Source organism: Apodemus sylvaticus, chromosome 14 (assembly GCF_947179515.1).
Source record: "Apodemus sylvaticus chromosome 14, mApoSyl1.1, whole genome shotgun sequence".
NCBI classification, from domain to species: Eukaryota; Metazoa; Chordata; class Mammalia; order Rodentia; family Muridae; genus Apodemus; species Apodemus sylvaticus.
In genome coordinates this window covers 82,211,096-82,283,184 of record NC_067485.1, presented here as the reverse complement: position 1 = coordinate 82,283,184, position 72,089 = coordinate 82,211,096, and the positions used below count along the sequence as shown (strand labels likewise).

Here is a 72,089-nt window from a genome sequence, read left to right as displayed (position 1 = left end):
ACCAATTTTAAAGGTGTAATTAACAATTCCATATGAGGTCGGACTGAAGAGATGGCTCGACAATTAAGAACACTGATTGCTCTTCCAGAGGTCCTGAGTTCAATTCCCAGAAACCACATGTAGCTCACAACCATCTGTAATGGGATCTGATGCCATCTTCTGGTGTGTCTGAAGACAGTGACAGTATACCCACATACATGAAATAAATAAATAAATCTTTAAAAAAAACAATTCCATATGAAAGAGATAAGGAGGGTCTAACTGGGACAATAACATTGAAAACAATGCCTTGGGTTGGGTTAAAAGAAAAACTGTGAAATGGGGGGAAGCAGGTATCATCAGCTTACTTTCAGAAACATTTAATTTTTCTATATGGCAAAGTATATGTCCCATGACATAGCTGCAGAAGACAGGAACCTACACAGAGGCTTGGTTTCAGTGAAGATATGGTATTATCCAGAAGGTCAGTGGCATGAGATGGTGCAGAGGGGCACAGGTGAGAAAAGCTGGCCCTAGTTCCACCACTGAACAGAGCTCTGGAGATAATCCGTAAGAACTCCCAGAGACGCTCGTTCCCAACTCACACGAGCCTTCACATTATGAATATTGAGGTAACTTTTAACACATTACAGTACTACTCAAAAAGCAACTAAAAGCAGTGTAATGACCAAAGTTACTTACTACGTTGCAGGATTGTATCTTAAATTTCTGTTCAAGCCATCCAGGATTTTCATGTCCTCTGAAGCCAACTGGAATTCAAAAACCTATCACAGAAGTAGAAATTTTATTACTTTCTTATTCATAATGCTAGTCTGGAAAATCCAAGTGAGTTCATCAAAGTGTTGTAGTAGCAATATTGAAAACACAGGAGACATGTCCCAAATATTTTTAAGATATCAAACAAAATATCGAAATTATTAAAGAATAACAGGAGGAAAAGAAATAAACTCATATTCTTATATAAGAGATTGAAACCACACAACTACAAGCCAAAGAAAAACTAGAGAACAAACAGAATGAACTTAGAATACTGAAAATAATTATTAAAAACTGAATTTTAACAATAGAGTTTAGTAAGACATATGGACAGAGACTCCTATATCCCATTAGTAATACAATGATACAATTAGTTTTCTATAGTTTAATTTATCAATTGTCAAATTCTAATGAAGTCATCAGCAAGGAGCATCAGAATTGGCTTTAAAACATCTTATCTCAGTTAGGGAGATTAAACACGAAAATTATCATCACTAGCTCCCAACATATTCAGACTAATGATCATGTGAATCTATAGTGCTGATCTGAACCGCTGATAAAACTATTAAGGATAAGATGCACTGTGTTTTTGAAGTGTGAGCCAAATAAACCCTTTCCGCTCCCAAGTTGCTTTTGGTCATGGTATTATGCCAGCAACAGAAACCAAATTATGACATCCAATTAACCCTACGTCAGGCATGCACAAGAGGGACTCTGTATCAAACAAGGTGAAAAGTGAAAACGGACACCCCAGGTTGTCTGACATCCATGGCACATGCCATACCATGGGGACACACACACACACACACAGAGACAGAGGGGGGGGAGGCAGAGGGAAAGGGAGAGGGACAGAAGGAGAGGGACAGAGGGAGAGAGAGAGAGAGGAAGAAGGACAGAGGGAGAGAGAGGGGCAAGGTTTGTTAAATAACCCTGTAAATGAAGGAACTGGCAGCCATCTTTAGAATACCCCACTCCACAACAATTGTCCTGTGTAACAAGATGAATCCGAAGCTAGTTAGCTAAAGAATAAAATGAAAACTATCTGAAGGATAGCTTAGGCAGTACTGATAACAGCCTGATCAGTAGAGAAGCCTCACTCTCTTACAAATGTAAAAGTGGACAGAACAGACATGGCAAAATTCAGTCCAGGCCAGCAAAATGGTTCAGCAAGTAAAAGCTGTAAGACCTGAATGCAATGCCTGGAACCCGTGGTGGAAAGAAACACTGACTCCTGAAAAGGCACAGAAAGATTCTGAGAGATCATGGAGGCCCCATGTTAAGGATATGTACTGGCTTCTCTTACGTCACACATGACACAAGCTAGAGTTATCTGAAAGGAGGGAACTTCACCTGAGAAAATGCCTCATGTGATCCAGATGTAATGTATCTTCTTAATTAGTGATCAGGCCCAGCCCATTGTGAGTGGTGCCATCCCTGGGCTGGTGGCCCTGGGTTCTTTAAGAAAGCAGGCTGAGCAAGCCATGAGAAACAGTCCAGTAAGCAGTGCACCCCGAGGGCCCTTCATCGATTGCTGCCTCCAGCTTCCTACCCTGTCTGAGTTCCTGTTCTGACTTTCTTTGGTGGTTAACTGTGATGTAGAAGTGTAAGACAAACCCTTTCCTCCATAAGTTGTGTTTGGTCATGATGCTTCGTGACACCAATAGCAACTGTAACTAAGACAATACTCCACAAGTTCTTCCATAGTCCTGTCATCACCTGCAAGAACTGTTTGATCCGATTCTCATTGAAGCTCCTGGCCAGGACCACAATCCCACGCTGCAACTGGTAACGAATGGCAATCAGTGCTGGTGTCTGCTTATACTTATTTGCCATGACACGAAGAATTGGATCCTCTAAGAGAACTGGACTTTTCTGGTCCACCCTGAAAGGGAAAGTTATAAAAAAAAAAAGCTGAACTCCTGAAATTCAAATTTCCTTTGTGTTAGGAGGGTAACAAAACAGGTATCTAGACCATAGATGTTCTCCCCTGGGTTGATAAAGTTAATATCATCTCAGATCTTCTCCGAAATTTAAATACCAATCCCTTTAAGTCCAATTAAAGTTAGATCTAGACATTGTTATAGAATTAAACATATTTCAACAATGATGCTTGAGATACGCTGTCGAATTTGGTACTGACCAGGTTTTGTCTCGTGAACTTCCCAATGTGCAGTAGGAAACCAGAATGATGTCTTTTGACTTACAATAGTCCAGCATTTTGCTCTGGTTGAGATAAAGATGACATTCTACCTAATAAAAGACAGATTATATGAAGCTTTGTATGAATACAAAATGGAAACACCAAAATGAGAGAACTTGAATTCTTAAAAAGTATAATATGAAATTTGAAGTGAAAAAAACATTAAGTAGCAATTATTTTAACAAAATGAATTTAATATGTCTTTCTTATAGAAATTTTTTTTAAAAGTATATAAACAAAGAATTTAGAAAAGAAAAAAATATAAATATACCTGAGAAGAAACAGTTCTATGGGCCATTTCTTAGATGCTAAATAATCTTTTACTAGTCAATATCATCTCAGATCTTCTCAGAAATTTAAATACCTACTCCTCTAAGTCAGTTGAGAGTTAGATCTAGAAAATTGTTACCAAACTAAACATATTTGTTTAGGCTTGGCAGATTCCAGAGCAGGTACAACAAAAGGATTCTTGCAAGCTTGTATAGTAAACCACAGTAGAGGCAAGAATTTGGCCAAAGTCTCATAATGGCATGTGAGAAGACAAAGTACCAATCGGATAGCATCTGCATTAATGTAAGAAGTCTGTAAGCCCATCACAATACAGAGGAGAAAAGAGAGTACCCAAATCTGTTTGCTCGTGCTGATCTTTAGTTTAATACTTTAGTCAGAACATCGGTATTCAAAGGCAAACTATTAATATTTACGTTATCTTATATAGATAATGGTGCAATGGTTTAGCAGATTAAATCTCTTGCCATCAAGTGCTGATTTCAACTCCTGTGACCCACATGGTGAAAAGAGAGAACCAACCAATTCCTACAATTTCCTGACTTCCATATATGTGCTGGTGTGTGTGTGTGTGTGTGTGTGTGTGTGTGTGTGAGTGTATGTGTGTAAACAGTTGATTTGCTGTTGGAAAGCTGGAAGGAATCGACTATGTAATACATGGTCAGTCGTAAGATCAGCTCAAAGTACTCTGCCCAAAATTCCCCAATATGGCTTCATCATAACCAGATAAGATTTCTCACAAATGTGTATGACTCTGATAGCTGCCAGTTAACTTCTCTGTAGCTATGACTTTGGTGATACACCTGAAATTGGATGCATCAGGACCAAGGGTACTGCCATCTAGCATCAATGGTTGCATCATTGGTGTTTACTCGGACTTTATCACTGTTTCATGCCCAAGCTGTGTTTACAGGAACTTTCCTCCTGTGCACAGTTCCCTCCACAGCATCACTCTTACTCCAACCAATTCTCATAGATGAAGAGGAAAAGCAACTTGTTCTCAGAAGTCACAACTTTGACAGTGTTTCTCTCTTCTACTTCCTTATATCCAATTAACCAGGTGGCAGCCTCAAGTGGTCCACTGTCTTTCTCGAGCAGAGTGACAATGAAGAGACTTCTTTGTCCTCTAAGAGAGACTCCATTCTTAGAAATTCCATCCCATGAAAGCTAAATGAACAGGACTAGACAACAAATCACTGGTACAGGAAGAACAAATTTAGGCATAAAAGGCCAAGAGGTGGAAAGGGCTCACCTGGTTACACACAGGCTTGTACTTGAGCCCTGGCTTGTTCAGGATCATCTCCAGCTGCCTGCGGTTAAAGTTGGACACACCGATGGACTTAGCCAACCCTGCATCCTTACACTTCTCCATGGCCTACAGAGAAAGAAAGGGTGGAGGGTAAATTGTGCAGTTGTTCCAAGAAGTGGTGTTAAAGGGGATGCTTTCAAGCAATGCTGAGGGAGCTGCTGGCTCCGTCTAGAGGCAAAGAATTGGTGGAGAAAACAAAAGACAGAGGAAAAGAAAGCAAAAAAGAATCCCTGTGGCCTTAAGAAATAGCTGACATGATATGATAGTATACTTAAGTGACCCCAAAAATTCCACCAGAAAACTCCTAAACCTGGTAAACAACTTCGACAAAGTGGCTAGATATAAAATTAACTCAAACAAATCAGTAGCCTTCCTATACTCAAAGAATAAAGAGACTGAGAAAAATATTAGGGAAATGATACCCTTCACAATAGTCACAAACAATATGAAATATCTTGGTGTGACTCTAACCAAACAAGTGAAAGATCTGTATGATAAGAACTTAAAGTCTCTAAAGAAAGAAACTGAAGATCTCAGAAGATGGAACGATCTGCCATGCTCATGTATTGGCAGGGTTAATATAGTAAAAATGGCCATCTTGCCTAAAGCAATCTATAGATTCAATGCAATCCCCATCAAAATCCCAACTCAATTCTTCATACAGTTAGAAAGAGCAATTTCCAAAATTATCTGGAATAACAAAAAACCCAGGATAGTGAAAACTATTCTCAACAATAAAAGAACTTCTGGCAGAATCACCATCCCTGACCTCAAGCAATACTACAGAGCAATAGTGATAAAAACTGCATGGTACTGGTACAATGAGAGGCAGGTAGATCAATGGAATAGAATTGAAGACCCAGAAACAAACCCTCACACCTATGGTCATTTGTTCTTTGACAACGGAGCTAAAACCATCCAGGGGAAAAAATAGCCTTTTCAACAAATGGTGAACTGGCAGTCAACATGTAAAAGGATGCAAATTGATCCATTTTTATCTCCCTATACAAAGCTCAAGTCCAAATGGATCAAGGACTTCCACATAAAACCTGATACACTGAATCTAATAGAAGAGAAAGTGGAGAAGAGCTTGGAGCACATGGGCACAGGGGAAAATTTCCTGAATAGAACACCAATAGCCTGTGCTCTAAGATCAAGAATTGACAAATGGGACCTCATAAAATTGCAAAGCTTCTATAAGGCAAAGGACACTGTCAATAGGATAAAACAGCAACAAACAGATAGGAAAAAGATCTTTACCAATCCTACATATGAAAGAGGGCTAATATCCAATATATACAAAGAACTCAAGAATTTAGACTCCAGAGAACCAAATAACCCTATTTTTAAAAAAAAAAATGGGATATAGAGTTAAACAAAGAATTCTCAACTGAGGAATACTGGATGACTGAGAAACACCTAAAGAAATGTTCAACATCCTTAATCATCAGGGAAATGCAAATCAAACAACCCTGAGATTCCACCTCACACCAGTCAGAATGGCCAAGATCAAAAACTCAGGAGACAGCAAATGCTGAAGAGGATGTGGAGAAAGAGGAACATTCCTCCACTGCTGGTGGGATTGCAAGCAGATACAACCACTCTGGAAGTCAGTTTGGCAGATCTTCAGAAAATTGGACATAGCACTACCCGAGGACCCAGCTATACCACTCCTGGGCATATACTCAGAAGATGCTCCAACATGTAATTAGGACACATACTCCACTATGAGGAGGGATGGGATCGGTGGTTTTCCGAGGAGGGATAAGGAGGAAAGGAGATATTATTTGAAATGTAAATAAAGTAAATATTTAATAAGAAAAAAGGAAGGAAGGAAAAGAAAGAAAGAGAGAGAGAGAGAGAGAGAGAGAGAGAGAGAGAGAGAGAGAGGAAGGAAGGAAGGAAGGAAGGAAGGAAGGAAGGAAGGAAGGAAGGAAGGAAGGAAAGAAAGAAAGAACTGACATTACAACATGTGGTTGGAAAGAGACTCCTAAGCTCAGTTTTTCTCTCCTAGTACATTCCAACAAGAAATCCCTCTGGAATCTCCCATAGCACCATTTGTGAAAGTTAAGCAATTCTAGATCAAGCAAGGTACTTTCTGCTCTCACAGGTGGACATCATACCTGGCACTCTCTCCCACTGCCCCCTTTGTGCTCTTTCATCCAACAACTCACCTCCCATGTGGCACAGAGATCCACTACTTCAGCCAACGGTTTCCCATGTTCATCTCGTGGAAATATTTTATCTCCAGGCTGGAATAGAATCATTCATTCTAGAGACCTTTCTGAAGTCAGGTTACCATACTTCGCCACACTGTCAAGTCCTTCAAAGTCTAGCCTAGGAAGCCTTGCTGAGTAAGTAGGATATTATTTTAGATACTTGGCATTTGGAGTGACAAGGGACTACTCTTTAAAGACTGGCATCCTCTAACCTTTTCTATTTTCCATATGATTAGAAATGCTTTTCCCCCATGGGGAAAATGGGAGAAAATGGTGTCTTGAATGATTTTTGTTATTATTTCAGCCCTTATATTTCCCTATAGGAAAATGTCTCTATCTTTTTTGGTAAATCAGATAGACCTTATATCTTGTAATAATGGATTACATTCATCACTTGAGCAAAACAGGTCCTTATCCCAGTGGACAGAAATATGATTGTGTAAAGGCGTGCACAATTAAACTGGGACATCAGTCAGACTTTCTTTTCAGGATTAAGGTGGAATTAGAAAACCAGAATAGCTCTCAAGTTTTACTAAGCATGACTCTTGAATTGCCACAAGTCCTTATTTTCTACCAATAGCAAATGATAGCCCCAAACTAAATAAACATGATGTAGAGCTACGAGATAGAGAAAATATCTCTGAAGCTGAGGCTACTTTGTGCCTTTAAACATAGTTGTCATGGCTTAGACTTCCTAGTTATGTAACATAATCACCTCCATTGCACAAACTAACTTAAGGTTTTGATAATTTTAATAGCGAGAGTTCTGCATAATACAGTTATTATGGGCTAAGAGCCATCTATAAAACCCCACCGTGAAGCTATGAGAAGAAATAATATTCGCCAAATCTCCAAGGGCTGGTTATATGGGAACCAGACATTCTAGTTTGTGTTCTGTTTCTGAGATAAACACCATGACTGAAAAAAAACTGGAGAGGAAAGGGTTTACTTAATCTCTTACATTTCTACATCTTGACCCATCATTGAGAGAAGGTAGGACTGGGATTCAAAAAGCAAACAAACAAACAAACAAAAAACCTGCAGCCTAAAGGATGGAGAAATGCCTTTTACACATCTGCCCCCTTCCTTGGTCATCAGCTAATTTCCTTATACAGGCCAAGACCGCCCGCCTGCCCGCAGAGGGGTGGCACTTCTCACACTGCGGTGGACCCTCTCACAGAAACCTATAATCAAGATCATCTCTCCAAGCCTCCCGCAAATGTGATCTGAGCAATTCCCCAACTGAGACTCCCTCAGATGACTTTGGGCACTGTCAAATGGACAGCTAAAATGAAGGAGGACAGCTGCCCAGGGTGTGTACCACCAGATCTCCTCTCAGAACGCAGTTACGAGAGATGATGTGATCTCAGCGTGAAGCATATGTGTGGCAGTTGAATTAATCTCCACAACTACAAGTAAACACCTTCCAAAGACTAAGGCAAGCTGAGGGGGATGGTCCAGAGGATAAAGCATTAGGCTGGAAAGCCTGAATGACCTGAGTTTAAACTCAGAAACTTACATAAAGCAACAAAAAGAGAAAAGTTAAACCCAGGTGTGGTGGTGCACGTCGGCAATCCTATCTGTGGGAAGGTGGAGACAGGTGGATTCCTGGGAAACCGGGCTAGTCAGTCTAGCCTGTACAGAATTCTAGGGCAATGACAGACCTCGTCTCAAATTGTGGATGGCATCTGAAGAACATTAGTGACTATGTTCGGTCTTTCATATGCATAAGCACACACATGCAATGTGCAACAACACATATGTGCACCTGCATAAACATAAACACATACACACACACACACACACAAATAGGGAGCAAACCAGAACTATGCCTTGAATGTAGCTATTGGTTTCTTTTCCAAGTTTCTAATGCAAATGACAGCTAAATTATTTTCTTTCACAAGCAGGAAGCATGGTTTTAAGGCTTCAAATATAACATTAGGAAATGGGACTTAGGGTTACTGTTTAGGATTTTTATTAAAATGATAATCCATACATTCACTCAAGAATATAAATCTTAAATTGCCATTGGTTATAGTGGCATAACTAGTGAGATAATTTTAAACATAGCAATTACTCACCTGCAAAGCCATTGGGAAATGAATAAGGTAAAGATCAACATAGTCCAATTGAGTGTTCTTCAGTGTCTTTTCCAAGCACGATCGGACCAATTCTGGTCGATGGAAAGTGCTCCAAAGCTGCCAATGTTAAAGAATGAGACTTTAACCTCAGAGTTCATCCACTTTGGATGGGTTGCTTTATCTAATGTGGAGACATTTTTCTACACTTGGAAACACACTCCCTGCTTTCCTTCCTTTTCCTTGGTTTTTCACATGTAAACTTCCCTGAGAATGTAGTCCAGTGCCCTGCCACACAGCTGTATCACTTGAACATCATTACATATTAGGCTCTCATCAGTTAGCTATCGAACATGGAATGGACTGTTTAAAAGAAAGAGTTGTTTTCTCTAATAATAATATTCAGCTTTCAAAGTAACACACAGGCTTGTTCTAAGTCACTCACCCATTCACACAGAGAAGAGCTAGCGTTCACTCATGAGACACAGCTGAGGGTTGTAGGAAAACCACTTTGGATCCATGTGAGTGTGTGCTGAACTTAACTGAATATACTTTAGCTATCCTTTTTGTGAACAAAAACTCTTGCAGACTGCTTGACTGTTTAGAACTTCAGCACTGTGGGAAGGTTGGAGTGTTACATGTCCAAATGTTAATTATCTTATCTAGTCTAGCTCTCTGAAACAGCCATTCCTTGCCATTTTTATGTGAGAACAAACATTCTGTGACTAATAGATAAAAAATCCTTTGAGAATATATTAATTTAGGGGACTACTCACTTTGACCAATCCAAAAATCTAAGAATGTTATCAATAGCATATTGGGTCTACAGAAAATACACCATCTCACTGTGCCTGTCTCTCTGGCATATCCATCAATGTGTTTAAAGTTGATTGATGATTTTCTTGATCTTGTAAAAATATAATAACCTTCACAAAACTGTTTCTATGTTAGAACATAGAGTTTGAGGTAACCTGAATCTAAGTTTCTAAGTCATGGTTATTCTGAACAGCTCTAGAATAAATGGTCTCTTATTCGAGCTATGGCTCTGGTAGTCTGAGTCTAGTAGCCTTTGATATACTAGCCTGCTGTGTGAACTCTGTCCCTACAGAACTTTACTTTCCTGGGGGGCACTGCCTCCATCTACCTAAGAAATGCCTCAGGGAAGATGTTTCCTTCTTTTCCCCTCCTCATCAATGGAGTTCAGCATGCTCAAGGGCATTTGCAAATACCTGCATTTGTCCACGAGACTGTCTTCTGACCAAGTCTGGTGAGAAAGACTCTGGTGTTTGTTGTTTCTCTCCCTTAATTAACTTGAAAGAAGTTCGACAGAATGCCCAGTATAGGCACCCAGGAGCATTATAACCTAAAGTCCCCTGTGACAGTTGCTTCTCAAATTCTCCTTCAGTTCCTCAGCAGTGGTCACAATTAGGTCATGGTTGAGTTCTGTAGTGGCTATTCCTGGTTGTCAACTTGACTATATCTGGAATGAACTACAATCTAGAATTGGAAGGCTCATCTATGATCCTAATCTAGAGGCTCAGAGATATAAGTTTCTGACCTGGATCTTGGCATGGAGATCTTGAAGCATAGTGGCTATGAATTTCAGAAGATTAAGACAAGGAGATCTCCAAGTTCAAGATTATCTGGGATTAAAGACATAGAGGCACACACCTTTAATCTGGGCCACATCCTCTGTTGGAGACACACATGCCAGTAATCTGGGCCATACCCTCTGTTGGAGACCTACAGCCTTTAATCTGGGCTACACCCTCTGCTGGAGATATATAAGGACATTGGAAGAAGGAAGATTTACTCACTCTTCCTTGCTTGCTTGCCTTGTGGGACTGAGCAACTGCTAGATCCTTGGACTTCCATCTATGGCTGCTACTGCTGCCCATTTTGGGGAAATTGGACTATAGACTGTAAGTCATCAACAAACTCCCTAACTATATAGGGACTGCCCATACATTCTGTGACTCTAGAGACCCCAAACTAATACAGGTTCCCTCTGATTGTACATTTCATGTTGAACCACTCTGCTTTAACGTGAGACTCAGAACAGTATATTTATGTGGAAGTTATACATTCTGACTCCACAGTGGTAACAAAGACATAGTTACCTATTTTTGATCCTACCTTAAACACATGAGTGTGTGTGTGAATAAACCTTGTAGCATTTAATAATGATGTATGAAACAGGTATTGATCCAAATACATATTGCCTCTTTTTTTTTTTTTTTTTTTTTTTACATATTGCCTCTTCAGTTAGTTCTACCACATTAAATATACCTCCAAGCATCCCATGGACAAAATACCTTTGAAGTATAGAATATATCTTCTCTCTTCACAGTGCCATCTTCAATCTTGCTTCTAATGGCCTGTCCCACTTCCTCTTCTATTTGGTACAAATAAGCGGAGTCAAAATGGCGCAACCCAGCATCTATAGCTATTTTAGTAGACTTGGTAAGTTCATCTTTAGGAACCTAAAAGAGCAACCAAAAATAGTATCTGTGCAATGCAAGATATTTCAGACACAGTGTAAGACCCCCCAAAAACCCAGGGCACCCCAGCACCCCATGCCTCAGAAGGCGACACCCAAATCACTTGCGAGAAATGGTCTCGATGCAATAACATGAGGATTTCTTTTATTCCAGAATTCTGGGTTCCACAGGCGCAGGGGTAGAGGACTGTGGACCCCAGTGCCGACTTGCGACAACTTTTATAAGTTTACAACAAGGCCTGCGAATCACAAAACAATCATTTCTTAGCATGGAGAGCCTGAGAAGTTCGAGCCAATCAATTTGTACCACTCCATAGTTTTTAGGCCAATCAGCTTAAATTATTGGAGCCCGCGCTCAGTGGACCAATTAGTTTCCTATTTTCTTGGAGTCTATAGCTGCGTGAACTCCTGGATAGGGGTAACGGCGTAAGCAGTTTACAGAAGCAAGATAAGCTTAGCTCATTTCCAGTTACCTTGTGAGGCCAGGATCACCTATTCAAGGCCTTTTTGCCCCGCTCTGAACAAAGAGCGGGCTCTGGAATGTGACCTTTTACCTAGTTTCTAACAAAGAGCACAAAGAGCGGACTCTGGAATATGAAGTATTTGGAAGTGTTCTTCCAAAGTGTTTTTAAAGGGCTGGAGTTAGGCTGTATTTTCTATTCTTTCAACAGTTAATGGTTCTCCAATGAATAAACTTCTCCTGTTCTGAGGTTAGTATGTATGTGTAGGGACAAGTTCATTAGTTTCCCTGGGTCTTTTTCAGTCAGCCCTAGAGGTGAGCATCCCTCACAGACATGTTCAGTCCACAGCACTCACTATTACTGACATTGTCAATTCTGAGTAGTATCTTCCAATACAGTCATTTGATCAAAGGACTCAACAAGCTGAATTGGGTCGGTATAGAAATATAGGACAACATATGGGGATGAAATACAGGAAGAAAATGGAGCCTCTCACCCTGGAGTCAGCCTCTTATCAACTGAAAATCAAGAATGCCATAACAGTTAGCAACATGTACTATGGTGGCATATTCATATTTAGCTATATTGTATTAAAATAGCAATAAAATTAGATTAAGTCCAGACATATATATGACCTTGAATAGACATTGTTTCTTTTCCCAAATACTTTCTAGACATCTCAAACAAGACTGTATCTTCGTATATGGTAAGATGTCCTGTTTCATGGATCTATGTGAAATAGATTCACCTTATCTATGACCCTGCATTTCAGAACCCACTCCATGAACTCATTTCTTATTAACCCTCTGAAGATAGTAACTTCTCTTAAATAGTATATTAACCCTCTGAAGATAATAACTTCACTTAAATAGTTTATATGGCTATTATAAAGATGACAATGGGTGATTTTTCCTTGGAAAGTCCATTTTTGTATTTGGGTGTGTCTTATTATTGCTTTTAGTATCACATGTTTCAATACATGTTTTAAAATGTGCTTTAGGACTGGGCAAATGGTTCAGTTGGTAAAATGCTTGCTGTTCAAGATAAGCTCCTGAAGTGGACCCCCAGAATTCATGTAAAAAAAATTTGGTATAGCTGTGCATACTTGTAATCCGGGCACTGAAGAAGCAGAGAAAGAAGGATCTATCAGGCAACTTAGTCAGCCTGATGAGTTCCAGGCCAGTGAAAGATTCTGCCCCAAATAAACAACAATGTGGATTATACCTTGAGAACAACACTCAAGGTTGATCTCTGGCCTCCTCGTGTATATACCAACATGCATGTGTGTACGCACGTGCGCGCGCGCGCGCGCGCGCGCACACACACACACACACACACACACACACACACACACACAGGTATTATAAAGAAAAAAACAGGAAACTATTCTATATAAGAATTTCAGATGATTTTCAATGAAATTACAAAGGTTATATAACATCTTATAGCTCCCCCCACTCCCATCTATTTTTCCAGCAGTAATTATTTTCAGTCCCATAAGGAATACAAAGGTCATTCTCCAATTACATCTACATCAACAAGTACAAGTGACCATTGACATTTGTTGTCAGTGTATTGCATTCTAACCCAAGACTCTTTCATGTCGAATAAGCTATAAGAAGATAATAAAATACCCATAGCTGCTCATAAAGATCATCATGCATTGAAGTCAACTTGACAACAATGCTTAACGAAATGTCCGTTTACTCAGAAAACTCAAACCTTTGAGTCATGATCAGAGTCCTCTGTTTATTGATTCAGGATCAGAAAAAAAGGGTGGGGGACACTAGCAACATTCTTCAATGTTTTGCATTCAGTCTGTTGAAAACCTAGCTCATGCATGACTAGCATAAATAGAAATTAATAAAAAAAAACATGTTGTTTTGTTGAGTAATTCACCAAAGTGCATTTTTATCATTGGTTTTATGATGAGGTGTGGCTAGAAGTCCTTTCCAATGTATCTTTGTATTAGATCACTGTGAGTGGAGCCTAAAACATGAGTTATGTTCAAACATGACCACTATTGTTTTATTTATTGACTCTGAGCAGTTTAGCAATGCAAAAATAGCTGGATACAGACAGATGCCATGTCACATGTTAATTTGACGTGCATTTTTATACAATTCAGAAAACATGAGACTGTATCTCATTAACCCCTTAGCCTGGTTTCCCTTCACCCATGTCAGACGGCTCACAACTGGCTCACCCCAGTTCCACGAGATACCGTGCCTTCTTCTGGCCTCAGGAGCCATATACCCAGATGCACACACAGACATTTACACATTGAAATTAAAATAAATCTTTCAAAATATAGGCAATTATTATGCTATCTTAAAACTATATGGAACTCAAAATGATGAATTTAATACAAGTAAATGGAAATAATAATGCTGTGAATTTCTAGAAGGTTTATATGAACTGGCAAATGTCACATGGAAATAACCTATTTACATAAATATTTGTTCTGGTTCTATTGTGAGAGGAAACATTCCTAGGAATGCACACATTATCTCTACTGGATAAAATTATCTCTAATATCCTTGTGTTTTATGTGGCAGTTTTAACTTCCCCATCACTTTTTGTTGTTGTTATTGTTGTTTTCAGTTAAAAGTAAAAATTCAGTATGTTAGATAGTGTTCTATATGCCTAATTTAGATGTATGTTCCATAATTTTAAAAAATTCAACTTGTGGAAAATATAGCCAAAATGAGTCTGTTTTCAATATAGCATGGGTCTGATTCATCTTACCAACAAAGAAGATAACAAGAATGAAAGTGAGTTATAAAATGTTTCTAATATTTTTTATTATTTGTGCACATGCATATGAGTGTGTGTGTGTGTGTGTGTATGTGTGTGTGTTGTACATCTGGATGTCTGAGGAAGACCTGTGAGTGGCCATTCTCTCTTTCTGCCATGTGATCCTGGGGGCCAATCAAACTCATCAAGGACCCTGCAAATTTTTTCAGGAATTGTTTTCTCTAATATATTCAATCTACCTAAAATAGTATATTTCATGGTTTTCCATTTAAAAAATATTTTGTCTTCTGTGTTTTGCCTGCATGCATGTCTTTGTATCCCTTGTCATCTGCTACCAGCAGAGACAAGAAGAGAATGTTGGATCTTCTGGACCTGGAGTTTCAGACAGCTGTGAGCAACCATGAGGGTGCCAGGACTTGAACCCAGTTCCTCTGCAAGAGGAGCCAGTGCTCTTAACCACTGAACTCACTGAGTTCCAATTGAAACCATCCCACCCTGCCCTTCTCTAAATTGTACTGACTCCTACAGATTTACTGAGACTACAGCTGCTGCGATATCTTTGTTCCTTACCTCTCTTTTAGGTATGTTTGCTATGAAGTAAAAATTCCTAGTGGAAGAGGTCACAGTGTCTCTATGATCATGTCTTCTGCATGAGAAAAGTGCTAGTCTTTGCCATTCGCTGAGTAACCAGAGGACTAGATCAGAATGGAAAAGTTTTCCCAGGAGAACCTCCTGTTGCATTTTGGTTCAAATGTAATGAATAGGAACATGGAACAGGGATTTAGAGTTGCTTCGTTAAAGTATAATTCACCCCCAAAATAGTGTTCTATTTTCTTTTTAGATAAATGCTTCTAAAGTGAAAGTAGGGAAAAAATCTATTTCAGCACAGGTCTGGAATTTGTACTGTGGATTCAACCCCTGCTCCTCAACCAATCATTTGGCATAAACAGTAACTCCAGTAAATTCTACCACAAATATTTTTTTTTCTGGCTTGTGTCTACCTGAGAGGAGTAGTTATTTGAATTGCAGAAATAATCCATGTCACTAATCTTTTTGTAATCAAACGCAAAGCACAGCAGTAGCACTGATTGCTTTTCATTTATTGCCAAACAGGCTGAAACTAAAGGAGAAACAGGGCCCAGAATGAATAATATTGTCCACATGATAAGTCTCCAAGGAACAGTAACAAGTCTGACTCCTCTGTTACACATGAATAGCTCCAATCTGCAGTCCCTGTGAGCCTGAGTCAAACAGGAGCAAATCTAAATGCATATCGATGATCTCTTCTCCTATAAACCCGTCAGCCCAAAACAATTGTTACCTTATCAGGCACAGTGGTTCCAAACCCCAGGACAGGGATGAGGTGACCATCATTTAGTACTACACGCAGAGGTACAGAATTCATAGCTTGTTACTCATGCAGCAAAACAGGCCTTGAGTCTTCTGTTTGCACAGGATAAAAGCCAGCAAAATTGCTACAGCCCCTTAAATATCTCCTGGAAAGTTAAACAATGGCATGTGGGAGGAGCCAGCTTAAAGCAATAGTCCAGGGAGATGAAAACTACAGGCTGCTTGCCTGTGCATGAGAGCCAACTCCAATAAATCATTAGAGCATGTAAATGAAACCATGGATTTCATGTAAAAGAAAAGGTTCTGTTCACAATCCATATTTACTTCTGTATGTTGTTAAGGGGAAACGCTGGTGGATCGTAATCAGTCACATGATGCCTAGAACGTAACTTCAGCTACTGGGCTCTGGTTTTCACTTGAAAAGGGTATCTCTTCTTCTCTACTTTCTAAACAGTAAGAGTCTCATTGTGACATTTCCACAAAGAAACAATGTTTCTTGATCACGCTTATCTCTCCCACTGCCCCTTCTGTTCCCTTTCTGGCCCCCTAAATAGTCTCCCTTCTCCTTTTATGTTTTTTTCCCCCAAATCAGATACCATCTGTGGGGAACAATCAGGCTATTTGCCTTTCTGAGTTGGAGTTTTGTGGGTTTAAAAAGCTGATTTTCACCTAGCTCCATCCATTTTGGTGCAAATGATATGACTTTGTCTTAAATAAAACCCTATCTTAAATAGATACAATACTTAACTTTATCCATTTATCCATTGATTGGCACCTAGGCTGATCCATATCTTGGACATGGTGAAAAGCACTTTTAAAAAGCATGGATGTATAGTGTAATGGTATGTATATGCTCAACCCAGGGAGTAGCACTATTAGAAGGAGTTGGAGTAAGTGTGGCCTTGTTGGAGTAGTGTGTCACTGTGGGCATGGGCTTTAAGACCCTCATCCTAGCTGCCTGGAAACCAGTATTCTGCTAGCAGTCTTCAGATGAAGGTGTAGAACTCTCAGCTCCTCCTGTACAATGCCTTCCTGGATGCTGCCATGTTCCCACCTTGATGATAATGGACTGAACCTCTGAACCTGTAAACCTGCCCCAGTTAAATGTTAGCCTTTATAAGAGTTTCCTTGGTCATGATGTCTGTTCACAGCAGTAAAACTCTAAGACATATAGATGCTTTCATTATACTGACTTTGATTCTTTTGCATCTATATGGAGGAAAAGAATAGCTGGATCAAAAGGAAAGACTATCTTTTAGTTTTCTGAAGCTAAGTTCATGCTGATTTCTGTAACGGCTGAAGTCATTTACATTCTTCCCAGCCACATAGAAGGGCCCATCAGCTCCCTTCCTCAATGGATTTTCTTGGTTCTCGTTTTTTTGATGTCATCCATCTGATAAGGTGTAGGACAGAATCTCTAAGATTTGATTAGCATTTTCTTTATTGCTCTAACTGGTAAATATTTGTATATTCTTTTTGAACATTCTAGAGCATGTTCAACATCATGGTTGGATGGATTATTACTTTATTGATTTTTCAGTTATTTAAATATTCTAGATATTCATGCTTTGGAAAATGAACAGCCGGCAAAGATTTCCATATATTCCATGGGCCTTTCCTTCACCGTGTTAATAGTTTCCTTTTCCCTATGTTATTTTTTTCCATTTTCTATATTTGATACTGAGATTTGCATAGAAGTTAGGAAGAATATCTCTTCTACTTTTATGTAAGGATCTTATTAGTAACCAGCCTTCTCTTCAAGACTTCTCTCTCTATTCCACTCAGAGAGGAGAAAACAATCTAAAATAACAATACAGCATTTTTTCACAAGTTTAGCTTCCTGTGCATTGGTTTTTTGCCTACATGCTTGCCTGGGTGAGGTGTCAGATCACTTGGAACTGGAATTACAGACAGCTGTGAGTTGTCATGTGGGTGCTTGGAATGGAACCTGGGTCCCCTGGAAGACCAGCCAATCTGTTTAACCACTGAGCCACCTCTCCAGCCCACAATGCAGCATTTTTAAAAAAAGTAATATACTGAGTTTTCATTGTTGCTTCTGTGGGTAATGATACATAAACTGTGTGGTGCACCCTCGCATGTACTGGCACAGCAATCCGTACCCTTGGTGATGTGGAATGGTAGGCCTTCTTGCTACAATAACAGCTGCTTTGTCCCTAAAATGAAGAAAAAGACACACGACTAAGTTGACTCATCTAAAGGTAGCATGCCTATGAGGCATAAAGTATCTTTTATTCACTTGATATAATTGTCATCTGGTAGGCTTTCTGCTAAATAAGCTCACCCTTTAAGCTCTTTCTGAACTCTGGCTGGCTGGTTCAACTCAGCTGTTCTGGCCCAAACTCCTCTCCAATATGACTAATTCAAACTGCCTTCTCTCAGCTTCTTACTGAATTGCTCTGCTTGACCTCAAACTAACTCTGGCTATCTGTTCTAATTGTTCCTTCTCATTCTCTGGCTTGTTCTGTTTTTACCTGCAACCTGTTTCTGTAGAAGTATTCCAATAATCGTCCTCTCCCCTCTCTCTCTCTCTCTCTCTCTCTCTCTCTCTCTCTCTCTCTCTCCTGTTCTCTTATCTCTTTATCCTGTTCTCTTAAAGTGTCTCTCTTTCCTATATGTTCTTATGAGAGTTGGGCATATCCTATCTCTGATTCATTTTGTTAAAGCTTTCTCTGATCTGCCACCTGTCTGACCTTCAATTAGATGTTACTTTCAAACATAGCTATTTCCTTTTATAAACTAACCTTACTCTCATTGTTAGGGATTAGAGGTGTGTACTAAGGGCATGTCTGTATTCCAGCCACCTCATACTGCCATCCAGAATGTGTTAGCACTCCAAGTCAGATCATATCTTTGGATGTAATCCCTTGCCAGAGCAGCCAAGTTGCAGAATTAAAATTTCCTCTACAATGAGGAAAAATTCCAGTGTAGCCATCTTTTTCTATATAGTATTGACTGGCATACTTCCTTAATGAATGGGCTATGCCTCATGACTATGCAGGGGTCCCTCCAAAGCAACTGAGGGACTAGATAATACACTACAACCTCTTAAAATAGCATATACATCATGCAATTATAAGCAAGCTATTATGTAGCCCTTGCTCTGAGCAGTAAGACACACAACTGAGCTGTTTGTCCAGGAAAAATAAATAAATAAATAAATAAATAAATAAGAAGTGCCTGATTAAGAGAGGAATTCCAAAGAGAAAAAGACAAGTGGATGCAAGTATTATTTACAGTAACAATGAAAGGTGATGACGCAGTATTCTGAATAGATATCTAAACTGTGATGATAAAAGAAGTGAGCCAAGCAGTGGGTAGCATAAAATAGGATGACAGCAGCCTTAAAAACATAATCTCATAGAGGCCTTTTGCACTTGATACATGAGACAAAAGCTTACATAGGCACTAGGGTTTGGTGAATATAGTTACTTCTCCTAGTTAGGTTTCAATGGAATCATCACTGCTCAACCTATTGAAAATAGTGCCCACCTTAGTTGACGAGCTACTGACAGGTGATGGCTGGTTCGGGGAGGAACGAGGGGTTTTCATTAAGCGTGTGACCCCCTGGCAAGTGAATTACGCTGAGTGTGTAGGCAGCACAGACTCTACTCAGAGGGTTCCAACATTTTTTAATAGAAAATATAAAAATAAATACATGAAGTTAGGCAAGATTAGTGTGGCTCTAGGAGGAATTAGGGGAAGTGGAAGGAACAAGCATGATCACAGGGTATAGTATGCATTGTGACATTCCCAAGGAATTAATAAAAATATCGTATGAAAAGAAAGAAAACACAACAGGGCATTATTGCTCACACCTTAAACCTTGCTTAGTACTCAGGAAACAGAGGCAGGCAGATCTCTGTGAGTTTAAGGCCAACCCAGTCTACATTGTAAGTTCTAGAACATCCAGAGCTTTGTAGAGTCCTTGTTTCAGAAAAGGAAGGAAGGAAATAGCACCTAATATTCCAATTCCTCCAAACTATTCATTCATCCCACTCCTGAATTTTCTCCAATTAACTGTAAAGAATATTAAAGATCTGAGATTTTAATCTGACTTGCTGTTGCAACTAACTCAACCAGCGAGGAAAGACGCAACACACGAACTCTTCTTTAAGCGGTTTATTCAGGAACCTTGAACAATCTTCTAACATCTGACTTCTGACCTCTTCTGACTTCTGACTTCTGACTTCTGACCCCGGGAAACACCCCTGCAAAGCTTAAGAACTCCCTAGGCAGCCAACCCATGTGAGCCACGTGGGCGCAAGCAGATAGGTCCACATATGCAGAAACAACCATAGATCAACAGCCACAACCAAATAAGAAGGTGCAGTACTGCACAGCTCTCCACAGTTCACCCTTTTTGTTTATAAAGTGCAACAGGCAAGAGTAGAGGTCTGATCTCTGAAAATCATGTCTAGGACACTGTGCAGATGCCTACTCAGATATCATCCATCCAGCAGTCATCAGACCCACCCAACACCTTTTCTCAGAGGCAGGAGTTTAGGTGTTGACCTACATGCAATCAGACATGCTCTTCTCCAACCATAAGCCACTGGCCAAGAGTGCAGTGCTTAGCCTCGCATCCTGAGCGCGTAGATCAAGCTTTCATGGTGGCTAACCATGTCTGTGGGGACTGTCCTGCCTCAATGGCTGTAAAGGCTTGAATGACCATAGCTGTGTCGCATTTTCATGTGACTCTAATCTTACAAAGACACCACAGGCAGACAAGGGAGACTAGCACTAGGAGTCCTGCCAAAGCCCCCATGCCCGCCCATTCCTTCAGATGATTCATAGCAGAGGCCATCCATGCCGATATTCCCGATGCAAAGGAGATGTCCACTCTGGTTGAATTCACATGAGTCACTGCCAATCTCTACTCCTTCAAGGTATCTTCAAATTCAAGTGACCAATTCTGCAGAAGAAAGCTGGACAGAGACATAGACAAGTTTGCTGCTCTTGTTAGAGTGGATGCTGTCTGAATCGAGCTTGACAATGCCATAGCTGAGACAGTAGCTCCAACCGCTGCCATTGTAATGGCAGCAGCTATGGCAGTGGTGATACTTTTGGTGTCAGCAAGGCCATACTGCTAGGTGCCTCCACCAGAACAGGTTCGTACGGAGGCATCCGTGTGACTATAGCCAAGGGATACAAGCTAGCATTCCAGCAAAGTGTATAAAAGCACATACTATTGGTACAGTTCAACCATTCTCTGTGCAACTACCATTTATACTACACAACAGCCAGGAATCAAAAAAATTAGCAGTATGCATATAAACAGGGTCTTGATTGGTCAAACACCTGTGCAGGATATCCTGTCTGCTGATTTGCAAATCTACCCTGTCCTAGCAGCATGTCTCTATCCCAAGCATGATTACCGGCTGCTTGATTGGCGGCAGCTTGCTCATTAGCATACTCAATTAAAAAGGCTTTCCAGTCCAGATATTGTCCCGGACTCAGACATGCACGAGCCAAGTTGCTCCAATCACCGGGCGTCATGCAATGTCTGTTGAGGGCTTCAACCTGGGCCATTGTAAAAGAAGCTGTGATGCCATAAGTACGAACTGACTCAGCCAACGACTTAATAGTCTTAAACTCCAAGGGCTCGTGATACCTCTGCCCTTGGGGATCTTGAAACACAGGGTATGCAAGCTGAAACTCGGTGCGGACTTGCTTCCAGGTCCCTGGACAAAAGAACCACCCCGAACATGTAGCCGGGGCGGATTACCCCACCTCCGGATACAGCAGCGGAGCAATGGGTACACAAGCATTCGCTGCCCCGGCATCTGTCCAAGATTTTTCTTTCTCCTTTTACCTTTCCTTCTTCCTGATCTTAGTCCTCTCTATTCATTCGATGAGGGCCTGAATTTCCTCATCGGAATCTGTAGCTTCAGAGCTCTCCAGATCTTCGAGATCCGCGTAAAGCTTAGCCTTCTGCTTTTCTCCCTTCTCACTGTTGGCCCTTTCTGATCTCTCTTCCTGTATGTAACATCTCTAAGGCCGTCTGCCTATTCTCAACTGCCTCACTGCACTTTTGATCCTCGAGACAGCCTTTTATTAACCTCCAAACCAGGTGGACACCACCTTTTAATGTCCCCTGGCTCCATGCAAAATCAAGATCTCTTCCCAACTTATCCCAGCAAGCAATCGTTAGGTTTCCAGATACAGCGAACCAGGGTGCAATGGTATCACATTCATTCAAGTGCGAATCCCCTTTCCTTTTGGTTCGCCGTCTAGCGAACTTCTTGCTCTCCCTTTATCTATGGGGCACAGCAAACTAGCTGCACTCTCGGCGGTCTTTATTGTCCCACCTTACCTTGGGAACTTTATAGTCTCTCAATACTGAGAACTTTACTTTGTCCCACTCACCCGGGAACTTACCAGCCAGCTGCCCTGACCGCAAAAAAAGTTCTGAGTCGTAAGAGATGGAGGTTCCCCACATGGGCCACCACTTGTAGGTACCTATCTCGACCAGCGAGGAAAGACGCAGCACACGAACCTTTAAGCGGTTTATTCAGGAACCTTGAACAATCTTCTAACTTCTGACTTCTTCTGACTTCTGACTTCCGACTTCTGACCCCGGGAAACACCCGTGCAAAGCTTAAGAACCCCCTAGGCAGCCAACCCATGTGAGCCACGTGGCACAAGCAGATAGGTCCACATATGCGGAAACAACTGTAGATCAACAGCCACAACCAAATAAGAAGGTGCAGTACTGCACAGCTCTCCACAACTTGCAAACATGCTTTGTGCAGGTGGTAGAAACCCTGAACATTCAGGTTTAGTTTGGTAGTTTGAGTGAAAATGGCCCTATAGGCTCATAGGGACTGGCACTTTTACAAGGTGTGGTCTTATTGGAGGAAGTGTGTCACTTAGAGGTCTCAGATGCTGAAGCTAGGCCTAGTGTTCTAAGTCAATTCCTGTTGCCTGCACATCCAGAGGTAGCACTCTCGAACTCTCAGCTACCACTGCGTACTCTCAGTCTTCCTGAATACCTCCATGCTTCCCACCATGACAACAGTGGACTGAACCTCTAAACTGTAAGCCAACATCAATTAAATGTTTCCATTATAAGAGTTGCTATGGTTAAAGATAAGTAATGGTTTGTTACTTGTAACACAATATCTGTGGCTAAAGTCAGGTCCCTTTTGAGTTGGTTCCTGCATCTTTAGTTTCCAGAACATGAAGTGAAGAAACTCAATGGCACTTGAGTAAAAAGAGAAAACCTTTTGAGCATTGGGAACCCATATTATTTGCAAGAGATGGTAAGCATAGTTGCCTCTTCAACAAGAAGATTTGTTACTTACTTTACTAGACACACTTCTTATTTCCTTGAAGAGAGCTGCTGTCTGTACATGCCATGACTGTTCACTATACAAACTTCTTGAACAACTGATATAGAATGAAGGGCAGTCAGTCCCTCTGCTTGTCACATGTAAAGTGACCTAAGAAATGCTAGCAGGTAGAGGGTCACACAGTCCTACCCCTTTGAATAGAACACAAGAAAATTGTTAGTACTAGGAGAGGGTACTGCAGTTTCCTCTACATATGCACCCCCTTATAAGCTGACCACACTTCAGTTGAAGGCAACTGAATAAACATCTAAGTTTATTTTGGCAGTACAAATTGATCTTGAGAGTTCTTTTGCTTGGTTTGCATTGGTTTACTTATTTTTAGGTCACAAAGTTGTATGGGTAAGGAAAGAAGAATGGATATGAGAAGAACTAGGGGGATTGGTAAGTCTGAACACAACACATAAAAAATTCTCAAAAAACTGATTTTAAAAAAGAAACACAAACAAAAATAAATAAAAACAAAGAAAATGGATTGTTAAGTCTAAAAATAACATACAAACTTCACAAAGAACTGATAAAACAAGGAACACAGAAAGAAAAATAAGTAAATACAAAGAACAAAGTAAATACAATAAAAAGAAAAAGAAAAATTCAAAAAGTAAAATTTTTAAAGAAAAAAATGTCAGAGACCAGGCAGAATTACTGTCCAATAGATATGCACTGATTTCTCTCTATGTCTTTTGTGTCATTTTTACTTTTTAATTATGTGGATGTTTGGGAGGGGATGTCCTGGCTGGTTTTGTGTGTCAACTTGACACAAGCTGGAGTTACCACAGAAAAAGGAGCCTCCCTTGAGGAACTGCCTCTATGAGATCCATCTGTAAGGCATTTCTCAATTAGTTGATGAATGGTGGGAGGGCCCATTATGGGTGGTGCTATCTCTGGGCTGTTAGTCCTGAGTTCTGTAAGAGAGCAAGCTGAACAAGCCAGGGGAAGCAACCCAGTAAGCAGCATCCCTACATGGACTCTGTATCAGTTTCTGTATCCAAGTTCATGCCCTATGTGAGTTCTTGTCCTGAATTCCTTTGGTGAAGAACAGCAATGTGGAAGTGAAGGCTGAATAAACCCTTTCCTCCGCAACTTGCTTCTTGGTCATGATGTTTATGCAGGAATAGAAACCCTGACTAAGACAGAGGAACCATGTAGGTTCACATGATTGCGTGTGCCCACAGATGCCAACAGAGATACTCAGGTGTCCTAGAACTGGAGTTGCACTTGTGTCATGCCAACGTGGGTGCTGGGAACCAAACAGCAAGAGTAGTCCACACTCAACCTCTCAGCCTTCCTCAGCATACCAACCCCTTTCCCCATTTCTCATTGAATGCTTCTGGTATTATATTGTTCATAACCCACTTATTTCAGTAGACTTACATACATTTATATGTTTTCCTAGTTTATTACAAAAACAGTGCCTGAAAATGAAAAAAGAAGGTTCAAAAAATCAAAAATAAAACTTCAACAAAGTTTAACTAGAAAAACAAATTATGCCACTGCCAACTAATAAAATTATCCAAACCTGCTCTGATATGTAAAAAAAAATCAAATAAGTTGATAATATCCATTTCTTCACAATCAGAAAAGTGCTCTAAACTTCTTGAATATTGTTCAATAACTTGAAAAATACATTCAAAAAGTATACAGTCCAATTGTTGAAATTTATTTTAATTTTTGTAAATAAAAATGTATACATGAAACTTGCATAGAAATCAAGGAAACTACACCAAATATTTCCTTTTATCTGGTAAATTCTCTATAATTTTTCTGTAATTTTCTGTAATTTTCTGTAATTTTTAATCATCAGGAAAAACAAATGGCCTCACTTGTGATTCGTAGTTTTGTGACATTAGACAGGCACAAGACAAGGATACTGCTTCTTAGCCACCCCACCAAACTCAGCTACACACTGCCTGGAAGGAGGAAAGTCTCCAAAATATTTAGCAGCTCGTGTTCAATATTCCTCAAAAAATGGATAGTAAGGGTGATCCATCGCACTGAAAGAGAAAAAGAAATACTTGTTCACTCATTAGTCACACTTCTGATAGGCAAAACAATGACTGTCCAAAATTTGAGGACCCAGCTATACTTCAGTGGACACTATCTAGCTAAATGCAATAGGATGCATCAGAGATTGAGGTTGTGGATCAGCTGATTCTTTTTAAAATTGTGTTGTTGTTGTTGTTGTTGTTGTTGTTGTTGTTGTTGTTGCTGCTGTTGTTGTTATTAACATATCTGTGCCAAGTCAGGCATATGGAGGTCAAAGGATAACTCGGTAGAGTCCATTCCCTCCTTCTGCCTTCCAGGAATTGAACTCAACTTCTTGAGTTTGCATGAGAAGCTCCTGGACCCTGAGCCATCCCGTTAGCCCCGTTTCATGATTTCTATGTTTCAAGTTAGTGAGAACATGTACATAAGGAAATGGGCTTGAGATAGGGGGGTGGGAAGCTGAGGAATGTTTGGGAGCAAAGGGTGTGTCTTGGAAAAGGGCTGTCACAGGGCAAATGCCATTGGACAGAGAGAGAAGGAAGCTTCCACTTACACCTCTGAGAGCCCATCTTCCACAAAGATTATTTGAAGTACATGTTACACTGCTTTGGCATAGACAAAGCTAGACTAGGTTTGATATATTACTGTGTGTTCATTAGTGTTGAATTCTCTTTTACTTCTTTTGGTTTTAATACACATTATTGAGAAAACACTTCCCTGGGCCTCCTATTGTGTCATGAGCCATAGTTAGTCTGGTCTCTGTGCCTGATGGGCAGGTTAGCCCCGAAGACATTTACTTTGACCGAAGGTCATGAGGAGATATTTTAAAGTCAGTCCACAAAGACACAACTTTTACTTTTGGACAAAGTCACATGTTTTCTGTGTTTACCTTGAAGTCACTGAATAATAGAGGATGTCTTTTGAACTTCTGTTCCCCCGTTTCCACCTCCCAGGTGCTGGAAATAATGGCATAGGCTACGTGCCTGGTTTTATATGGGGCTGGGGATCAGAGTGAGAGCTTTGTGAGTGCTTAGGAATTATTGTACCAACTAAGCTGCAGACCCAGCAGGACCAGTTTTGAAATGGTGCTGATCCTGAGTCTGACTACATGTTATGAACTTCAGAAGAAATCTCTCTCTTCTGAGGTCTATAATAAGTCATTTGCTCCACACATGTCTTCTGAAATGACATTATATTGAAAAGTTATCATATGTTGTTTGAGCTCACTAAGAAGCTGGCTCTAGAAGCAGAGTTGTCCATTCCCTCATTTGAGACCCAAAGTATTTTGTCTCAACCTATCTTCCAAGGTCCCTTATTTATAGTCATTGCACCACCATCACCACTACCACCACCACCACCACTACCCCCTGCCAAACTCTTATAGGGAAAGAAGAAAGCAATGAAAGAACCCAAGAATGAAAATATCATGCCTTTGAGGGCAGCTAGAGGTTTCCATAACATAAAAGTGCCTATAGTGGGAAAGAGGGAACTCAGCCACGGAAACTACCCCAGCTTCCCCTGTGACTGCATCTAACAGACTTTTGCATACCGTCCTGCTATGTGAACTCCAGTTCCCATAGAACTTTGTTTACTCCCATGGGAAGAATGCCTGCAACTGCCAAGAAATGCCAAGGGCAAGATATGTCCCCTCCCCTCCTCCGCTGTTCTGCTTACAGTACTCAAGGACGTTAAGCAAACAGCCCCTATCCAGCCAAGAGACCGTCTGTCTCCTGAGTTCATCTCATCATGAGAAATGCTCTGAAAGGTTTTCATTGTTTCTTTCTCCCTGCTTTGAACTCTGAGCTATCCAGAAGACAATTTCAGAGGGTGCCGGTGAAGATACTGTTGAGCAGCAGAGCCTGGCATCTCCTAGTTCTGATGAGTCTTGTATTTGACTTTAATTCCTTACCACCAGGCAGTGGTAGATCTTGATATCCCCTTCTGGTTTCTGCTCAGTGTTGTAAGCACCCGTTTTGATAACACAATCTCTGTCTTTGATCATCTGTTCTAGTGGGAATCTTCACCCAAAGGGGGCTGGCCACTCTCCTCTGCGCGGGACTCTCTATTAGAAACTCTAGTTGACTGCCTTGACTTCCCCAGAAGGTTTCTGCTGGATTTTTGTAAGCCTCCAGTTTGCTAATGTTACCTTCTTGCTGTTATTTACCCTTTTGCCTAGAAGCCTCATCTCAGGCTGGTTGTGTTGAAAGCCTTCTCTCAGTCAACTTCTGGATATTTACAGTGCATGATTCAATCATGTTTGCTATCTATCACTATTATTCTTTGACTTGCTACATATGTAATAAGCTCACCCGTTCAAAACCAAATGTTTAGCCACACATTGACCGCTCCATGCATCATACAGAACATCTTCAAAGCTCACCTGCATGTTACAAAATGCAAACAACCTATGAAATGGTCTAGAGGAGTCACTTACAATGACATTTTAGAATATCGAAAATTTCTGTTGAGGCTGTCAATTGCTTTCATGTCCTCTGAGGTCAATTCAAAGTCAAACACCTAGAAAGACAAAATCATAAATAATAAATGAATACATAAATAAATAAATATTGACATTTTTAATCCCAATACAGGGTTTATGCTCAGCCTTTGATCATTCAGTTCCCAGATAATAGACACACAACTTTTGTTATTTACAATAAGCCATGATTAACACTAGAGCTTGACAGATCTACCCTCTGCAGTGTTAAAATCTATTATCCTATCAGTAATCCTGAGTTATTACTTACTGTGTATTATCTGGGCTGCTCTTACCTCCAATTGGCTGACCCTCAGGGTCACATTTTCACCAACTCACTTAACCCAATGGAGGAAAGGCAGCTTCTCCTCCATTAACCTTCTTCTCTCTCTTGGGGTTCTCTTCCAACCCCACAAGCCTGGGCTTAACCTAACTAAACCTACCTATGTCCCTTCTGCCCAGCTATTAGCTGTCAGCATCTTCATTCACCAATCAGAAATAACTTGGGGACAAAGTCACATAACTCACTTGGGTCTACTGTAGACTCTCTTGTATCTGAGCAACCAGGTCTTAGGGGCCCACACTTACCATTACAATATACAGCCAAAAAGACCAAACCTCAACAAAGAAATATACAGACAACAGAAGTTGCATTGTATCTGGGACTATAAAGGGATGCAACAAAGGTGGCTTTAAGAGAAGCATTTCTGTTCCACCACTGGCTTCTAGATGGTATGGGTCTGAGAACATTTTGCTGAGTATTGTAACCCCTCCTTTCCTTTCCTACCCTGATTCACTTCACCAAAGACTTATCAATTGCAAATCTTCCTAAGTAAGGCAGGAAAAAAAAAGGACTCCCAGATATATTTTCAAATCTAAATTAAATACTAGATTTAGTGTCATCAAAATTTGCTGAACTTTTTTTCCTTTACCACCCTAGAGTTCTGATCCAGTTTTGAATAGAACCCAATCATAGGGCATAGTATAACTCCTCTGCAAGAATTGACTGAGTTGAAGAAAAATCATCCCCCAGTAAACTGTTTAGTCATACTACTAGGTTACCTCATAGTTCTCAAACATTATCTATGTCTATTCTTTCTTATCAAAAGAACCTTTCTAATCATCACTGAGTTAATGGATCATGTATTAATTGTTTTCTACCATTTGAGCAAAATCTCAAATCCATCTTTGTATTTGATAACATGGAGTGCCCAATAAAAGTGTTTTAATAGAAAAGCAGAGATCTAGGCTGGAGCAATGGCTCAGTGGTCAAGAGCACTGCCCAGCAACCACATGGCAGCTCACAACCATCTGTAATGGGATCCAATGCCCTCTTCTGGTGTGTCTGAAGACAGCTACAGGGTACTCATATTAAATAAACAAACAAACAAACAAATAAATAAACCTTTTTTAAAAAAATAAAATAAAAGCAGAGATCTTCAGTAAAATATGCTAAGCCCATTACCTCTACGAGGAAAAATCCAACAAAAATTTAAGATCTTAGGATGTAATCATAGCTCAGTGGGTGAAATCACTTGGTGCATAAGCATGGGGACCTGAGTTCAAATCTTCAGCACCAATACAAAAAGGAAGTCATGACTGCGTCTGTATCCCCAGTACTGTAGGACGGAGGGGCCAGCAGGACTACTCAGGCATGCTGGCTGGCTGCCTACACCCAGCTTCAGTGAGAGAGCCTCCCTCAAGACAGCAAAGCAGAGAGTAAAGAGAACACACACTGCAGAGCATACACAGTGACACATACACCACATATATTCACATCAAAAACAAACAAAAACCCTACAGGATCCCATCTATCTGTCTACCTACATACTATGTATAACAGGTGATTTTGTTAATTTGGAAGAGAATCTCATGTAGCCCAAACTGGCATCAAATTATATCTCATATATATATGTGTGTGTGTGTGTGTGTGTGTGTGTGTGAAAATTAAATATATAGCTATTTATTCATTTGTCTATTAAAAGTATCTGTGATGGTTAACAATAATGTTAACATAATCTGTGATGGTTAACTTGACAAAATCTACAATCATCTGTAATATTGATCTTGGGGCATGCCAGTATAGGATTATATTAACTGATATGAGAAAACTCATCTTAATTGTAGATAGGATCATTCCCTGGGCAGGGCATCTTAGACTGCATAAAGCAGAAGAAGAAGATCTGAGAATGCATTCAACCTTGTCTACTTTTTAACTGTAAATACAATATAACCAGTTCCTTTGGGCTCCTGTCAATAAGATTCCCCTACCACAATAGACTATACCCTTGAAAAATGATTCAGAGGAACCCCTTTCTCCTTGGAACTGCTTTTGTCGGGGAATTTTTATCTGTAGTATGCAACAGAAAAAGAAACCAAGACATTGCCCATCCATCTGTTTACTAAGAGTCTATATTAAATGCGTATTCATTAGGTAATAAGGAGGCTATAGAGTCATCTATTAACATATTGTTGAATTTTAAAAGAAAATTAATTTTTTTCTGAACGATTTAAGAATAAAATGTATGTTCAAATATTGAATTCATTCATAAGAATAAATTTAACCAGCAGCAACAACATTTTTATACAATGTTCCAAATGCTTACTATGATGGTTTGTAGGCTTGGCCCAGGAAGTGGCACTATGAGAGGGTGTGGCCTTGTTGGGGTAGGTGTGTCACTGTGGGTGTGAGTTTTAAGATCCTCATGCTAGCTGCTTGGAAGCCAGTCTTCCACTAGCAGCCTTCAGATGAAAATATAGAACTCTCAGCTCCTCCTGCACCATGTCTGCCTGGATGCTGCCGTGCTCCAGCCTTGATGATAATGGACTGAACCTCTGAACCTGTAAGCCAGCTCCAATTAACTGTTGTCCTTTATAAGACTTGCATTGGTCATGGTGTCTGTTCACAGTAGTAAAACCCTAATTAAGATACCTACCTTTTATAAATATTGTGCTCATGATGAAATTTTTAGCTGACGTTTTAAAACAATCTATGGTGAATATTTTTCATTGGAACCAGCTGCAGGTAACAGTCTTCACAGCCACCTTTCTGCACCCCTGAGATCCTCATGGTAAAAGGAGAGGACAATCCTCTGACCACCCACTGTGTGCTGATAAGTGTGCCTTCGAACATGCACATATACAGAAACTAAATTAAATGGCATTTTTTAAATCCTTCAAGATTAAAAACAAAATAAATTAAAAGCCACTGATTGGTAGGAGAGTTCTAGCTAGGACACACATGAGAAAGCATTTAAGCAATAACTTTAATCACTGATTTCTTTATATGGTCAGTCTATAGATTTAGCCAGGCTTTCCTCCCAAGAGAAATGCCAATAATAGCAGTGAAAGTGGCCACATGTAACATTCCAGACTCCAGAAAGCCTGACAACTAAATAATTGTAAGTTAATGAAAAACTCACACAGAGCCATGCCCAGTACAGTGGAGTTAAAAACAAAATAAAAATAAAATGTATTGGAATATTCCAGTGGTTTAACTAACCAGAAATCCTACTTGGATTTAATCTTAATCCAACTTGTTGTTTAATACAAACGGTGATTTGTAAAGCAAAGAATGTGAAGAACAGAAATGGAGGTATTTCAGGTTAGTTCTCTACCATCTGAAAAGACTCCCATAACCAAATGAGGTAATGGAGTTGAAATGCACCTTGTTAAAGAACTTGTAAAAGGCAAAGCCTGGTGTAGAGGCAACAAAACCCAGCCTTTATATTTTCCTTTTTTCTTTGTTTTGTTTTGTTTTGTTTTGTTTTGTTTTGTTTTTCAAGACAGGGTTTCTCTGTGTAGCCCTGACTGTCCTAGACCAGACTAGCCTTGAACTCAGAAATCTGCCCGCCTCTGCTGCCTAAGTGCTGGGATTAAAGGTGTGCGCCACCACTGCCCAGCTTTGCCCAGTACTTTCTCTGTCACCTGTTTAAGCTGATGTCTGTGGCACACAGAAGCCATGCCCTGGGATGAATGAACAGCAGCTCCCATTTGATGGGAAATACTTCCATGTCTCATTCTGGAGAGATGATCTTGGGCTTTTTACCTGGAAGTTCTCTTTGATTCTCTTCTCATTGAAGCTCTTGGCCAGAACCACCACACCCCTCTGCAGCTGGTAACGCAGGGCAACCTGGCCTGGAGTTCGATTGTGTTTCTTGGCAATGGTCATTAAGAGAGGATCCTCTAGGAGATACGGGCTATCACTGCTGATCCTGAAGAAGGAAAAGAAAATGAACACACACACATACTCACAGAAAGATGAGAAATCTGGAATAGGTTGGCTCTCCCCCTTGCCCGTATTCCCAGACCAATGACAGCCATAAATACAATCCAGTATAGTCAAAGCAGAACCTTGGGAATATTTATAGGGATCTGTTTTTTAATTGAAGCAACTGTAAACAACTAAGTTGGTCATCGATAGATGAGAAGATAAACACTGAATAGGACATGTATCTATGCAACAGAATATTTCAGACATACAGAAACTGCCTGTAATCTTCAGGGGGTCTGGAATAACATTGATCCCTACATGCACATATATGTGTACACATACATATATGAACTTTCCAACTTCAATAAGTGCACCTTCCATTTGGTGGTATAACAAAGCTAGTGTGAATTTTCTTTTTCTTCTTGGTAATTTCAGGGATAGAAGATTCATTCTCAGCATGGATCTTAGTAACCTCCTTAAATACATTTTTTCTTTCATTGAGCTGAGAACTTTCCCATTCTCACATGAAGCAAGTGCTTCTCTCCAGACTGCAAACACCACTACCCCTATGCTTTTGAGCCTTTATAAGTAAAATAAGGGTCAACCGAGTACAAGCCCTGCCATGCTAGAACTGTTGCCCCAAGAACACAGACAAGTGACAAGTGACTGGCAAGCATGGAGTGTCTTTGGTAAGGATACTCAGAATAATATGCAATTTAAAGTTTAAAAGTGCTTATTTCTAGAATTTTTCTTTGATAACTTCAAATAACGGAAAGAATAGGAAACAAAGTTAACAGGCAGTAAGTCATGGAAATTGCTATAAAATTTAATGCATTACCAGTAGTTGTGATCACACTGGCCACAAATCATAGATACATGAATTCCATAGAGGGACAGTAGCATGTGTCTGTAATTCCAGTACTTAGGAGGTGTACTGGCTGGTTTTATGTGTCAACTTGACACAGGCTGGAGTTATCACAGAGAAAGGAGCCTCAGTTGGAGAAGTGCCTCCATGAGATCCAGCTGTGGGGCATTTTCTCAATTAGTGATCAAGGGTGGAGGTCCTCTTGTGGGTGGTACCACCTCTGGGCTGGTAGTCCTGGGTTCTATAATAGAGCAGGCTGAGTAAGCCAGGGCAAGCAAGCCAGTAAGGAACATCCCTCCATGGCTTCTGCATCAGCTCCTGCTTCCTGACCTGCTTGAGTTCCAGTCCTGACTTCCTTTAGTGATGAACAGCAATGCAGAAGTGTAGGCTGAATAAACCCTTTCCTCCCCAACTTGCTTCTTGGTCATGATGTGTGTGCAGGAAGAGAAACCCTGACTAAGACAGGAGGTTAAGGCAAAGGTTCCCATCCATGAGCTTGGAGCCAGCCTGCTCTACATTGCAAGACCCGACTTCAAGCCACGCCCATCGTGTTCAAGCACAGGGTTTCTGTAGAATAGGCACAACTTCTCTGGAGCAAAAGAAATAGTAAAGAAACTAATTGTCTAAAAGTGATAAAAAAAAAAAACTGCCCCAAACGAAATAAGAACTTCAAAAGACATATATAAGTTTATTATTACTACTACTATTATTATTAATTAACTTTTGTTTCATTTTGTTTGACTTTAGAAAATCAAGTTTCTACATTAATCATTACACTCTATTAAAATCAGAGAATAAAAGACCATGTCTTCCATGGCCATCAAAAACCTTCTTTCTTATGCCTCATCTAGGTTATTGTTTCTATTGCTGTGATAAAGCACCAAGACCAAAAGCAACTTGGGAAGGAGAGATCTTGTCATCCACTTCCACGCCACAGTCCATCATCAAAAGAAGGCATGGCAGGAACTGAGGCAGAGGCTGTGGGGGAATGATGCCTAATGGGCTGCTCAGTCTGCTTTCTTAATCAACTCAGAACCACAACTGGGCACAATTCACAGCAGTCTGGGCCCTTCCACATCATAATTAGTAAATAAAACACCATACAGTGTTCCCAATAAGCCAATTTTATGAAGACTAGTTTTTATTAATTGTGATTCCTTATCCTTATTACCATGTAAGTCTGGGCTTGTATCAAGTTGATAAAAAGTCCATCAGTGCATGCATATACAAACCCGCTATCTCTTTACTTAAAATTGGTTTCAGAATTCACTAATAAATAAGCAATACTGTTTTCCTAAGCCTATGGATTTTAAACTTATTCATTATTATTATTAATTATTAATAAGTTAATTTTAACATGTTAATGTACATATAATCATATCCTCTTGACTTCAGCTGTATTTATCCTTTGAAAAGTCTTTAATAACATGTTGCGCACCTGGCATGTCAGTATCACCACTTCAAAAGATAGTCATATTTTCTCCTGGGAGTTCTCTTTTTGGCTTCCATAAAACAGTATCTCTGATATTATGAAGGAATATAGTTCTAAACACTTCCTGGATTAAAAACTAGATGTTGTAGAAACAAAACATTTCTGGAAATGATATGAATGTGGGTTTTATGTTCTACCCACTTGTCAAAATGGCATGGCTAGGAGATATGCAGTCTAACCTCTGTAAATTGTGTCTTTAAATCCCTTTTAAAGTTATTCATGCAGGAAACATGTAGACACAGATAAAGTCAAAGTAAAGAACACTAATGAGCAGCACTTGGGAGGTAGAGGCAGGTGGATTTCTGAGTTCAAGACCAGCCTGGTCTACAGAGTGAGTTCCAGGACAGCCAGGGCTACTCAGAGAAACCCTGTCTTAAAAAAACCAAAAAAAAAAAAAAAAAAGAACACTAATGAACCCAGGACACCAAGAACTGGCTGCACTCTTGAGTGTAACTTTGCCATGGGGTTGAAAGTTATTCTTTTAAAATGTATTGTCAGCATAAAACTATTGGCATGAAGAAGTAAAGTCCAAGAGTCTCATTACCAGTTTGAGTCTCTGTGCGATCCCAGGGCACTGTACGCAACTAGAACAATGTCTTTGGACTTGCAGAACTCCAGAAGTTTGCTCTGGTTTAGGTATGGGTGACATTCTACCTGTAGATTTCCAAAAGGAGACGTTATCAGAATATATGGATCAACAATGTCACGCAGGTTTTAAAAGTGCCTTAAGGGCTGGTCTACTGCTATATTGACTTAAGTACAATATGTTTCAAATTGGTCATATTTTTTTCTGGAAATCCTTTTTTTCTGTCCTTTTGTAAGCATTTTAAGACTAAAATCTCTTGTGTCTGACTTGTGGCCTCTGTGACTTTCTATAGAACGAAGCCTAGTGCTCCATTAAAGCAATGACTGCGTATCCCCCTAAAGATGAAGGCTGCAAGCTGAGCCTGAAATGGTTTCCCCTGTAGGGAGAATAGAAGGCTTGTAGAAGGAGCAGAGGGCTCAGGATGGCAAATGGGGTGAGCATGTAGTCTACACTAGATGAGAACAAACATCTCCTGTCCGTAAATGTCCTTGGACTCAAAGGACTTCAATCTTCTGTCATCAAGTCTTTGCTCTGATCCTCAGCATATAAGAGATTCAAAAGTAACATACCAAACTATCACAGTAATCAGTGACTAATTTCCCCCAGTTATGTGAAATTTAAACACACTAAATGCTTAATTTCTTTCATAATTAAATCAAAGGAGAAAGAGAGTGAGAGTGGGAACTAAGACCCAGGGTTAGCGTGAGGGTAGAAGAGAGAGTAAGGAATGGGAAGACACCATGAATACAAGTGGGAGAACCTACTGGTGTAAAGAAACGTTTAACAGCCGTACCAGCCAGCTGCAGTGGACAGACTTTCCTTCCTCTCTGCTTTGAACTAATCGGTTGTAAAAAGCATGTCACAGCGAGGCATGATGGCAAACACTTAGTAGCTACTTGGGACACTAAGGCAGGAAGGTTACATCTTCAATGTCAACTGGAGCATTCAGAGAAATCCTGCCTCAAAATAATTTGTTAAAGGACCCAGGAATATAACTCAGGGTTAGAATATTTGCCTACTGGGTGTGAGGTCTCTGTTGCAAGCCCACGTACCAAGGAAATAAAAAGACATGATCATGTTTTAACACTCAAGATATTAGTGGTATCAAGCATTGCTGAAGTATTCTAGCAACGTTTTTTTTAACCGCGTATTTTTAAAATATGGGCTAAGATGACATCATGCCTATGTAAGTGTGGTCATGGATGTGTGTGAAAGAAGTCACCATGCAGTGCTTGGTATCTTTCGTAGCTTTACATTTTGACAAACTTAAAGGGTTTTGAAATTTATTAATAATATTTTCACTCTAAGTCTAGGAAAGAAACCACAACAGATTGTCTAGATTTCCCCCAGATCACTGCAGCAGCAGTACAATTTTTCTGGGCTTCACTTCAATCAGTTTTTTGTTTTCTGAGACTTTATATGATTTTAAGTACAGCCCACGTAACACAGCCCATGTAACAAGCATTACTGGGCAGTTTTTTGAAGAGCTTTTGTTCTAAGAACAGATCCTTGTGCTACAAGTCCATGACATATAAGAATAAAATATGCTAGTAAATTTATGTAAAAAGCATTCCCTCTGCCCTTAGAAACAGCCCTAGAAGCCCCTTTTAGTCAAGCTGTTTTACAACAAATTATGTTTGTTTCTAGGCGACATATTGCAACATCTAAAGGAAGTAAAAACACAGTCTTTACTGAAACCAACCGTTTTCCTTTTTCCACTTTATTTTTAAAAGACATTCTTTCATCACCCTGGCTGACCTAGCACTCATGCTGTGGCTGAGGCTGCTTGAACCCCTGATCTTCCTCCCTCTGTCTCCTAGCTGCTGGAATCACAGGCATTTGGTGCTACATCCAGCTTCAGATCTTCATCTAACCAACTCAGTCTGAGTTTACGATTTCTTACAACAGAAGCATTGTACCTGCGCGCTATTTGATAGAGTTTTCATCTATTATTGTAGTCAAAGTTTTTTTTTCCCCCTTTGGGTATCAGTATCAAAAAAAAAAAAAAGTCCCATGAAGCCATTACACATTTAAACATTTCTCCATTGTAAGATATTTAAAATAACTTGATAGGAAAATAGTCATTAAAAATGAAAACATGGAACTGGAGAGATGGCTCAGCAGTTAAGAGTCCACATCGATCAATCTAATGGTTGTCCTGAGTTTGGCACCCAGCATCTGCAGCAGGTGGGTCACAGGCAGCTCCAGATCACAACTCCAGCTCCAGGAGGAACCTGACACTCCTGGCTTGGGTAAGCACCTGCATACCCCACTCCTTTCCCCCTCCCCCCGCACCTCTCTTTCTTAAACACACACACACACACACACACACACACACACACACATTCAAAATGAATCTTCTAAAAAAAAAAGAATAGGCAAAAAATAAAAATAAGAAAAACAGAAGTAAATGAGAACAGAGGCCAAGTACTGTTTGTGTGGCTGTAGTTGCAGTGCTAGAATCCCTAAGCCAGAAAATCTCAAGCTTTGTTTAGTCTTGCCTGATCTGTGTACCCAGAAATGCACACTCTGAAGTATGTGCTTTTCTTTTCTGTATTTTAATATTCCACAAATAGATTCCTAAAGGTAGGTAAAACAAAAGATACTAAAACCTTTTGTATAATTAGCAGAATATTCTTTAAGACTAAAAAAAAAAAAATGTAATGCTACAAATAAACCATTCATTTAGTGTTTTGATTATTATGTGGTGGAAGAGTTTTCTTTTCTGGTCCAATGTCTTTGGTATTCTGTAAGTTTCTTGTACGATTATAGGCATCTCTTTAGGTTTTGGAAGTTCTACTCTATAATTTTGATGAAGATATTTTCTAGACCTTTGAACTGGGAGTCTTCTTATTCTATTCCTATTATTCTTAGGTTTGCTCTTTTCATAGTGTCCCAAATTTTCTGGATGTTCTGTGTCAGGAACTTTTTAGATTTAGCATTTTCTTTGACCAATGTGTCAACTTCTTCTGTCATATCTTTACGCCTGAGACTCTCTCCTCTCTCTTGTATCCTGTTGGCAATGCTTGCAGCTGTTGTTTCTGTTCCTTTTCTAGGTTTTCCATCTCCAGGATTCCCTTAGTTTGTATTTTCTTTATTGCTTCTATTTCCACTTTCAGGTCTTGTACAGTTTTATTCATTTCCTTCACCTGTTTGATTTTATTTTTCTGTATTTCTTTATATTTATCCATTTCCTCTTTAAAGGCCTCTCTACCTGTTCGATTGTATTCCCCTGTATTTGTCTAAGGGATTTATTCATTTCCTCTTTAAAGGCTTCTATCATCATAAGATTAGATTAAAGGTCATTTCCCTGTGCTTTGGGTGTTTTACAATATCCTAGTACAATTGCTGTACTATGATAGCTGGGTTCTGGTGGTGCCCTGGCTTTTATTAATTGTGTTCTTCTGCTGACCTTTATACATCTGGTTGTCCCTGGTGTTGGCAGACCTGGTGGTCCCTAATGGCAGCAGGCCTCTGCGATTGCAGATAGATTTGGTTGTCCCGGATGGTTACGGCTTCCAGGGATACAAGCAGAGTTGGTATTCCCTGATGGCTTCAGGCCTCTAGTTGTCACTGGGGACATCAGGCTTCCAGAGATGCAGGCAGAGCGGGTGGTCCCTCCCTTATGACCACAGACCTCCAAGATTGCGGGTATGGGTAGGGTGGCCTCAGGCATGCAGGGGAGCTGGGGTCTAAGAGTACAAAGGGCACAGGGTGAACTCACCTCTGCTAGGTTTGTCCAGAAGAGCTGGCAGGCAGGGAATTGAGGTCTGAGCCTGACTGGTGGTCCCTCATGGCTGCAGGCCTCCCGGATTGCCCAAATAGCATTCATAAGTTTGTTTATTTGTTTTTGCAGTGCTGATGATGTAAGGTCTTACACATGCCAAGCAGACTGTCTACCACAGAGATACTTGTCCAGCACCTCGTGTGGTTGCTAAATAGTTATGTGGATTATGATTGGTGTGTTGGTTCACTCTTTCCCTCCATGTGTCCATACCACTTTGTAGCTAGGTGTGTTAGGTTCGTTGTGAACTCAACCACCAAAGCCATCAACTGTTATCCATCCCTCCTGGCATGGAGGGCTCCTGCAAGATCCACTTAGACTTAGCCCCTTCCGACACTCGGTTTCTGGTGGCTTTCCTGACAACATACATGCATTATTTTCCCTCAGTCTAAGAGAAAATTCTTGTTCCGTCTCCTGGCCATGTTTACTGTTTCATCCTCTGCCTTTTCTTTCCTTTCCTTTCCTTTTATTTTTTAATTTATTCTTTGACTGTTAAGTCCACTATATGTTGCTCAACTGCTCCTAAACATCATGTCGGCCCTGGAGTGCCTGATATACTCAGGGTCATTCCCATTGGAGAAAACCAATGTTTCCCCTCGCAACAGAGATAAGTGACAGACCAACAAAAGGAATCCAAAGGAAGGCCCAAGAACGAGAGACCCACTTGTTTGCACATTCTGGACTCACATTAAAAACACTAGACTGGAAACTAACATAAGCACAGAGGACATGGTGCAGACCTGTGCATGCTCTGTGCAAGCAACCTCAGTCTCTGAGTTTATATGAGCTTTGCTCATGTTGATTTAGAGAGCCTTGATTGCTTATTGTCCTCCAACTCCTCTGGGAGAGACAGCTGAAATTAAGGGACACTTGAGGAGTAGTATGGAAAGATAATATACTAGAACCTTCATATAGATATATAGTTATATAGATATCATATATATAACATATATATGTGATATAGATTATGTAATATAATCTATAATTATTAAGTATAATATAATAAATTATACTTAATTATATTATTAAGTATTTATATATTATAATTGCTTATATAATAATATAAGTACTTATATATTATAAGTAATATATTAAGTATATTATTAAGTAATATATTAGGTATAATATAATAAATATATAATATATGATATATAATATATGTAGTATATACAGTAAGCATGGCATATATGCATAATGATATGCAATATTTAGAATATTCATAACATATTATGTTATATTGGTATTAATAATAATGTAATTACTATTATAATAATACAATTCTGTTAATAATATTATTGATATATTATAAATTAAAATATAGCTTTTGTATGACTAAAGGACCACCATCGATAGGATAAAATGGCAACCTACAGAATGGGAAAACATCTTCACCAACCCTACATCTGACAGAGGACTGATATCCAAAATATATTAAAAGCTCACAAAATTAGATACCAGCAAACAAAACCCAATTACAACCCAATTTTTAAAAAATGGGATAGCCGGGCTGGAGAGATGGCTCAGCTGTTAAGAGCATTGGACTCCTCTTCCAGAGATCCTAAGTTCAATTCCCAGCAACTACATGATTGGTGGCTCACAACAATCTGTAGTGGGATCTGATGCCCTCTTTTAGTATGTCTAAAGCAGCTACGGTGTTCTCGTGATAAATAAATAAATAAATCTTTAAAAAATGGGCTATAAAGCTAAATACAGAATTCTCAAAAGAGAAATCTCTAATGGTTGAGAAGCACATAAGAGATATAACAACGGAAACTGAGGAAATCCAAAAAATCATCAGATCCTACTACAAGAGCCTGTACTCAACACAACTGGAGAATCTGGAGGAAATGGACAATTTCCTTGACAGATACCAAATACCAAAATTAAATCAGGACCAACTAGACCATCTAAAGAGTCCCATAAAGCCTAAAGAAATAGAAGGAGTCATAGAAAGTCTTCCAACCAAAAAAAGCACAGGACCAGATGGTTTCAGTGCAGAATTCTACCAGACCTTCAAAGAAGAGTTAACACCAATACTCTTCAAACTATTCCACAAAATAGAAACAGAAGGAACACTACCCAATTCCTTCTACGAAGCCACAATTACACTGATACCAAAGCCACACAAAGATCCAACAAAGAAAGAGAACTTCAGACCAATTTCCCTTATGAACATCGATGCAAAAATACTCAATAAAATTCTTGCCAACCGAATCCAAGAACACATCAAAACGATCATCCACCATGATCAAGTAGGCTTTATCCCGGGAATGCAGGGTTGGTTCAATATACGGAAATCCATCAATACAATCCACTACATAAACAAACTCAAAGAAAAAAATCACATGGTCATTTCATTGGATGCTGAAAAAGCATTTGACAAAATTCAGCATCCTTTCATGCTTAAAGTCTTGGAGAGAACAGGAATTCAAGGCCCATACCTAAACATAGTAAAAGCAATATACAGCAAACCGGTGGCCAGCATCAAACTAAATGGAGAGAAACTTGAAGCAATCCCACTGAAATCAGGGACCAGACAAGGCTGCCCCCTTTCTCCTTATCTTTTCAATATTGTACTTGAGGTACTAGCTCGGGCAATTCGACAACATAAGGAGGTCAAAGGGATACAAATTGGTAAGGAGGAAGTCAAACTATCATTATTTGCAGATGACATGATAGTCTACCTAAGTGACCCAAAAAACTCCACTAGAGAGCTCCTACAGCTGATAAACAACTTCAGCAAAGTGGCAGGTTATAAAATCAACTCAAGCAAATCAGTGGCCTTCCTATACTCAAAGGATAAGCAGGCTGAGAAAGAAATTAGGGAAATGACCCCCTTCACAATAGCCACAAACAGTATAAAGTATCTTGGGGTGACTCTTACCAAACATGTGAAAGATCTGTATGACAAGAACTTCAAGACTCTGAAGAAGGAAATGGAAGAAGACCTCAAAAAATGGGAAAACCTCCCATGCTCATGGATCAGTAGAATCAATATAGTTAAAATGGCCATTTTGCCTAAAGCAATATACAGATTCAATGCAATACCCATCAAAATCCCAACTCAATTCTTCACAGAGTTAGAACGAGCAATTATCAAATTCATCTGGAACAACAAAAAACCCAGGATAGCTAAAACTATTCTCAGCAACAAAAGAAAATCTGGGGGAATCAGTATCCCTGACCTCAAGCAATACTACAGAGCAATAGTGTTAAAAACTGCATGGTATTGGTACAGTGACAGGCAGGAGGATCAATGGAACAGGATTCAAGATCCAGAAATGAACCCACACACCTATGGCCACTTGATCCTCGACAAAGAGGCTGAAAACATCCAATGGAAAAAAGATAGCCTTTTCAACAAATGGTGCTGGCTCAACTGGAGGTCAGCATGCAGAAGAATGCGAATTGATCCATCCTTGTCTCCTTGTACTAAGCTCAAATCCAAATGGATCAAGGACCTCCACATAAAGCCAGACACTCTGAAGCTAATAGAAAAGAAACTGGGGAAGACCCTTGAGGACATCGGTACAGGGAGAAAGTTTCTGAACAGAACACCAATAGCGTATGCTCTAAGAGCAAGAATTGACAAATGGGACCTCATAAGGTTACAGAGTTTCTGTAAGGCAAAGGACACCATCAAGAGGACAGATCGGCAACCAACAAATTGGGAAAAGATCTTCACCAATCCTACATCAGATAGAGGGCTAATATCCAATATATATAAAGAACTCAAGAAGTTAGACTCCAGAAAACCGAACAACCCTATTAAAAAATGGGGGTACAGAGTTAAACAAAGAATTCTCACCTGAAGAACTTCGGATGGCGGAGAAGCATCTTAAAAAATGCTCAACTTCATTAGTCATTAGGGAAATGCAAATCAAAACAACCCTAAGATTTCATCTTACACCAGTCAGAATGGCTAAGATTAAAAATTCAGGAGACAGCAGGTGTTGGAGAGGGTGTGGAGAAAGAGGAACACTCCTCCACTGCTGGTGGGGTTGCAAATTGGTACAACCACTCTGGAAATCAGTCTGGCGGTTCCTCCGAAAACTGGGCACCTCACTTCCAGAAGATCCTGCTATACCACTCCTGGGCATATACCCAGAGGATTCCCCACCATGTAATAAGGATACATGCTCTACTATGTTCATAGGAGCCCTATTTATAATTGCCAGATGCTGGAAAGAACCCAGGTATCCCTCAACAGAAGAGTGGATGCAAAAAATGTGGTATATCTACACAATGGAGTACTATTCAGCCATTAGAAACAATGAATTTATGAAATTCTTAGGCAAATGGATGGAGCTAGAGAACATCATACTAAGTGAGGTAACCCAGACTCAAAAGGTGAATCATGGTATGCACTCACTAATAAGTGGTTATTAACCTAGAAAACTGGAATACCGAAAACATAATCCACACATCAAATGAGATACAAGAAGAAAGGAGGAGTGGTCCCTGGTTCTGGAAAGACTCAGTGAAACAGTATTTGGCAAAACCAGAACGGGGAACTGGGAAGGGGTGGGAGGGAGGACAGGGGAAGAGAAGGGGGCTTACGGGACTTTCGGGGAGTGAGGGGGGGGCTAGAAAAGGGGAAATCACTTGAAATGTAAATAAATTATATCGAATAAAAAAAATTAAAAAAAAAAAAGAATAAGAGATCCAAAAAAAAAGATATGTTCAACATCATTAGTCATCAGAAAAATGCAAATCAAAACAACTCTGAGATATATATTATATGATTATATATTATATAGTATATAGTACATTATTATATATAATATATAGTATAAAATGTTATATAGCATATATAGCATATATAACTATATTATATAATATACATATGTTACATGTATTACTGTAATTATATAATTATATATATTATAAACTATATAATATGTAATATAATACATAAAATAGTATATAAAATTATATGTATTATACAACATATAACATATAATTATATACAAATTATATATAGTATATTGAATTTATACATATAATCTTGCTCTTCACAAACTGACAACAGTACATACACAACTCACTGAACATGAAGTTGTCAAGCCGGTGCCTACATAGAACCTTCACCCCTATGTTCCAGCAATTTTGTTATAGGAAGGTACTCTACACAGCACCAAAGGAAAACTGTAAACACCGACCGAGTACAATCACTTTGTTCCACAGTGATATCCCACCTGCAAGATACACTAGTGCAGTGGTGGCACAAATCGTGTGGGAGTAACAAACCAGTGTGTGATCTGACTTAAGACTCATGCCTTGAGATGGAAGCCATTCCTGACATGGCTCAAGGAACCCAAAGGAGAGTCCTTAATGACACAAAACATTGGCACTTCTGTCCCTAACCACCTTGAGCTTCAAACTAACGGATGCACTTTCGACACATCTTCACCTTGGTGTCTCATAGAACCCTCAGGTCCACGTCTGATTTAGAAGGTGTTGTTCTTGCCAATCTAGTCAACCTGGACCATTGCTGATATTTCCTATCTCGGGAAAAATAGCTGTAATCTAACTGGCTAATTCAAAACAGAAATTTAAGAAGCATCAATTAAGGAAGAAGTTTGTGAAGAACAAAAGGTAAGGGATGGCCAAGGTGGACTAAGAGCTTACCTGATTGCAGGTGGGCTTGTATTTCAACCCTGGTTTGTTCAGAATCAATTCCAGCAGTTTGTGGTTAAAATTAGACACCCCTATAGATTTTGATAAGCCTGCATCCTTACACTTCTCCAGGGCCTGGGGAGAAAGAAAAACCTGATAAACATGTAGTGCACTCTGTTTTGGAGTTTCTCCTGGAACATTTTTGAACACATAATACTTTCAGTTTCTTAAAGCAGTATTGTCACTTGAACACAGCCTTGACTAACTCACCCACCTGCTATGAATACATACTTGTCTTCTCGTTCAGTTACATGAAAATACACTCAAGTCTCCCCTTCCCTTCCCTCACACTCTTTAGTGGCACCTGTTTTGATGCCAGGCCCACAATGGTTCTTCAATAAATGCCATCATAGTCAAAGACAAAGGATTCACAGATCTTGTGCTAGTAGAAAGCATATTATTACATTTTCCTAAGATGTTGAAAGCGATATATGAAATATGATGTATAACGGCATGTTTCAGTCTCAATTATAGCTTGCTCTGTGTTAAGGCAGATTACACTTCTCTAAACGTGTGCTTATCTGTCCTGGAATCATGTTGTGAACCTTGAGTTTCTTTCTAATGACCCCCCTTTATCCAGTTTATATCTTTGATCAGTCATAAGTCAAAGAAATGACAACATCAAACTATAGTTGAGATTAAAAATTGAAGTCATGCCACATAACTTTACAGATGAGATTCCAGAGATAGAAAAGGCTTTGTTTTTCTTTTTATATTCTTCTTTCCTATATTATATCCTGATTACAGTTTCCCATCCCTTGTTCCCTCTGTTCTTCTCCCCCCACCTCCTCTCTCCCCAGATCTACTCCTCCTTAATTTCCTACAGGAAAGAGCAGGCCTCCCAGGTATACCACACAAACATAGCATAACAAGTCACAATAAGACTGAGCATTATGATAGGTCTTAGGTCTGTCAACTGATTAAAAAAACAGCTCTTTTAGTTCCTTATTAATTTGTTTCTACCTTACCCACAATGCCTTAGGGTACCTGCAGCAATACATACCTCCCATGTATCACGAATGTCCACTGTTTCTAAAATGGCTTTTCCATTTGCATCCCTTGGCATAAGTTCTTCTCCAGGCTAGAATGCAGAAAAAAGAGAACTTAACAAATATTTTCCCTAATAGTCTATTTAGAGTACCGAATGAATGAACTTATTCAGCCAACACTCAGGAGATTATATTAATTACTTTGTGTGTATCATGCACATGTGTCTCCAAAGAGGAAGTCTGGGAGATGAAAAATTATCTAAGAGATTAGAGCAGAACATCTTTTCCCTTGATTGTCTCCACTTTTCCCCCTCCCCCTACTATGAAGCCCTAAATGTCACCAATTATGAGGGCTCCTTCAATTGGGATTTATTTCTAAGACAGAACGGTGTGAAAGCTAGAACTTATGATATTAATCATGACGTTTTTCTCCACTTTGTGATGACTCAGTTCTGAGTTAATGAGTCCATCAGATGTGATCAACAAACATGTACCATGATAAGAAAACGAAGCCACAAGGCCCAAAGGATCCCAAGCCCAAATTTGAACCCAAATTCAGATTCCTCTGTGCTAGTATGATACACATGGGCTAGAGCATTCCCTAAGGAGGTAGAGAAGCCCCTGGAGTCTAAGTTCTCTCCACATTTGGCAAGCCCGATAGCTAAAAGGCCGTGCAGTCCTTGAGCTTCAACCTTTCAGAATACTAGAGGATGGGCAACCTGTAGGTTGCTCAGCTGTAGTGGAGAGTCATAAGCGTTTAGGCATTCTATTCACCTCAGAGAGATGAATCTCTCTTGGTGAGAGCCCAGACACTGGCCTGACATAATACAACAGTCAAGGGCCTGAAAATCTAAAACTGACCTTCATAGCAAACGGTATATGAATAATGCAGAGATCTACATAATCCAGCCCAAGTTTCTTCAGTGATCTCTCCAGGCACTGACGAACCAACTCTGGTCTAAAGAAAGTACTCCAGATCTGCAGTTTTCAAACAAAATTACACATTGTGGTGAAAGAATAGAGACCCTCAATTGTAGTATCAGCTAAGCTAAGAACAGTTGAGGCTAAATGTTTAGGTAACTTTTATTAAAAAATTTCAGATAGGACCCTGCTATACCTCTCCTGGGCATATACCCAGAGGATTCCCCGACATGCAATAAGGACACATGCTCCACTATGTTCATAGCAGCCTTATTTATAATAGCCAGAAGCTGGAAAGAACCCAGATGTCCCTCAATGGAGGAATGGATACAGAAAATGTGGTATATTTACACTGGAATACTACTCAGCAATTAAAAACAACAAATTCATGAAATTGTTAGGCAAATGGTTGGAACTGGAAAATATCATCCTAAGTGAGGTAACCCAATCACAAAAGAATATACATGGAATGCATTCACTGATAAGTGGATATTAACTAGCCCAGAAGCTCTGAATACCCAAGACACAAGTAGCATATCAAATGACTCCCATGAAGAAGTAAGGAGAGGGCCCTGATTCTGTAAAGGACTGATCCAACATTGTAGGGGAGTACCAGGACAGAGAAAAAGAGAGAGGTGATTGGAGCATGGGTGTAGAGAAGGCTTATGGGACTTATGGGACATATGGGGAGGGGAGAACTGGGAAAGGGGAAAGTGTTTAGAATGTAAACAAAAAAATTAGAAAATAAAAAATAAAAATAAAAAAATAAAAAAATTCAGATAATATATTATGATCATGATTTTATTCTTATACAACTTTCCCCAGATCCTCTCCCATAATCCTGCCCAGGTTTCTGCTGCCCTATATAGAGCACATCTATAGAATACTGACATTTATTCCAGTGATGACAAAGTGGAGGATATAAACAGGACCTAGAAAACAACCAACTTAAGTATTTTGAGATTTAGACATTTTAGGTCTTCGAGGAATGAAAAAATGATGGGCTAGTGGGATTGGAGTCACTGTCGTTAGTAAACCCAGAACAAATTCCAAGAAAGCCAGTCTAAAATCAAGTTGTCACCAGTGTAAGATAAGAAGGAAACATCGTTAGAGACCTCAGCTCAGATCATGTCACCCACGCACGCACGCACTCACGCACGCACGTCAGCTTTCCCCCTGAGAGAATGTGACAAATTTCAGTCTAGTCAATGCTGATTTGAAAAATGATTTTTTTCCGTTTGTGTGCAATATCTCAACATCACTTGGTAATCTACTTAAGAACTAGGTACTCAGGGTCCAGAGAGGCCAGACAATCCAACAGAACTGTTTTCTTATTTTGCATCTAGACAATATCTAATAAACTCAAAACCACTGAGTAACTGTATTCCACATTAAAGCAAGACTGTTCTTCCTTAATTTTTTTTCATTTAGAGGTCAGATATCAGGAATAATCATTTCTTTTCTACCGTGCTCCCATGCACATCCCAGAGATCAAAGGTTGCCAAGCAGAGCAACCTGTACCTTTTCACACTGAATCATTTTGCTGGCCCTGTAATCTGTACTTATATAATGGGTCTTTGCAATAAAGAAATTATGCAAATTATACCAAAAGGGTTGGCTTCTCCCTCCCAGGTAATATATCAGAATTGGCAGCAGCTTCCAGCCATTCTGGCCATGAGTGTTCACCTTGGTGGTGTAGAACAAATCCTCCCTCTTCACAGTTCCATCAGCTATCTTGTCTCGGAGGGCCTGTCCAACTTCTTCCTCATTTTGATAGAAGTAAGCTGCATCTATGTGACGGAAACCTACATCAATGGCTATTTTGGTGGCCTCCATAGCCTTGCTCTTTGGAACCTATGAAACAAGAGTAGGGAAAGGTGGAGATATGACCAACTCAGAAGAAAAAAAAAGCTGCTTATTTCTTCATAGTATGTTCTCTGAGTTGCTGCCAGCCCAGCCCCTTGGTTGGTCTTGTTTTACGATGAAAACACTGATAATAGACTTACAACCTATCTGAAGACACAGATTAAAACAGGACTGACTTCTAAATCTTGACTGAATGAATTAGTGATGTGGGATTCACATGAAGCCTGGGAATGCAAGTTTCACTCAATAAAGATCAGTTGTAAGGAACTAGCTAGCAGGAAAGCAAGCATAATGGGAGAGAAATTCTAAGGCCCCCGTTCCCGACCCCCCAACAGGACAACTGTACATACTCACAGGTATGGGTGGAGTAACAATGGAAAATTAGCTCCTATGACCCATCATTCGCAGTGTCCACCCAAATAAGCTCCTTAGTTCATGCAAGATTCTTTTAATATACTTCATTTGTCCAGTCCTTGTAGTGAGCATTTCTACAGTAAGCATTTACAGAGTGTCAACACTGTGTTAGATTCTGAGGTCCTGGATGTTTTTCCATGAACAAAAGGACTGCCTCCCCTTCTTTTAAGTGGTATTTGAGAAGAAGGTGGAGGAGGTGGTTAATACACAAGGAAGAATGAAAAGTGGGTGTGGTCAGCCACACCTACAATCTTAGCACTTGGGAGGTAGAGAGGCAGGAAGAGTAGATGGGCAAAATCACCCTTATCTATATAGTAAGTCCACTGCCAGCCTGGCATGCATAGGAGCTTGTCTTCATCTTCATCAGCAGCAGCACCATTATGACATTGCTCTCCATGTATGCTTCAAATATATATTTTGTTGTGAAAGAAGTGGATCTTTAGCTACTCCTACCATTGCCAAGATGCATAATGCCAATTAGAAGCTTAATCATGAACATTGGACTTGTTAGGTATTTATAATTATATAATTTACCAGTATTGCTTTAATAAAATATGCATAAATGTATGTTGTACATTATATTGGTAAATTTTCATAGGCTTTTAAAGCTCATCAAGAAGCTGGCTCTGGAAGCAGACTTTCCTCTTCCCCAACTTCAGACCCAAGTATGTTTGTGCCAACTGTTCTCCAAAACTCTCTGCCCAAGGTCAGGTTGACCCACTGGCTTTGTACCATGAAGATGGAAAAACTCAAGCAGCTAACGGTATTGAAAACATGTGTCTTAAAAACAGCTAGGATATAAATCATTCCTGTCAGAAGTGGCTGTTGTTTATCCCATGATATGAAATCTCACTACTTTGAGGAAGAGAGGATGTGGAAGAGGAAGAAAAAAAGAGGAGGAGGAGGAGGAAAAGGAGGAGGAGGAGGAAGGAGAGGAGGAGGGGGAGGAGGGGGAAGAGGGGGAGGAGGTGGAAGAAGGGCAGGAGGGGAGAAAGGGGAGGAGGGGGAGGAGGGGGAGGAGGGGAAGGGGAAGGAGGGGGAGGAGGGGGAGGAGGGGAAGGAGGAGAGAAGGGGAAGGAGGGGGAGGAGGGGAAGGAGGGGAAGGAGGAGAGAAGGGGGAGGAGGGGGGAAGGGGAAGGAGGGGGAGGAAGAGGAAAAGGGGGGAGGAGGAAGAGTGTGAGAAGGAGGAGGGTGAGAAGGAGGAGGAAGAGGAGGAAAGGGAGAAGAAGAAGAAGGAGGAGGAGGAGGAGTCAGTATGAAGGGTCAGCTCATCCATGAGGAGAGAATGCTTAATCACAACGCTCCAACTTACAACCTCAACTTCTCCAGTGGGTTCCTGTTGGATGCTGTGAGCATCCAATTTGGTGATGTCATCTCTGTCTGTGGCTATTTGTTCAGTTTCTTGGAAGCCTCACCCAAGGACATACTTCATTCTGCCCAGGAGGAACTTATGACAGGGAAATCTAGCTGCTGCCTCAATGAGACTCTCACTGTTCACTTCATTGTTTGTCGGACCCCTGACTTTATTATTGGATATTTTTTATTTACATTTTTTACATTTCAAATGTTTTCCCCTTTCCAGGTCTCCCCTTAGGAAACTCCCTATCCCATCACCTCTATGAGGGTCCTCCCCTTCCCACCCACTCCCATCCTCCTGCCCTGGCATTCCCCTACACTGGGGCATCAAATACCCTCAGGCTCAAGGGCCTCTCCTCCCACTGATGTCCAACAAGGCCATCCTCTGCCACATACTCGGCCAGCGCTAAGGGTCGCTCCATGTGTACTCTTTGGTTGGTGGTCCAGTCCCTCGGAGCTCCTGGGGAGTCTGACCTGTTGAAACTGTGGTTCCCTCCATGGAGCTGCAAACCCCCTCAGCTCCTTCAGTCCCTTCTCCAACTCCTCCATCAGGGACCCCTGTGCTCAGTCCAATGGTTGACTGCAAGTTTCTGCCTCTGTATTTGTCAAGCAGCCCCCTGATTTAATGATGTTTTGCTATTTATCTGTTTCTATTTCTACCTCATAATCCATTCTTTTACTTTTGCTTGTAAAGGCTTTGCTCATTCAAAACCAAAAGTATGGCCCTCACAGATGATGTTCCAGACCAGTCAAAATGAGTATTTATTCCTTTCTAACCATCACACTAAACCCTAATTTATTATTTTACTATTTGTCCTTACTGACAAAAATTGTTCCACTAATTTTGCATGCAGAAAACTTAAATGAGTCTGTTCTTTTGTCTGCATTCAAACTGGGAGGATCGGAGAGCAGGATGCTAGATCCATATCCAGAAAAGCCACAGTGAGAGAGAAGCAGGCACCGGGAGAGCTGACAACCACCCATGTGACCAGCCATTGTTTCCAGGACAAGGACCACACCTCACAAGGCTGCTGTTGGGAGGCAAAGTCAGGACAATAATATTTACAGATTTGAAATTTTCCTCAAATTTCAATCAGTGTCTATTTTAATGATTTAATCTGATATCCTGTGTTTGTGTTCATCCCAGGAAACTAACTTGGCTGGACAAATGAAGTCACAAGACACATAACTGAGCAGGCTTTTGTTCTAGTAATGACCCATAGAAGGACATTGGTGAAGTTAGAGTCACAGTCAGAATAAAAACTTCTGCCACCCAGATGCTCCAGGACTCGTAGGGACTAAACCATCAGCCAAGGGTACACATGGTTCCAGCCAAAAATGTGGCAGAGGAATGTCTTGTCAGGCATCAGTGGGAGGAGTGGTCCCTGGGCAGGTGAAGGCTGAATAGATGCCCCAATAAAGGGAAATCGAGGGGGGGAGGAGGTGGGAGTGAGTCAGATGGAGGGGCATATACTTGGAAGCAGGGGGTGGGAGGAGGGGTTGGGGGTTTTCTGGGAGTGGGGAACGGGGAAAGGTTTTACCATTTGAAATGTAAATGAAGATTATATTCAATAAAAATTAAATAAACTAAGAAATCGAGTGGGGGGAACCTTCTAATATTGTGAAGGAAGCGTCTGATGGTTCTTTTCTGTTTCTCAAAGACACGTGCTACCTTTACTTTTGTAAGTGAGGGCATTATGAAATGCTGTTCTGTTCTGTTCCCTAAGACACAAGTCTGTCTTTAACAATAGTAACAGATGTTGACTAAAAGCTACAAAACATATACTACATGCTTAAATCTATCACAAAGGATCTTTATGCCATTGGAAATAAACTGGTTCTAGCAGATGCTGCTATTTCATCATCCTTCCACCAACATTGAGTATATTGATACCTTTGTCATTTGCAGACAATCCTTCCTAATCCACCACCCCAAAGCTTCTATTCCCTGTGACTAGACTTTGATACTTTCAGTTCATTAAAATGAGCTGTTGAATGGGTACATAATGTGGTAAGAAATGTAATCAAAGTCCCACTGTTACTTTATGTCTTGTACGTCTTCAATACTAACCTATGAATAGAATGATTGTGGCTTCTCATAGACATTTTCTAAAAGTTTGGCTGCACTCACTCTAAATACTTATCTTTATGCCTGCATCTCTCAGTCTTTATCAAAGAAGCTTTGTTTTGCCATTAACAATGACAGTCAAAGTAGAGAGACCAGGTTTCTGTGAAATGTTCAGCCATAAATGAAATATCTATATCTCATTGTTTCTTAAAGAAGCTCAGAGAACATCATAGAAAAGGAGGAAGAAAATTAGTAAGAAGCACAGGTCAAGAGAACAGGAAAACTACTATATAACAGGATAGTACACTGTTATAGTATATAACAGTGTCTTCAGGGTGTGATAGAACTCCTTGTATTCAGGAGCTGACAGCAGTTGTGGTTGTCTCTGCAAAACCTGAACAAGACTAATCCAGTCAACACTGCAGCATGCACAGAGGATGGGATGGCAAGACCTCACCCCTAACTAAGCTGCTACTGACAGTTGATGGCTTCTTGGAAAAGATTCTGTTTCCTTCAGGCATATGACCCCCAAGTAGATTAGCTATGCTCTAGTGGATGACCTTATATTTATATGAATTTAATCAGTATTAATGGACTTAGTGCTATTAAAACAAAAGGCCATGAAGTTCAGAGGAAGATGTGAGAGTATCCAAGAGGAGTTAGAGGTGTGGGTTAAGTGGTGACTATGGCAAAATTATGTTATGGACATGTATAAATCTTTAAAACCCTGTTCAAAGAGTTGAAACTCTCTAACAAATATAGCTTCATCCAAAACAACAACAAAACCAAACAAACAAACAAAAAAACCTCATAGCAAAGATGTTAGCCAATGCTTCTATCATTAGCCATTTTCTCCCCTATCTATTTACCACGGGAATTTCTGACCAAGATCAGGATAGATACAGGAGAAGCCTGAGCTTTAGATGCTAAGAATGTACAGATCAATAAGAATACTTACATCAGGGATTCAATGCACTCAAGTATGTAAGTGCTTAAAATATATGGTAAGCATCGAGATTTGTTGGGAAACAATGATACTAACAAAAATGAAAGATAGTTCACCTACAAAATCATCTACCTCCAAATCTCCAGAGCTAACCTCTTAGCATCTCACCAAGTTCCAAAGGTAATCTCCAAGCAAGAACAGAAGCAAGCTGTAGGTAGTGAAAGAAACATGCAGAAGAATCATCTAGCAGGTATAGGTGGTCTGCTTTCTGAAATTACTTCCAAGGTAGGTAGTATCCAACCCTTGAGTTCCAAAAGATCCACTTACCTCTCCAGACGCAAACGTGCCAAACCCAAGCACTGGCATTAAGTGTCCATCATTCAGTTTCACTGAACGACTGTTTTTGAGATCCATGATACCCACAGCCCAGCCAGTCGGACTCTGTCCTTTCTTCCCTTTGACTAACCTGAGCTAAATAGAAGGCAAGGCTCCAGCACTCTTTATTTCTGTTAAGAAAGGCGGGGACAAAATTACAAAGGCTCTAAAATAAAGTTGGAGTGAGTCCATTGGCTTTGTTGCAATCCCTTCATGACTTTACAGAACTATCTTACAGGAAACACACAGAGAAAGTTTACATATTAGAAGACGTTGGATTTTCAGCTCCTAAGCTGAAAAGCTAACTGTGATAGTCTACCCCTGATAATTAATTACACCATTATAAGATACAAAATTATCACCACGGTGTTTGTCTTTAAACATGAATTCTGCTACAGAACCTGTTCCTTTCTTCACCCTTTATTTGTTTTAGGAACCATATCAAAAAAAAAAAAAATACAATATAGAATTTTTCAAAGAAAGTTTGATGTCTGGGCCCAAGTTCATAGAATATCAAAATTCCTTGGAATATTCACCTTTAATTATCTTCTTCTCAGTGGTAAGTCTTCATTCAAAATTCAGACTCTATTTTGCTTCTTTAACAGATAAAGCTCTGTACTGTTGACTTTGTTGAAATCATTGCCTCTTTCCAGAAGAGCCTGGTCCCCTACATCACAGTCACTATTAACCTAGTGTGTACTTATCTTGTTGTGCTCAGTATAGGTGCAAGAGCCTCGGGTTCTTTATGACTCCCACAGCCGCATTAGGTAAGATTTATCACACCCTCTTGTGTCACCTCACACTGTACATTAATGTAGCTCAAAAACACATGCTCATGAATTATCCTCCAGATTGATTCAAAACCTCAGCTAGGATCAGAATACCCTCAGCAGCACTCAGCTCAGGTCCCAGCTCTGTCACACTCCCTTGCCTTGAAATTCTGCAAGTGCATTTCCAATAGCACTATAATTTATCTTGTTATTTCAGTCCATTCCCATGTTTTGGCAGGGTCAGATTTGTGCCTGATTTTATTAATCCTTCTATTGTGTATTATATGCCAGAATTGTATCAGATATAAATTTAATGAATATACACTTTCACTTTTCTTTGTTTCAGCTGTGAAACTAAACAGAAATAAGGCTCCATTCCATGAAATGCTGGGTACTAGTATGGCCCTGACTACAGAATAGTAGTGACCAAGGAAGAAAAGACTCATTCTAGACACAAGAAAAACCCAGTAGTCAACCCAGGCCTACTGTAAAAATCGACAGAATGAGGATTTGCTTCCTTCTTCACAGTGAATTTTAACATTTTTTCTAGGTGAGCAATAAGCCATCACCTAAAGTAGATGTACAGTCGATGACTACATAGTTTCTATTTTTTCTTTCACCTTGGAGTTTAGAAGAAAAAAAAAAACTGACCTGAAAGAGCAAGAAACCAGAAGGACACTGTGTTTTCCTGTGACAAATTCCTGATAAATGCCTAAAGGGTAGAAAGCAGTGGGTCCCAGCAAAATCAGAGCTGAGAGCCAGGAGAAACCTTCCATGCTAAAATGACACTGTGTTTCAAAGCCTCAGAGAAAAGAATGAGGACAAGAGAGACTTCCGCCTGACTCTGTCTGGAAGATGCTGAGTCAGGGTGAGTCAGCAATATTCAGAATTATAGCTGTATTTATCATCTAGCTGTATAGAAGTTAAGAAATTATTGAATGGTCATAGGTCCCTGATCATTTTTATCTTCGTTCTAGGTGTTGCTTTCTTGTCATAGTTTTTCCTCTGTGAAGCTTATTATGATATGAAATGTTCTTGGTTTTATCTAATTTTAATTCATTATAAGAATTTACCCATACTTAATATACATTTAAAAAAGGAAGGTTGGGTAAGGATCTCAGAAAGACAAATATCATGAGATTTCTCATCTAAGATTCTTGCTGTTCTTAGATTTTTTTTATAGAGATATATAAAGTCTATGTATATGTGAGTATGAAAGGATAGAAAATAATACAGCCTAACTCTAATGACCCCAAGAAGTCAGAAGTTTAAAATGCTATCTCGCTCCAAAGAAGCTCTAACTCCAGCCTTCTAAGGAGCCCCAAACACTTCACATTCCAGAGCTCACTCTTTGTGCTCTTTGTTAGAAACTAGGTAAAAGGTCACATTCCAGAGCCTGCCCCTTTAAAAGCTAGGCAAAAAGGCCTTGAATAGGTGATCCTGGCCCCATAAGGTAATTGGAAATGAGCTAACTATTTGCTCATCTTGCTTCTGTAAACTATTACGCCATTACCCACATCCAGGAGTTCACGCAGCTATAGACCTCCAAAAAAATAGGAAACTAATTAATTGGTCCACAGAGCATGGGCGTGGGCTCTGATAATTTAAACTGATTGGCCTAAAGACTATAGAGTGGTACAAATCGATTGGTTCGCACTATGTGAGCTCTCATGCTAAGGACTGATTGGTTTGTGATTCGAGGGCTTTGTTGTAAACTTATAAAAGCTGTCACAGTTCTGCACTCGGGGTCCACACTCCTCTACCCCTGTGTGGTGTACAGCTGTGGAACCCAGAATTCTGGAATAAAAAAATCCTCTTGCTATTGCATCAAGACTGTTTCTCGTGAGTGATTTGGGTGTCACCTTCCGAAGCATGGGGCGCTGGGGCGCCCTCAGTTTTGGGGGGTCTTACAATTATTCTAAACATATAGTAAGCACACTTACAAAAACTTAAAATAACTAAAACACAAATTTTTGAAAATCAGGCTAAGAGATACAGCTTTTTTTTTTTTTTTTGATCAATCAAATAGGTCTGAATTTTTCTTCAGGAAAAAGGGAATAATTTCTCCCATTCCACAAGTCACCTAGAGAGTCTCAAGAAGGACAGCTGGCAGCCCAGGCAAGCCTTTTAGCCACATCAAGCAACAAAGACAGCAGTTCATCTCTCTATCAAGTGATAATGTTGGCACAGCTAACCAACTCTAAGGAGGAGAGAGCTATGGAAGGCATGGCAAGCACGCTCTTCACAAAGTCAGAGTGAGTCAGCAACAGTCAGGCTTTATTTAGTTAATGGTTTTTACATAAGCTGAGAAATTGTTGGATGCTAATAAAATTAAAATTTTGGTTAAGTATGGTTAATTGGAACACAAGAATAGACTTGGGGTCACCAATAATGTGGGGGTGTTGTGATCATAAAGAAAGAAGCAGCGTAAGAATATGTTCTATGGTGGTGTGGGGGAAGAGGGTGCCTCAGTGGGCCCATGTTGAGGCATCCCTTCCCCCTGAGGGACCAGACACATGACAGTATAGAATAGTTGATTCAGAGCATAGGAAGGGGAGTTAAGAGGGTAGTAGAGGCAGAGAAAGGCAGAGAAAAGACAAGTAGAGTCTGGCCATGACCACTTGGGGGAGAGGGGAAGAGAAGGGGAGAGAGGAGAGCCCAAGCAGGCAAGAGGCAAGAGAAAGAGACAGAGAGTAAGAGAAAGAGGAGGGGCAAGCAGCCTCTTTTATAGTGGGCCAGACCTACCTTGCTATTGCCAGGTAATTGTGAGTAGGGGCATACCTGGCTGTTGCCAGGTAACTGGAGCTTAGACAGAATCCTAACATCTGGTATCTCATTAAGGAAAGAGATCAAAGCACTTCTGCATGGTGCCATTTAACCAAGAGCCCCAACTGGAGCTCTCTTCCTTGCAGTCCTGTGTCTCTCATCCTCTTATCTGTTATGAGTTTAAATCTGTGTCCACCTGGAGGTTGCCTTGCAGATCTGTTGCTGACTCTTTGCCTTTGTTTGTGCCCATGTGTCTATGTGTGTTTAGTTCATCTCCTGGAGAAGGAATAAAGGACACCTTACAGAAAACCCTAGTGAAGTTTTACAAAGGATTAAGTCACTGACTCCAACTGTCCCCAACAGTTCCAGATGACAAGCAGCATTACCAACATCATTGTTTACCAAGAAATAACTTTATGCTGTGTTCAACATTTATGGCAGATTATTCATTTTATAAGATTGATTTCAACTGTTTCTGTTGTTTTCAGCAAATGAGTTTGAGAACACATGTTCATGCCTGGGGCAGGAGCTTGAAAGAGGACCAAATGTGAGATTACAGCTAAGCAGTGGCTTAGGTTATAAAGTCAAAGTTGATTACTGAGAAATCAAAGGCAAGTAAGATTGGTTCTTACACTGTTCTCTTAAAATCAGGTTAAATAAACAGGGTGGGTACACAGGAGTAACAGTCACAGGAGCATGTGACCTCAAGATTTGTTATTAACTTTGGTTGTAAAGTCCAAAAGTTCAAGTATCTCAGAATATAAGAGATAGTTTCATAACACCATATGACCACAGTTAATAATTTCACATAGATAAATACTATAAGCTTTCTTTCATTTGTGGCGCCTAGATTTTATAAATCTGTATAAAATCCTTTACATGACGTATCTCCCCATCTGTCTGTGGCATGAAAGTAGAAGCAAAATGTTCAGAGAGACAGAGGAAACTCATGGGAGGTGGAGGGTTCAAAAACAGGGGAGAGGAAGTTTGAGGAAATATTCTCAATATAAAATATACACATGTAGAAAAATTAAAAATAGCTCTAAAAATCGACTAAGAGAAATGGCTTTACCTGAATAAGCCAAACTCTGGATATCCAGTTCTTTCTCTATGCAGGATGTCTACCTCATCCTACAAGGTCTTTTACCTATTTACTCTATTAAAGCTGTAACTTGATATCTTCCTTCTCCTCCCTTTCTCTTCTCCCTCCTCTCAAAAAGTGCTAAATCCTCTAATCTTCCTACTCTATTGTTTATTCTAACTTCAATAAAGCCATCTTCAAATTCTCCCTTTTGCAGCCTCATAAATTCATGCATCAAGATCAATAAGCTAAAAAACTGAGCTCGGTTTCTACAGCAACAAAAGCAACAGAGGCATATTATTGCCAGCTTTTATAATGTCCTTTTCAGACTCCCCAAACCACCTGAAGGTCTCTCCGGTCATTGTCCTAAAACTCTAGTCAACTTGTATTGAAGGAACCACAGGCCTGACCTACAACCATCAATAAGTGATAACAGTATTGATTCCTTCAAAAGCCTTACTGAACCAGAATTAACATAATAATCACCCAAACGCACTGTGACAAAGACTGCTTAACTAACTTACTAATTGCCTAGCTAGTCCTCTGTTTAAACCTAAAGCTCATGTCAGTTCCCAGAAGCCATATTTGGGGTCCACTAGACCCCATTATCTGCTACTCTCTCCATTGGGACCACAATTAGTAAATCTGTTCCTTGCTATGTGCCATAATTTTTTGTTCACCAATGTGATAAAGTAAATCTTTTGGATATCACACAGCTGAGGATTGCCTTTGCCCTGCCTGGGCTCTGGAAATAACACTGATCTGAGTGAAATCTGATTCTAAAGGATGGAGAGAGTGAAGACAAGAATGGAAGTCAGGATGGGAAATGAGTTCTTTCTACAGAGAAGAAAAGAACAAAGCCCCATACATATTTCTGAATGTGTTAAAACCTTCATTCAAATCCTATCAGGACCTACAGTGCCAGGAAGACCCTCCCCAAAACTCAAAACTCCGCAAGTACTTCACATTCCAAATTATCTTCATATTCTAAGTGTATCCATTTTGTCCTCTTTTCTCCATCCTGCTGCCAGTTGTAGGCTGCTGTGAGGATGATCACACGCTTTGACAACCCTTGCCTGAGTGGTTGGCTTCCTTGCATCACTGAAACACATGTAAAGGAACTGCTTGCTCTTGAGCTGTCTCCTAGCATTCCAAACTTACAGGACATACCACCCCCCATTTAAGATACATAGGAAGAAAATATTTTCATTTCCCCTGTGCCTAAGTGAACTTTCCTGTCATTCCCAAATGTCCAGTCCCTAAAATTGAGGTCTGACAGGAAATTCTGCTATCATGGATGCTGGAGATCTGTGCACCACATGCGCACCTGGTACCTGAAGAGGTCAAAAGTAGATAATATTGGGCAAAAGTTACAGACAGTTGTGAGGAACCACATAGGTACTAAAAGTTGTGCGAGAGAGAGACAGAGACAGAGAAACAGAGTCAGAGACAGAGAAACAGAGTCAGAGACAGAGCTCAAAAGAGAATTGTTAGCTTAAAAAGTGATTAACAACTTTTTTCTTGAGAGTCAATCCTTCAAGAAGAAAGAAAACTATTTCCTAGAAAAACCTTGAGGAAAGTCAGGCAAATGTGTGTGTGTGTGTGTGTGTGTGTGTGTGTGTGTATGTGTGTTTATGTGTGTGTGTGTGTTTATGTGTGTGTGTGTTTGTGTGTGTGTGTGTGTGTGTGTGTGTGTGTGTGTGTATACCCTACTGAACCACAAAAGTGACTATAGGTTTGTATAAATCTTTAAGTTTCTGATAAGTTTAACTTACTTGACATATCCTAGGGCAGTGATGGCCTGAAGCATGGCACTCCGGGACAGGAGTCTCATAAAGAAATCATAATTCTGTGAAAAAAACTAAATGACTTGTCAGGCTAGGTTTTTGATGTTGATAAAGAAATCTTGTTGCCAAACAGCTCTGTAACTGGGTGCCTCCCCTAGGGAGTTATCTGCACAGCTCCTGCCTGGCAGAAGCAGGAAACTGAAGCCTCATATTTTGAACTGCATACAGAAGACAGCAAACTAGGAATGGCTTTGAAATCTCAAAGGCTACCTTCTCAGGGAGGCCCTATCTCCCAGACCTCTCCAAACATTGCTCCCAATTGAGAAATAAATGTTTAAATGCCAGAGCCTAGGGAAGCTGTTCTCATTCAGACTACCTCAGCTGGTTGGTAGATTTTTTTTTTATTTTGTTTTATTTGGCTTTTTTATGCTATCATGTAGCAGACCCTTTAATAACAATTTGAACAGATGTTCCGCTACTAGTAACATGCAATTTCTAACTTAAGCTGGGCCAAAAGGACGTACAGAAGACGAATGCTAGCAATGACCACTGAGAATCCAGCCCGAGAAATTAATAAGCACCCTTAAAATGGAACTCAGGGTGCAGGGTTGACTCTGCGTGTTGTCATAAGGAAGAGTGCATTCATATTCCAACTGCTTGCCTGTAAAGTGGATCCTCTGCTGGACGGAAAGTGAAGAGAGTGGGGGTGGGGGCCCTCCTTACCCAAATCTTGGCCTTGACAATCTCAATGAAGACATCAATGGGCTCAGCCTCCAGGGGGATGGTCTTGCCAGTCAAATGTTCCCAAAGATTATATTTTGATCTCTGAAGAAACACAATGACATCACAAATTTCCCATCATGCTAAACAACACAGACATCATCAAGACACCCTATTTTGCTGTATTTGTTGTTATCGCTGCTGTTGTTGTTTGACACAGGGTCTCCCATGGTAGCCCAGGCTAACCTTGAACTCCCAGGATCTTCCTTCTTTGGTCTGTCAAATGCTGATATTGATGCACTGCACTGCGGTAACTGGCTAAAATTTAGTACCTTAACCCTTCCTTTCATTTACCTCACAGACCTTGTGTGAAAACTATATAAGCAAGATTTCTCAACAGAGGGCTTTATAGAGGATAATTACAGTTACATGGTATTGTACTCTCTGAGACAAATATTTAGATGATAGCTTAAATATCAAGAATAGTGGCTTATATGGATTTACCAGAGTTAGGTAAGACAAGTGACTTGCTGCCTGACAGTGATAGAGATAGGGGGTCTCATTGATCTGCCTCCATTCTCAACCAGTCTGAAAACTTGATTGTATCATGAAAGCCAGAAATAAGTTATATGATTGCTGAAGCAAAATTAATACAGTCTGACACTAGCTAAGGTCAACTTTTTTTTTTTTTTGAAAATACAGAGTCTCACTGTCCAAGCTAATCTCAAAGTTGAGTTTCTCCTACCTCTGACTCTGATGTGCTAGCAACACAGGTATGTACCAGAGTAGGACAGATTTTAATCAACACACTACTGTAGTAAGGAAAAGATGCTACTGAATCTTGGATAAAGAGAAAATTCAAGGATGAACATGAAGTTGATTTGGCAGGGGTATTAGAGTAAGGTGTAGGTCTACTTCCCAACCCTGCCTAGGGAGCACTGGAGTCTGGTTTTTTTATTGGGGTGTATACTTGTGACATACAGATTTTTCATAGAATTGGGAGGGATTCTCCCAGAATCAGTTCATGGATCAACTATCCTTCCAACACATTGAGTGGGTAGGTTTTGACTCTGTTTGGTCCGAACTGAGACTGTGGAGAAACTCAGTGTTAGAGAATTTGCTCAACTGCAATACAAACCACAGGTTAATTTACCAACTCAAAGGTCACATGCAGGGGTCAATTATTTCCTAACTTTCTACCTGACCCCTACATCAAACTGAGCTCAACCTCAGCCAACACCCATGAGCAAAGAGTGACTTGTCAGCAGTGGGTGGGAAGCCTGTGGGGTCTACAGAGTGAGCGTGGCAAGCCTGTGGGGTGGTTACTATGTTCAGGTAATTTAACAGCTAACACTAATCAATCAAGCTCTGAACTTCAGGAGGCTTGGAAAGAAGAGTCCTGTTTCCAGATGTGGGCTGGGCTGGGCAAACAGCACATTCCTTAGATAACCCTAAGTTTTCTCAAGCAGACACTTTCAGATAGATGGCCTTGAAGGTCTTCACCCACTCTAGCTATCTTTGTGAGAGAAATTATTGTTTTGTCAGCAGTGGCAGATATCGAAATACAGCTCTACACTGTCCCCACAACAGTCTTCCGAGAAAGATTAGAAATGTTGATTTCAGTAAAACTGAGTCCATGACTCTTGTACTGAAAAGAATTTCAAAATGAGCCAGTATTAAGCCAAGTTGGAGATAATTAAACAGAAATAAGGTACACAGGGCAAGAACACGGCACATGGAGGGTATAGGTGTGCACTTACAGAGACCTTTACTTAAATACTTTAGCATTAGCTATGTAGACCATGTTGGTGACACTTGATTTGCAACTCAAAAGATTGCTAGGAAACTTCTGTTTTTGTTTTCTTTCATTTTCATTTTGTTAAGTAGATTATAGAGAAAATCAGATAATCAGGAGGTACCTTAAAAGGTAATATAGTCTAAAGGTAAGAGACACTAAGAATATACAATGGAGATAGAACATGTCTTCTTCTGATTAGATGCTCCTGATTAGAAGCCTAGAAATTTGTGGGTTTGTGGCATTGAGCAAATGCAATTATATTGGAGCTCTTGACTCCTGGTGAGAAGCTTCAAACTCCTGGGTAAGGGCCGCATTTTTTCTCCTCTGGGCCATACTTTTGTTTCTACCTTGCCAGTTGTCTGTGAGTTCTGATTCTCCTGGAGTTCTCCTGGTATGACTGTGATCCTCCCATTGCTCAGTCAGCAAACCAGTGAAGTGCTGGAGAACAGTAATCATTTTCTGGAAAATCTAATGCATTGGATGAAGCCCAAGACACTTTCAAAGAGGTTTTACCAAAGGAGGCACTGAGTCCACATAGCTCTGCAATTCTCAAAGAAACAATAACCTCAGATTATAGGAGAAATACCAATATTTCACAGGGGGATAATACCAAGCACCTACCTAACCCAGCCTAACTTACTATGAAGCAGCAGAGTGACTACCTTGCTGGAATAAGCCACCCCACCCCTCCTTCATCACCGTATATAAACAGGGTAGACAAAGAGACAATCTTCCAGGGGTTTTAAAATGCACACAAAGACAAATACCCAGTGAACCACCTCTTCAGGGAGGTCCCACCTCCAACCAACCATCTCCTTCCACTAGTAGTACCATATGATGAAAGTTATCAAAAAAAAAATCATTCATTTGTTCAGTCAAAGATGTCAAGATTTAACTCTCTCAAGAAAACCCATCACAGACTCCTAGGTGATTCTCAATCCAATCAAGTTGACAACAAAACTTTATAGAGATAACAGCCTCTCAGGAAGTATATGCCTCCCCCCACCCCCAAAAAAGGAGGAAAAATAATTAGTACCAGATGCAGACCCTCACTTCCAATCCAAGGGTGGCACATGCCCAGGAAGCTGTGAAATTACCACTGCCTTTAGCCACACACAAATGATAGTGATGTGCATTGGCAGCTCCACTGTGTTCTGCTAGTCATTGGGAGGGGAGAGCAGGGAGTACAGAAGGAATAAAGCAGAATGAAAAATACTATGAATCGAGGGCAATGGGAAAGAACCTGATTAAACACATCGCAGGGTTCGGATGCAGCTTGCCTCATACATAGCCTGGCTTTTTGTCTCTAGCACCACAAAAATAGGCTATAGTAGTATAGACCTATAATGTCAGCTCTTGAAAGGTAGAGATAGAAGGATATGTGTGTGTGTGTATTATAGGTGTGCATGTGTATTATATGTGTGTATGTAGATAGATAGATAGATAGATAGATAGATAGATAGATAGATAGATAGATAGATGACAGACATAGATAGAGAATAAATTTTGGGTATAAAAATTTTGACAATTAGGATTCATTATCACACATTCATATATCATGTATCGCCACACATAGTCACTGAATCTTGTATTACATAACTATAAAATAGGAGATCTAGAAAAAAATATTCCCTGCTATAGTTTGAAAATGTTCCCCAAATGTGGTATATTAGAAACTCAATCTCCAGTGCAACTGCATAAGGAGAAGAGAACCTCTTAGGAGGAGTTTACAACATGAGAGAGCTCTGCTTCTGTGTACGGATCTGCGTTGCTATCTGACGAGCCAGCAGCAGTGAGGTCTCCAGTCTGTTCTTCCCCCAAGTGAAAAGAGTGGTAGCAGCCTCACAGGGACACAATGTTCAGACACAGTCTTGGAAGTAGAGACCAGGCCCTCGATAGACACTAACTCTGCCAGCACCTTGACCTCGGACTCCATAGTCTCTGAACTATGAAACACCTATTTCCGCTGGTTATAAATTATTCAACTATAGTGTTCTTTTACAGAAGCATGTGATCAACTGAAACACTCCACTGGATGGCGAAGGCTTTTTATCCCTGGGAAGTAAGCAGAGAATGTGGTTATAGTAGAAACATTTTCTCTGGTGTATTGGTGCTGTTGTTTAGTAAGTCAGGGCAGAGGTTACAAGCACACACACTCGCACACGTACACACGCACACACCCTGAGTATGCTCATGTGTGTCTCAGCCTGCAAAACGTTCCACACCCATGATCTCAGCGATCCCTAGGGAAGGCATTCAGTCAGCATCCTCAACCCTGGTTTTCGGGAGAGATGGGGTGTGGCAATTAGGCTCAGAACTCGGTCCAGACCTTCCTAAGAACTGATAGCCAGAAAGTAGCAGAGGAACATTTAGGTCCTGACCTCAGACTCCTGGTCTCACATCACAGATCTAACATTCTTAAGTCAACACTAGACAACAACTTCAGCCCTTCTCTCTGTGGTCCCTGCTTCCTTCAGACTTGTGTGATCAGAGGAAGAACGTTTTACAACATGGTCAGCTTCTGTCTGCATCTGTGTCCTTTCTTCTCCTGGGCTTTGATTAAGTAATTCATTTAGGACTAGGGAAGAACTGCCAGGGGGCACCTGGATGCTGTGCTAGGTTGCCTTTGGTGTCGTCACAGTTTATAACAACATTGGTGGCTTATAGACCTGTCGTGGCCAGAAATTTGACATCCTAGGATGGGGATCAGCAGGGCTGTCCTCCCTCTGGGGTTTGGGGAGAAAGAATTGCTTCATTTCTCCCTGTTCCTCATAGTCCCATGCTTTCTTTGGGTTGTAACTGAAACCCTCTGTTTCTGCCTTTGGTTGTTTGTTTGGTTTTTTTTTTTTTATGTTAAATCCGCAGCCTGCTTAGAAGGGCGCTGTAGTTTATGCCCACTTAGAAGGGCGCTGTGGTTTACGCCCGGGACCATCTGGATAAGCCACAGTGTTTTCCCCATCTCATGACCCTTGAGTCACAACACATCTTAAAACCCCATAAGCTACTGTCACAGATTCCAGCAATTAGGTCTGGATAGCTTTGAAGATCCTGACTTAGCCAACTTTAAACAATCAAGTAACAGGATGCCCAAGATAAGCCTCACAGATAATGTCCCTTCTATTGTCCTGCAGGGCATGGCAAACGGATTATAGAAAGTCCAGATGGACCTTGTTATAAACTGAAAGTGCTGAAGTCCGAGAAGGTCATCTATTCTAAACCCACAGTTTACAGATAAAAAAACCAAAATGAAATACTGTTAAACCCCAGAGTATAAATCATCCGTTAGGATTATAATGTAAAGTGATAAAATCGACCTCATTACAGTCATGAGAATGGAAAAATTAGAATTATGTCCAGCATCCTTAATGCACATTAGTCATCTTGAGCTCTATAAATGCTGCATTGTTGATATTGATTATCACAATTGTTACCAGGCTAGGGTGTTAAAATGGGTTTCTCAGCCCAATAAAGAGTAAAACAGCTAGAACTAAATCTCTGAACTTCTGAATTCTCAGTGCAGTGCATTTTCCCGCATAATAAAGTGCCCCTAAAACCAGAAAACCAGAACGTACCATCTTATTCTGACATGGCTCTGTCCTCTCTTTCTGTCGCTAGGGCGATCCTGAGAGCCATCCCACTGTCCTCCCTACCTCTCGGTCTGAATGCGGGATTGCTTTCATTCTAGACGACTTACTTTCCAAAGACTCCAAGTAATGTTAATTGTCACCAACCAACACTATTCACATTCTAGCAACTATTCTGATGGCTAGATGCACATGTCCATGTGTACGCCCCTAAATGTGCATGCACATGCAAATATGTATGTATAGACACACATACATCTATAGATACACAACTAAGGTTTCCATCTAAGCCTGGCTACAAGAGAGCAAAGAAGGAAATATTTAAAAATCTGGCAGGAAGAACTGAGGGAGGATTTACAGGGTAACTGGGGTTAAGAGAAAACTCAAAATGAACTACTCAAACAACTGTGGTTCCAAGCACATGGAGTTGCCGGTATAATCACAGGGACATCTTCCTGAGCTGCGTTGTTGTCACTGAGTTGGGGAGGGACACACTACTGCTCACACAGATGTAGAAAATGCTCTCCTTTTAAACATGTAGAGATGTTTGGCCTGCATATGTCTATGCACCACCTCTGTGCCTGGTGACTCAAAGGCCAGAAGAAGTCCTTGGAACAAACACCTGGAACTGGAGTTTCAGCTCCACATGGGTGTTAGATATTGACCCTAGATAGTCTGGAAGAGCAGGAAGTGTTTCTAGCCAAGCGAGTTTCTAGGCCCCAGAAAAAACAGTCTTATGTTGCAGGTCCTGTGGTGGCAAACAACAGACAGACAGACAGACAGACAGACAGACAGGCAGGCAGACAGACAGACAGACAAAACACCTCCATGTGATGCTAGGCACCCACCTTGGTCCCCTCTAGCAGTTTGTCTCTGACTCCAGTCCCTGAAGTTCCCTAATAAGTTCCCAGTAACTCTAACTCAGTGACCCGCCCCAGAAGTGACCTTCTGCTTGGTTATGATATGACTTATGTAACTTGCTTATGCAGACATTCAAGGACAATTTTGAGGTCACCTTAACCACCTAATGTTGGCAGAGCAGAACAGCTCCTAGCTTGCTTGTGTAGACACTCGGAGGTCTTGTTGTGGTTTTCTCCTGTAAAGACTGTCCTTTCTCCCCTCTTCATGCAGCAGTCTCTGATTTGCCTTGGAGATTGTTAGCCAGCTAGTGCTATCAATACATGCAGCTAATTATAATCCAGATGGAGTCTGCAGCCTTTTCCCGTGGTCTCAGACACCATAATAGTCCCAGAAGCCTTCCATACATGTGCGCTGGAGTTGGCTACTTGTCTTCTTTAGAAACTTGCCAGGGTCTACCGTTCTTCCAGATCAGAGTTTGGCTCCAAGCACTTCCATCGAGTGACTCGCAATTGCTGGTGACATCAGCTCTAGAGATCCCAGTGCCCTTTTCTGAACTTTCCATAAACATGTTCTCTCTCTCTCTCTCTCTCTCTCTCTCTCTCTCTCTCTCTCTCTCTCTCTCCTTTATTTACTCTTCTCCCCCTCTCTCTCCAGCATTTTTTAAAAAATCAAAAATCTTTTAAAAGAGGAAATGCATGTACACTTGTATATACAGATACACATAGTAATACAAATACACACACACACACAAAATGATGGCAAATTAAATGTTTCTTTTAGACTGAGGAGAGATGCTGGTGCACCTGGTTTGAACTACATGCAAATTTCACGCCTCATCAGCGCCTGCAGAGAGAACATCCTATCCGTCCTTAGTGGATGGTCTCAATCCTCAAAACAGAAATCTAAGCCTCAAATACACTCACAACTTACAGTTGACAGGCTTCTAGCCATGATCGTGACAAGCTTGTCTATTGGATTCCATGTCTTCCTTCTTTGACTTTCCTGAGGAGCAATGAGTTATCAGCGTGGCAATGATTGTCTTCTATATGGTGTCTCTACAATGTAAAGAAAATTGAAATGTTTTTACTTCCTCTGCCACTGGCGAAGAAGCAGAGTAGCACTGTCAACAGAAACAAAGTGTCTTCTCCCTTTCTCCTTCCTCCTGTTTCCTTGTCCTTTAAAGGAAACACTTCCACGAACACAGTTGCTGGTGGGAGAGCAAACACACAGCTTTGCTCTCTTTTATTCTCTGAAGTTCCCCACTGTCTGACTTAGGAACCTTTTCTCCTAGTGTGTGTGTGTATGTGTGTGTGTGTGTGTGTGTTGTAGAAGTCTAGAAGTCTCTTTTTATCACCTTATGTTGGTTCTAATGATTGAACTATGTATGTATTTCGACAAAAGAATGCTTACTAGGGAATTTAAAGCATATATACTTTTAAAAAAAAACTGGCTCTCAGTGAATCTTAGCTAATAGCCCCATCTTGTGGTCAGATTCAATATTACATCACCACAAAGTTGATGGTTAAAGAACTGACCATTGAGGAATGGTTACTCCCACCAACCAGTCACAGACAGGAAAACTAAAGGGCCCAAAACAGGCTGTTTTGTCCAAGGTTGCACAGTCAGTGACTACAGATAATTAGAATGTCTTCCATCGCTAAACCCCTTGTCAGTCACTAGATCAGCAGGGCAGGCTGTGAGCAAAACAGCTTTTCCGGGCTTCTTACTCGGAGGATTTCTAAAGCTGTAAAGCACTGTGTGGTGCTAGTCTTCCGGGACCTGACATCCAAAACAGAAGAGAGGAATCTGCTGCACAGCGATCTCAACAACAGTCACGCTTGTCCAATCCAGAGCCCTGGCACAGAGAGATAGCATTCCTCCATGTTTAGTTTTGTGAGGTTTGAAGATGGTTTTCTTGGTTAGCTTTGAGGAAGAATCTCATACAGACCAGGCTGGCCTCCAAATCCCTCTGTAGCAGACAGAGCATGCCCTTGAGCTCCTGATCCTTCTACCTTTCCCTCCCAAGCACTAGGATCACAGGCTTACACCACCGCTGTGACAAGCTTGTGTAGTTCTGCAGGCTGAGCTCAGCGTTCATACAAGCTGGGTAAACACTCTACAAACTAAGCTGTAGCCCAAGCTCCAACTGCTGCTGTAAGCAGCGTCTGACTCCACAACAGATAGGGGGCATCTGCTTACCACACAGCAGTTGTAACCAGAAGACGGAATCCTGGTCCATCCTCATCACTAATGAAGTGGTCCTAATAATAAAGAACCACAGAACTGGCCCCAAGAGAGGGCTGAGCAAGTAAGTGATCTTGCCACCCAGAGTGACAATCGGAGTTCAGTCCCTGAAACCCACACAGTAGAAGAAAGAAGTCATGACGTTCAGAAAAAAGGGGGGAGGGGCATGGGATCATGGGAAGCATTGCAGGAGGAAGTACAAGATGAATACTATCTGAATATGTTGCACACAAGTGTGGAATTATCAAAGAATATGCAATTATTAAAAAAGAATAATGGAGCAGAGTAACGAGTAAGCAGAGACACACCTCTCCCGCTGCTCCTCCAGATCCGAGTCTCATCTCCAGAGGAGGCAGAAAACCTACTGTGGCCGCCTTCTCCTCCCTGACATCACCCTCAATGGATAACAAGTATCTTCTCCTTCAACTTTCCTTTCCCCAAAGTTACCCCATGATGCCAGCCTCACAACACCAAACACACCAGCCAAGCAGGCCAGAAAAACAGATCCACAGAAGCTATTCAGCAAACCACACATAGCCAACACATGCTCCCAAAGTCCAGGTAGTAATCAGAAACCAAAGATCAAAGCACTCACCCAACAAAGACAAAACTAGATATTATTACCCAGACTCCCAATCCCAGATACCTAAACATCAGCATAAAAACACAATTAATAACGACCAAGACAATACATCTCTACCAGAGCCCAGCTATCCTACCCCACAAGCATTTAATATTCCAACATAGCTGAAACCCAAAGAAAAGGCCTAGCAATAGCCTGTATAAAAATAATATAGCCCCTTGAAGAAGAAGTTAATAAATCCCTTAAAGAAACCCAGGAAAGGACAAACAATGCCAGGAACAGAACAAAACTGTGCAAGACCTGAATATGGATATAGAAGCAATGAAGAAAACCCAAACTGAGGGAATGCTGGAAATTAAAATATTGGGAATTTGAACAAAGACAACCAACAGAATACAAGAAATGCAACAATCACAGGTGTTGAATATACAATAGGGAAAAAAGGGTATATTGGACAAAGAAAATGTTAAATCTAAAAATTTCCTGCCACAAAACATCCAGGAAACCTCAGACAGTATGAAAAGACCAAATCTAAGAATAATAGGAATAGAGAAAACTAAGAAACCCAGTTTAAAAGCCCAGAAAATATTTTCAACAAAGTCATAGAAGAAACTATTCCTAACCTAAAGAAGGAGATGCCTATAAAAGTATAAGAAGCATATATATTGGACCAGAAAAGAAGGTCCCCTCATACATAATAATCAAAACCCTAACCATACAGAAAAAAGAAATAATATTAAAAGTTGCAAGAGGAAAAGACCAAGTAACACATCAAAGCATCCCTATTAGAATTATATCTGACTTCTCAGTGGAGACTTTTAAAACTAGAAGGGCATAGATAAATATTCTACAGACTCTAAAAGACCACAGGGGCCAGCCCAGAATACAATTATACCCAGCCAAACTCTCAGTCACTAAACACGGAGAAAATAAGATATTCCATAATAAAAACAAATTTAAACACTATCTACAAATCTAGCCCTACAGAAAGTGATATAGTGTATATACACACACACATCATAAAAATAAGAGTAATCAACAATCACTGGTCATTAAAATGTCTTAATAGTAATGGTCTAAACTCCCCCAGTAAAAAGACACAGACAAATATAATGGATGAAAAAAAAAAACAGGAACCATCCTTTTGCTGTATTCAAGAAACACACTTAAAATCTCAAAGATAGACATTATTTCAGAGTAAAGGCTTCAAAAAGATATTCAAAACAAATGGACCTAAGAAACAAGTTGGTCTAGCAATTTTAATATCTCACTTCAAAACTAATCAAAAGGGATAGGGAAAGACCAAGATATTTCAATTTTTAATATCTATGCCCCTAACACAAGGGCACCCACCTTCATAAAAGAAACACTGCTATAGCTTAAATCACATATTGACCCTCACAGATAGGACAAGATTTCAATACTCCACTCTCACCAATGGACAGGTCATCTAGACAAAAACAGAAAAATACTGGAACTAACAGGCATTATATATCAAATGGATCTAACAAATGTTTACAGAACATTTCACTCAAACACTAATGGATAAACATTCTTCTCTGTGCATCATGGAACTTTCTCCAAAACTGACTACATAGTCTGATTCAAAGCAAGTTTCATCAAGAATGTTGTAGAAAAAAAAAAATAGAATAAAAAAAAAAAAAAGAATGTTGTAGTAACTCCCAGCATCCTATCAGATCACTATATATTAAATAAAGCTAGATATCAACAACAGAAAGCTTACAAACTCATGGAAACTGAATACCTCTCTACTAAATGAAAAATGGGCCAATGAAGAAATAAAGGAACCAAAGACCTCCTAGAGTTTAATGAAAATGAATACACATCTTACCCAAACTTATGGGACACAATGAAAGCAGTGCTAAGAGGAAAATTCATAGCATCTACAAACACAATAGATATCTACATTTTAAAAAATTGGAAAGACCTCATACTAGCAACTTGACAGTGCAACTGAAACCTCTAGAAAGAAATAATGGGGAGGGAGGGGGAGGGAAGGAGGGAGAGAGGGAGAGAGGCAGGGAGGAAGGAAGGAAGGAAGGAAGGAAGGAAGGAAGGAAGGAAGGAAGGAAGGAAGGAAAAACATATCACACCCAAAAGGAGTATAAATAATCAAACTCAGGGGCTGGAATCAATAAAATAGAAAAGAGAACAATACAAATAATTTATGAAACAAAGAGCTGGTTCTTGAGAAAACCAAAACAATTGGCAAACCTATATCTAAATTAACTAAAAGGCAGAGAGAATATTCAAATTAATAAAAACAGAAATGAAAAGAGGAACATAAGAAGAAACACTAAAGAAATACAGCAAATAACAAAGGCATAAAACCTGAACTCCACCAAACAGAAAATCTAAAATATTTTCTTACTAGATTATTTTCTCAATAGATACCACCAAAGTTAAATCAAGATCAGATAAGCAATTTAAAGAGATTCATATACCCCTGGTGAAATAGAAACAGTCATTAAAAGTCTCTCAACCAAAAAAAAAAAAAAAAAAAAAAAAAAGAAGAAGAAGCCCATGGCCGGACAATTTTAGTACAGAATGCTACCAGACTTTCAAAGAAA

At 40.2% G+C, this 72,089-nt stretch overlaps 2 protein-coding genes across 2 annotated transcripts in view; both read right to left on the bottom strand.

Annotated features, from left to right (window-relative positions):
* LOC127665259 (3-alpha-hydroxysteroid dehydrogenase) overlaps positions 1–16,011 on the bottom strand; it is a 20,067-nt gene extending 4,056 nt beyond the window's left edge. Inside the window, exons 1-8 of the mRNA XM_052157719.1 lie at positions 15,890–16,011; positions 11,166–11,333; positions 8,854–8,970; positions 6,728–6,805; positions 4,497–4,619; positions 2,897–3,006; positions 2,473–2,638; positions 682–764 (exon numbers count right to left, since the gene is read on the bottom strand). Coding sequence (XP_052013679.1) covers positions 682–764; positions 2,473–2,638; positions 2,897–3,006; positions 4,497–4,619; positions 6,728–6,805; positions 8,854–8,970; positions 11,166–11,333; positions 15,890–15,973 — 929 coding nt within the window. The 5' untranslated portion in view covers positions 15,974–16,011. The remainder of the gene's footprint in view (positions 1–681; positions 765–2,472; positions 2,639–2,896; positions 3,007–4,496; positions 4,620–6,727; positions 6,806–8,853; positions 8,971–11,165; positions 11,334–15,889) is intronic.
* Positions 16,012–24,997: 8,986 nt separating this feature from the next.
* On the bottom strand, positions 24,998–53,381 carry LOC127664685 (aldo-keto reductase family 1 member C15). The gene is made up of 9 exons (XM_052156781.1): positions 53,257–53,381; positions 47,966–48,133; positions 46,220–46,336; positions 45,373–45,450; positions 44,322–44,444; positions 34,865–34,974; positions 31,799–31,964; positions 27,709–27,791; positions 24,998–25,282 (listed from the first exon to the last, which is right to left on the bottom strand). The coding sequence occupies exons 1-9, from the start codon at positions 53,341–53,343 to the stop codon at positions 25,240–25,242; spliced, it is 975 nt and encodes a 324-aa protein (XP_052012741.1). The 5' UTR covers positions 53,344–53,381; the 3' UTR covers positions 24,998–25,239.
* Between the last annotated feature and the right edge of the window lie 18,708 nt (positions 53,382–72,089).

Coding starts and splice junctions, on each gene's coding strand:
- LOC127664685 (XM_052156781.1), bottom strand. CDS start 53,343: ATGGATCTCAAAAACAGTCGTTCAGTGAAACTGAATGATGGACACTTA. Junction 27,792..31,798: donor GAATCAAAGAGAACTTCCAG/GTAAAAAGCCCA, acceptor TTGTCTTTCTAG/GTGTTTGACTTTGAATTGAC. Junction 25,283..27,708: donor CGATATTCTAAAATGTCATT/GTAAGTGACTCC, acceptor TTTCTCTTTCAG/TGCGATGGATCACCCTTACT.